Source organism: Rosa chinensis, chromosome 5 (assembly GCF_002994745.2).
Source record: "Rosa chinensis cultivar Old Blush chromosome 5, RchiOBHm-V2, whole genome shotgun sequence".
NCBI classification, from domain to species: Eukaryota; Viridiplantae; Streptophyta; class Magnoliopsida; order Rosales; family Rosaceae; genus Rosa; species Rosa chinensis.
In genome coordinates, this window is record NC_037092.1 from 19,264,742 (window position 1) to 19,326,789 (window position 62,048).

The 62,048-nt window shown below is 40.3% G+C and overlaps 5 protein-coding genes and 1 pseudogene across 5 annotated transcripts in view; 1 reads left to right on the forward strand and 5 right to left on the reverse strand.

The window, feature by feature from the left end:
- Positions 1–638, reverse strand: part of LOC112165388 (G-type lectin S-receptor-like serine/threonine-protein kinase At1g67520) — a 3,641-nt gene extending 3,003 nt beyond the window's left edge. Inside the window, exon 1 of the mRNA XM_024301880.2 lies at positions 1–638. This exon is cut by the window's left edge and continues 796 nt beyond it. Coding sequence (XP_024157648.1) covers positions 1–537 — 537 coding nt within the window. The 5' untranslated portion in view covers positions 538–638.
- Positions 639–7,086: 6,448 nt separating this feature from the next.
- On the reverse strand, positions 7,087–9,768 carry LOC112203362 (G-type lectin S-receptor-like serine/threonine-protein kinase At1g67520). The gene is made up of 9 exons (XM_024344339.1): positions 9,492–9,768; positions 9,042–9,425; positions 8,757–8,870; positions 8,469–8,650; positions 8,319–8,344; positions 8,137–8,240; positions 7,748–7,985; positions 7,499–7,649; positions 7,087–7,398 (listed from the first exon to the last, which is right to left on the reverse strand). Exons 1-9 carry the CDS (start codon positions 9,766–9,768, stop codon positions 7,087–7,089), a joined length of 1,788 nt encoding a protein of 595 aa, XP_024200107.1.
- A 7,191-nt stretch (positions 9,769–16,959) lies between these two features.
- On the reverse strand, positions 16,960–19,262 carry LOC112165391 (G-type lectin S-receptor-like serine/threonine-protein kinase SRK). The gene is made up of 5 exons (XM_040505753.1): positions 19,259–19,262; positions 18,928–19,014; positions 17,745–17,982; positions 17,493–17,643; positions 16,960–17,402 (listed from the first exon to the last, which is right to left on the reverse strand). The coding sequence occupies exons 1-5, from the start codon at positions 19,260–19,262 to the stop codon at positions 17,085–17,087; spliced, it is 798 nt and encodes a 265-aa protein (XP_040361687.1). The 3' UTR covers positions 16,960–17,084.
- On the reverse strand, positions 19,122–20,709 carry LOC121048858 (G-type lectin S-receptor-like serine/threonine-protein kinase CES101). The gene is made up of 2 exons (XM_040505754.1): positions 19,374–20,709; positions 19,122–19,224 (listed from the first exon to the last, which is right to left on the reverse strand). Exon 1 carries the CDS (start codon positions 20,707–20,709, stop codon positions 19,465–19,467), a length of 1,245 nt encoding a protein of 414 aa, XP_040361688.1. The 3' UTR covers positions 19,122–19,224; positions 19,374–19,464.
- Positions 20,710–32,419: 11,710 nt separating this feature from the next.
- Positions 32,420–35,989, forward strand: LOC112203363. Its single transcript, XM_040505755.1, has 4 exons — positions 32,420–32,774; positions 33,288–33,824; positions 34,026–35,053; positions 35,153–35,989. Exons 1-4 carry the CDS (start codon positions 32,420–32,422, stop codon positions 35,987–35,989), a joined length of 2,757 nt encoding a protein of 918 aa, XP_040361689.1.
- Positions 35,990–43,348: 7,359 nt separating this feature from the next.
- LOC112165393 lies at positions 43,349–46,132 on the reverse strand (annotated as a pseudogene).
- Positions 46,133–62,048: the final 15,916 nt, after the last annotated feature.

A 62,048-nucleotide genomic window follows, 5' to 3' on the forward strand; every position in this document is an offset into this window, starting at 1 on the left:
GGAGTTCAACTCTTGTAGGATAAAATTACCAGAATCCGACAGAGTAGCCGCAACATTGCTACTACTTTTTGGCGCGGAGCCAAGCACTACAAGAGGATCATCATCACCACCGCCCGGACCACCTTGCGTTGTAATGATTTTCAAAGTGTTGTTGGAGTCCAAGGTAAGAACTCCAAACGGGTACAAGACAGGTGAGTCTCGGTTGCCAACCCACCCCTTATTCGCACTAGTTACATTGTACCGCGTAATATATAGATAACTGTAGTTGGAACTTGAACTGTTTGGCAAGAAAAGCAACGTGAACTTCCCAGAGGCAGAAACTAAAGCACTTGAGGAGTTGAGAGTGTCGCCAATTTTGAGTGTGTCCCCAATATTGTCTGCTGCAGCAACAACATGACAACTCCACAAGCTTGAAAGAATGATCAGGAAGAAAATTAAGAGTTGATCAAACCTAAACCCATGGTTAATGATCAGAAGGTACTTTGCTTTCTCCTGATGATCTTGCAAACCAGCAAACATGATCATCACATTAACCATGATTAAGGTCAAGTATTGTCTACTGCCCCAATATGCCTTAGAAAATCAAAATTTATAGTGCAATACCCATTATAAAAATGAAACCTATCTTCTACTTTCATGACGTGCCAAACAAGAAAAATAAATTTTAGTCAGACAATTAAAAATAATAGGACAAAAAATGAAGGTGACAGGTTGTCTTTTGGATTAGTTAGATTACAATATTCTCCTGGAAAATGCAATAGAAGACTTTGACTCACTCTAAGATCCCATGGAATAAAAGAAAAGTTTATGATGAGGAACAAAAAATAAAAGATACTCTATTCTTGAAACCTGGTACTGATGATCCTTGGATGTTGTTGGGAAATTTTATGATACAACTTTTCTTGATAAAAGTCTGGCAGTGTTCAAGTTTTCAACACTTGGGGCAATAAACAACAGGATGATGCCATTGCTTATGAAAGATTGGATAGGAACATACCGTCATTTGCGGGTAGTCATATTGTTTGTGCACACTAAACAAAACTATTCTATTCTCGGCATTTCAATAATGTCATCTCTCTTGAACGTGTCACTATATACATCCATTTTGTTAGCTTCTTTGAAGGATGCGGGCCCTGTTTCTATGCCCTTTACTGGTGTTGCCTTTACTTGGCACAATAGCATGATGATACCATTGAATACCAGCATAGACCTGGATAGAACTCCCTTGACGTCTCCTCCTGAACAGGAAACGGCTATCGTTTAAACTTTTGGGGAGGCGCAAGTTAACTCTATCAAGGAAACAACAACTGCTAAATCGTAGTCAGCTCCTATACAATACAACATGGAGTGACAAAGAGTCAATCTCTAGTAATAAATAATGAAGGCCCAGCAATATTGTTTAGCGCAGGCAGGACTCGGGTATCCAGCCTATGGCCTTTATGCTTCCCCCAATAGAACTTCAACGTCGTAAATGGGTTTGCATTTGGAATCCCTTAAACTTGATAGGTTTAGGGGATAGGACTTGGTTGCATCTCCTCCAGATCAAATAGTCTATAATATATAACATGATGTGATAGACATGAAGATCCATGCATCTTGCAATATGTATCCTAAATTCAAATGATGGTACTACTCTGCTCAAAATTATATAAAGCTAATAAAATGAGCATCGAAAAGACTCAGTAAAGGATGCTACTGGTAAAAGTTCCTATAATATAATAATGCAATTGAAATATTCTTGTATGCAATGACAGAGAAAATACAGAGCATTAGTTCTAACAAAATAAGCTATGATTATGAAAGATTGGAATCAAAAATAATTATTTGGCCGGCAGACATTAAAAAGTAGCAATTTTCAATTATCCCCAAGTAACAGAATATTATAAGAACTTTTATTCAGATGATATACTCAGAATATTTTGTGCGCATCATTAATATTCCTAGCATCCAAAATTTATGTCAAGAAAATATTCGAAGTCAGATATTAAGAACATGACACTTGATTTCAAAGATAAACTTGGTCTGGGAGGCTTTGGCTCGGTTTAGAACAGAGCTGTTAAATTGCCATCTTGTTGTAGTTTAAGATGTTGTGTGGTCCAAAGATAAGGGTTATTCATTAATTAAGTTTTTGCAATAGGAAGAATTCATCATGTCAATGTGGTGCAAATGATCAAGTTTGGTTCCGACGGATCAAAGAGACCTCTTGTTCCTGATTTCATGCCTAATGGGATATTACATCTCTAGACAGAGCTATTTCCAGAGAAAGAAAAAAGTATTACTTAATAGGGATAGGAGGAATAAGTACGCAAGTGGTATCAGATGCTAAAATCTAGAATTTTAATAATAAACCCCACACATTCTTCTTCACAGAAATTTTACTTCAAGATTCAGACTCTCGGCTTGCAAGCTTTTACCCTGAAGATTAAAACACTATTTCTCTTACTGTGGCAAGAGGGAAAATAGGTTTTATATAGCTCCCGCACTATTCCACAAACCATTCTTGTTAATAGTTTTGGAATGTTGTTTCATGAAATGGCAGGACAGAGGAGGAACTTGAATGCAAAATTCAAGCTATATATACTTCCCTTCCTGGATTTATGAGAAAATATAAATTGATTCATTATTGAAATTGTGTGTGCATATGAGTATCATAAAGTAATAGCCAAGAAGGTCATTGTGCTCTATGGTGATGTTGAAGACTTGAAAATGCCTCCATTAACCTCTGTTCTGTCCACAGGAGAAGCCAATGGAGGATCAACCCAATGAGACTGATGATCAACAGATATTTACCCGGCCACATGTTAGTACAGATACGGCATTCATGGTACAGGGGTGATGTAGTGCCTATTCAATCTTGTACAGTTCCATAAGAAGAACCAGATCTACCATAACAGATACTACTCAAGGCTCTATGTGTTGAAAAATATATAGTTACTGTAAGAGGAAGTGTAGAGCAAGTTCATCAAAGCGGTGATTATATTCAGTAAGAATACATAGAAGTTCAATTGGAAACATATTTAGCACATCAATAGCTCCTGATTCTAGATAAAGAGGAAGCATACCTTTTACTTGATAGCAGTAAAGTTTAAAGTGACGAAAAAAAGATTATATCTCTGACTTGGTTCCTTTCAGTTTCAACTACTGGCTGATCTTCACAGCATTGTTCTGGATTCCATCTTGTCATCGGCACTCTTCAATAGTATGCCTCTCCAAACATGGTGGAGATTTTGCACTATGACTGTTTCAGTTGATATCAAGAACTAGTAATGCCTTCACAACACCTCCACAAAGTATTGCAATGTATATCAGACCACACCCTCATTTGCTTATTTGCATCCCCATCCTCCACGGATAACACAATCACCGCATATTCAGAATGAACCACAGCAGGATGATGACGGTCGGCAACAAAGCCCACACCATATATGATTCCTGGCATGACAACCCAACTTTTCAATCTAAGATGAGAATAAGTCTTATAAGAATACAGAAACAACGCTCTTCTGAGTCTCATGCTCTACCAAGCTGGTTATCACTCTTGGGACACTCATCTTCAACTTTCTTTAGCCATTTTACACAATACAATAGCATAAATAAAAGCCCTCCTCCGTACTCAACTAAAACCACTGCTTATCTTTTGCCATTGTAAATTTGCAATAACGGTTTTCAAAAGCACACTCGATTAATTAATCGAGTACACTGCACAGACATAGAATTCCTTAAGAACCCGATCGGCTCAGGGAAGCCTGAAGCTTATACTGTCTTCCACATGTGATCTTCTCTTTACATCTAGAACCCATTAGACTCTACAAGAACATCAAAATGCTAGAACATTTCAGACCCACAACTTCCTTTTTCTTTATTTCTTTAAGAGTAGAGCAAATTGAAACAAATGTAATTGATTCAAAATCAAACAACCAGCAACCCCTTTTTCATATTCCAATCAATAACACCGAATAAGCAGAGTTGACCAAAGACAGAATAGAGGAAACTGGACACAGTAGCACATCACTCAATTGGAGAACTCATAACTGATATTAAGAGTATTCATTTCTCAAAGTTCTGAACTTAGCATTTACAATCAGCTGTGAACAAAGAGGCATCAAAGTTAAGAGCTTTAGGCTGAAATCGTTCAAAGATTGAAACTCTATTTGTTAATTTAGTTTTTCTCTTGGTTTTATATTTGATATTTCTGAGCAGAATAGAACAAAAGCTAATACCTGGTCGGGTTGGGATAGGATAGGATGCAGGCGACTCCAGTGAGGGTAGCATAGGCGGTGAGACGGTCCGGCGTCTCACATGTTCAGAAACAGATCAGTTAAACAATTTACTTCACTGACTCTGTTGCTAGAATTTGTACTTGAAAAGTCAAGCTTTGTTTGACCAAAATTATACTTCATTTCAATTGGGAATGGATAGTTTTATAGTACTATTAAAAAATAAATAAATATGATTGATTGGGCGTACTATGTGACTGGTAAGTTTGTCATATTCGATAATTTATCTATAAAAATAAAAAAAATAGAAACTTATTGATCGATATATGCTTATATGCGCAAATTTACAATTCCTTCTTAATATGCTAAATTGAAGTAGAACATATTTCTTTCTATATTTATTGTTCATCTCAAATCCCAAAATTTATTCAACATGATTTAAGAGTCTTTCAATTTCCACGTCAGTACAAGAAATATTACACTTAAATTTACTAATATGTATCTATTTTTTTATCAAAGGAATAATTCATTCATTAATCATCAAGTATGTTTTGAAAGATGTGTTATTATATATAAATTTTTGGGAAAAAGATGCTGTTATTTCTAGAAGATTACTTAAATAAGTTTAATTTGTTAGTTAATAAAATTTGTCCCTCCTAAATAAGATTTTTGGCTATGCTATTGTCTACTAATACGAAGAATAGGAAGGAAATTAGTACTTTCAGGTATATTCTTTAAACATTATGCATGCACTATGCAGTCTGTTATTAAAGACTTCAATATTTCGTATATTGTGTCGGATGTCAATTATCTGCACGTATCTACATATACGTATAGGCCGAAATGGGTTTAGGATATTCTTACCTTGTTGAAACCTAATATACCTACTCATGAGAATGGACTCGAAAACGATGGAAAGATGGAACATGATATAAGCATTTTCAGCTACACATCTGTTCTGGCTGCCACACGCAACATCTCTGACAAAAACAAGCTCGGTGAACGGGGGTTTGGATCTGTTTATCAGGTGATCTATATTAAGGCCCTTTGCAGTTTATATATTCTAACTATAATAGGAGCTGAAAACTATATATACATAGTGATTTTTTTTTTTTCACTCTGAGATAACTAGGAAATGTAATACAGTAATAGTGATAGTTGATAGGGTGACATATTATGCATGGTTTACCCATTCAGGGAAAATTGGTGACAGGACAAGAAATAGCTGTGAAGAAGCTTTCCAAGCAAGGAGCCCTAGAGTTTGAGAACGAATTGATACTCGTATATGAACTCCAACATACTAACCTTGTTCGGCTTTTTGGATTTTGCATTCATGGTGAAGAGAGGATGTTAATATATGAGTACATGTCAAACAAAAAGTCTGGACTACTTTTTATTTGGTAGGCAAGACTACTATCACTCAAATTTATATGTATTCTAGAAAATTAATTTCATACATTACTTGCCAATCTGATAATTTGTTAAATCTACATATTTGACAGATTCACATATAGAAGTGTACTACTAGATTAGAAAAAGCGCTTCAACATAATTGAAGGAGTTGCTCAAGGATTGCTTTACTTTTACAAAATCATAGAGATTTGAAAGCCAGTGATATTCTACTCAATGAGAGCATGAATCCAAGAATTTCTGAACATAATTGAAGGAGTTGCTTTACTTGCACAGATACTTCAAAATAAGAGTGATTCATAGCTAGAGATTTGAAAGCCAATAATATTCTACTCGATGAAAGCATGAATCTAAGAATTTCTTATTTTTTTGAGGTAAAAGAGGTCAGCCGTTATTGAGAATTTGAAAAATTACATATGATAACGTTCAGCTACAATAGCAGCTAATAAGAAGGAAGGAGGAGAAAAATAAAAACATTCATGTACTAGAGAACTAGCATGCGCAACCATTAGGTGTGCAACCTTGTTGGCATCTCTTCTAGTATGAGTAATCTGCAAATTGGGATTTGAAGCCAATATGGAGTTCAGATCCTCATAGATACGGCCCAACAAGGAAGTATTAGGCCCTTCGGAGTTACATAGTTGTCGTTGCACCATCTCATAATCAGTCTCTATTACAGCAGGTAACAAATTCTGATCTAAAGCAGACTCAATTGCCATCTTACATGCCAAAACCTCTGCATGTTCTGGCGAAATTAATCCAGACAAAGGACGCCCACTACCAGCAACCATACTGCCATATTCATCACGAACCACAAACCCAGCACTTCCCATTCGGGAGACATGGTGAAAAGAACCATCCACATTTATTTTCAACAAGCCAGATGAGGGAGCTTTCCATCAAGCAATTCTAGAACGACCACTCGCTTGAGTAATCGGTCTGGTATTATGAAATTGAAACTCATGCAATCTTGTAGTGCCACCTTTTATTGCCCCAAACTCTGCTATTTCTCTCCTTCCAAATTCCCCACAATAGATAGATAAATTCCCCCAAGTGCAGTAACGAAAGGTCATGGACACATAAACTTAACCAATGCAACAAATCACAAGATATTGCATAAGAACTTAAACATACTTGGGCCAACACTCCTTTATTTTGGAGAGCCTGCCTTGTAAAAGAGCAATCACGAGTAATATGTAGTGTAGTCTCAACTGCACTATCACACAAAACACATACGTGTGACTCCAACACCACCCTTTTAGAAATGAGTCTTTCCTTGTATGACTAGGACTCTTACACAAAATGAGCAGGAAGAAAATACTAAGAGAATTGTTGGGACAATAAATATAGAAAAATTATATATATATGTTTTACTCCGATTTAGCATATTAACAATAAAGACTCTTAAGACCTACAATGAGCTAGAACTCATAAACAATGTACTAGTGCATGTAAGGCTTTAACGTCCATCACAATCAGAAATGGTCACATCATTTACAGATAAAATTTGTGGTTCCTTCTCAACTATACTACTGATGACCGCATGTCTATCGGTAGAAAATGCTAGTTTTGTAGGTGCAGGTAATGGTGAGCTTTCATTTGTCAACCCGGAGAGCACATCTGACATGGTAGGTCGATTCGCTGCACTATCCTCCACGCATAGAAGACCAACTTGAACGCATCTTAACAGTTTATCTTTGTTAGTACACGAATCAGCTAGTGCTGGAACCATTAGTTGTAGCCCTGCGCCTTCTTTCCACAACTCCCATGCCTGAAATTATCCAGATCATATCAGTTGATTTAGGATGACAGAATGATGGAATACTATAGCTATATAAAGACATAAAGGTGCTGAGATTTGTTTGACATACATATCCTACTAAACTGATGGCGCGATCATCATTGTAGAAGCTATTGTTTCTCCGACCACTTATGATTTCAAGCACTAACACTCCAAAACTGTAGACATTGGATTTTGTAGAGAAAATTCCTTCCATTGCGTACTCAGGAGGCATGTAACCACTACACCAGATAGAAAGGAATTCTTTGTTTATCAGCATGAATCTACATATATCCATGGCTAGCTACCAAAAGCAAAAGATAAGCACATGTTTACTTACCGTGTCCCAACAATCCTACTAGTATTTGCTTCCAGATCATTAATGGAGAAAATCCTTGCCATACCAAAATCTGAAATTTTGGAGTTCATATTTTCATCAAGTAGTACGTTACTAGCGTTTAGATCTCTATGAACTACTCTTGTTCTTGAGAATTTGTGCAAATAAAGGAATCCTTGAGCGATTCCTTCAATTATGCTGAAACGCTTGCTCCAATCCAGAAAAACACCTCTGATTGAATCTGGTCAATATTCAGAGGTTCAAAATTAGATGACACAGAGAAATAGATGTATACACAGAAAAAATGGCAAAAATTAGTTATGAATCTGGTCAATATGTAGAACATAGATGTATAAATGTACTAGGAAAAAACTCATAGTCTACTGAAGTACCAAATAAAAAATAGTCCAGACTTTTGTTTGGCATGTACTCATATATCAACATCCTCTCTTCACCGTGAATGCAAAATCCAAAAAGCTGGACAAGGTTTGTATGTTGAAGTTCATGTATGTCAATTCATTCTTAAAACTCTAGTGTTCCTTGCCCTGAACATTTTGAAAGCCTCTTCACAGCTATTTCTAGTCCCGTTGCCAATTTCCCCTGATAAAATAATCATATATCCATCATAACATGTTACTGGATCATCAAAAAACATATTTCTAATGAGTTTAATAGATGAAAAACTAAAAGAAGAAGCTTCTAACATAGACAGAAAATAGATTACCTTATAAACAGGTCCAAAGCCCCCTTCTCCAAGCTTGTTTTCATCAGCGAAGTTGATTGTGGCAGCCATTACAGATGCATAGCTAAATACGCTCAAATCATGTCCCATCTTTCCATCATTTTGAAGTACATTCAAATCAGTAGGCCTCTTGAAGTTGAGCAATTGATCCTGGTGGATCGGATCTCACCCTCACCTATTAAGAGGATTGAAATATCAATTTGCAATCGTCAAAGATATGAAGTTGGACCTGCCTAACAAGCGCACATCATGCTTAACAAGAGTGTATACCTGAAAGTGTAGATTTTCTTATTCTTCTTCGTAGATAGCACAAGATGGAAAAGGCCATTATCACTAGAGCAGCACTAATAGCAACCCCAATCCAAATCCATTTATGGGTTGCACCTAGAAAGTAACCAATAATATTCTATTTGTTAAACAAAAAGTGACAACTAATCAATTAGCTATATATTGAATTTTGACACACATTTAATTTCACTACATTCCATTTATATGCATATATGCTAACCGAACATGCATCAAGCCCAATTATTAGACAGAGTTAGTGGGGCTTACCACTTTTGCTTGGTGGTGATTTTGCTGTTGGCATTAGCTTTGTCAAAACCAAATTGCTTGCATTACCAGGTTGAGTGCGGTCTACAACGAACTCACAGTCCACACTCCAAAATCGGCATCCAGTCTGATTATCAAATAGAAAGTCGAATCCAAGGCAGTCACAGTTTTGCAAACAAGTATTGTTACAGTCAATACTAGTACCACTGTGACTTCCATTTGATACAAAGTTGAGCGAGTATGGGCATCTTGAAGCTGAACTTGAGGTGATTGGTTTAAAGGAACCTTTTTTTAGCCCAAATGGACTGCCGAAATCCGCCATACAAGTAGTTGGCCGGCCAGTTGTCTGGCACCCTACTCCATCTGTGTTGTAGCCTCCACACTGATCTGCTCGTGCAATATCAATTCCCGATCCATAATAATTTAGAATCCATTCTGGTCATTCATATGCACCATCTTCTGAAGTGTAAGTGAGGTAGTCTTCATTCTCATTTGAAACAATGCTAAACTTGTAGCTAACCTTTGCATTCGGCAAAATGTTTTGGAATCTGTTGTTTGTAGCACTATAGTTTCCGCTTCTCCAATAAACCACCCCTTCTCTCCGAATTTCCAATTGGCGGGCAGTTGGGTCCCAATCTAGGATGAAAGGCCCCGGCGGTGGGTAGTTAACGCATGTCCATGACGTAAGAGACCAAATGTGCCCGTTACTACGGTTGACACCTAACTTCATGCCTGGTCAAAAGGTAACTACTGTTGAGAATATATACATCCCACATGGGAAAAATGAGACTTTGCCTATGAGTTTATAAGGGTTTGGGCCACTCCATCCATTGCCAATTGGTTTTGGATGTGAACCCTAGATTACTTTATCATGGTATCAGAGCGGGTTACCCACGTGTGCATGCCAAACGGCCACACGGGCTCCACACCCAAAAAGTTGTCCACGTGTATGGTTTGAAAATTCTCCACACGTGCGGGGGCGTGTTGAGAATATATACATCCCACATGGGAAAAATGGGATTTTGCCTATGGGTTTATAAGGGTTTGGGCCACTCCATCCATTGCCAATTGGTTTTGGATGTGAACCCTAGATTACTTTATCACTGGATAATCAAAACTTTGCCACCACACCCGCTTCGTTGATCCATCAGAGTAGGATAAAATTGCCAGAATCCAACAGAGTAGCCGCAACATTACTACTACTTTTTGGCGCGGAGCCAAGCACTATAGGAGGATCGCCACCGCCACCTTCGTTGTTTGTAATGATTTTTAATGTGTTGTTGGAGTCCAAGGTAAGAACTCCAAAAGGGTATAAAACAGGCGATTCTCGGTTGCCAACCCAAGCCTTATTCGCACCACTTACATTGTACCGGCTAATATATAGATAGCTGTAGTTGGAACTTGAACTGAGGGGCAAGAAAAACAAAGTGAACTTCCCAGTGGTGGAAACTAACCGCTTGAGGAATTGAGAGTGTCGACTATTTTTTTTTTTTTTTTTTTTTTTTTTTGAATAAGGGATTAGGCGATATTAGCTCCTCGGAGGCAAACGATGTAGGGAACAAGTCCCACCCTCAATCCCGAAGGAGAGGGGTTTGCCACACTCTGGGAACCCACCGCCCGTCCCCCTATTATTATTTCATTAATAACATAAAAAAGAAAATACAACCTAAAGAAGGGGGGACATAAACCTTACCCCAAAAGCTAGAAAGAAAGTCAAAAGGAAGTGAAAAGATTGAAGCAGAATCTCAAATTTACCCAACTTCCAACTATTAAAACAAGCCCAACACCAACCCATGCAAGAAAGAGAGTTAAACATGGCGAAGGTAAGGGAATCCCAAATCATCCATAAGAAGATAAGGAGATATATTAGGCGGGGGAGAAACATGCCATACCAAGGATGGAGAAAGTAAGCCCATGTTTGTCATTCTATCAGCCACCGTATTTCCTTCCCGAAGAATATGGGAACAATGAAAGGTCATTGCTCTAATACGTGCTAAGCAAGTAAGCCATGCAATTCGTAGAGGCCAAGGTGGAACAAAAGATGAGGATTTGATGCATGCAATAACACTAGTCGAATCACATTCAAGCCAGAGGCATCGCCAACCATACTGGAAGGCATATTCAATCCCAATGATCACACCCATAAGCTCTGCGTAGAAGGCAGATTTGTGTCCCAATCCTTGACAGTAACCGCCAATGTAATGACCATGGGTGTCACGAAACACACCACCACAAGCTGCAGGTCCTGGATTACCCTTTGCAAGACCATCAGTATTCAACTTAATCCAAGGAAAAATTGGAGGGTGCCAGAGAACTAACCGCGGCGCCACTCGATTTTTAGGAATAGGCTGAATACCCAACCCAACCAACAACTGAGTGTCAACCAAACCATTCGAATAACCTGGCATGTAAGGAGCAGCAAAGCGAAGCCAAGCCTTTAGAGAGGTGAAAATTCGCATGAGGGAAGGGCGCTTGTCCTCAAATCTAAGCTTATTGCGAGCTTTCCAGATAGCCATAAGAGCATAGAGACAACTAGCAAGCCAAATATTTTTCAGTTGGGGAGAGAAAGACTTGCCAATAATGGAGGTAAAAAACCCACCAATAGTGCCACTAGTCGGTAAGAAAGTCCCAAAACAGCATGCTAGCCATTGCCAAACATGTTGCGCAAACGAGCAAGTGGCAAATAAGTGAGTAGAATCCTCAATATAGCCAAAAGTACAAAGCTGGCAAACAGACACTGTTGGGATACCTCGTTTTTGAAGCTGCACATCAGTAGGTAGTTTATCATAGGAAAGGCGCCATGCCAATAAAGATAACCGTGGTGGAATGAAAGAATGCCAAACCTTAGAAACCCACTCATCTTCGGAAAATGATTGTCGAACTAGATGGTATCCATCAGAAAAAGAGAAAGAACCTGAGCTTGAAGGCTCCCAAATTAATACATCATTTTCTGGTTCAATTGGTAGTGGGATTTGAAGAATTTCAGCAGCCAAAACCGGAAACGAAATTGAAAATTCATTGGGCAAGGTCCATTGCTGATTAGTAATGAAATTTTCCACCGTACTCATCAAACGTTTGGGAAAATGCGGAGCCTGTAATTTTACAATTAAGGGGGCATTCAACCACTTGTCCATCCACAAATTCACCAACTTTCCATCCCCAATAAGCCACTTGGAGTTATGGAAAATGAAAGGAAGAGCTGCCTTTAAACCATGCCAAACCGAGGACCTAAAATATCGATATTTCATATTGCAGCAAATAGAAAACCGTTGAGATGCATAGCTGCTCCATATTGAACCCGATGTGAGAGTAGACCAACTAAGAGATATCAGAGCTGCCAAGTTAAGAGACTTGAGATCACGTAGCCCAAGGCCCCCCTCCTTCTTTGGCACACAAACTTGCCGCCAAGAAACGATGACAAGTTTTCTTTTTGATAAATCTCCAGACCAAATAAAGTTTCGAGCACATGTAGACAAGTGTTTCAATAGTGAAGAAGGCCACAAGTACACAGAGAAACTATGAATTAGCAAACTCTGAAATACATCATGAACCAACTGAACACGCCCCGCCATGGACAACAACTTGCCTTGCCAGCCAACAAGACGAGATTTAGCCTTATCAGCAGTTGCTTGAAGGTGTATACGTCGAGGCTTCCCCTTGAATATAGGAACACCCAGATAAGTTAGTGGAGTAGTACCTAACTTGAAGCCCAATAAACGTTTGAGTGTGGCCTATTTTGAGTGTGTCCCCAATATTGTCTGCTGCAGCAGCTAGCAACATGACAATTCCACAAGCTTGAAAGAATGATCAGGAAGAAAATTAAGAGTTGATCAAACCTACAACCATGGTTGATGATCAGAAGATACTTTGTTTTCTCCTGATGTTCTTGAAAACCAGCAAACATGATCATCGCATTAGCCATGATTAAGGTCAAGTAGTGTCTACTGCCCCAAAATGCCTCAGAAAATCAAAATTTATAGTGCAATACCCATTATAAAAATGAAACCTATCTTCTACTTTCATGACGTGCAAGACAAGAAAAATAATTTTAGTCAGACAATAAAAAATAAAAATAAAATAGGACAAAAAATAAAGGTGCCATGTTGTCTTTAGGATTAGTTAGATTACAATATTCTTAGAAGACTTCTGCTCTATAAGAGATTCCTGGAAAATGCAATAGAAGACTTTGACTCACTCTAAGATCTCATGGAATAAAAGAAAGGTTTATGATGAGGAACAAAAAATAAAATATACTCTATTCTTGAAACCTGGTAGTGATGATCCTTGGATGTTACTGGCACTACTAGCAAAACAATCAATGCACACTGATTTTATTCACACTGATTTATATTAGCTATAGATGTCCATATGAAGGATCATTATAGACAAATATCTGTGTGAAAGATTAACGGACACATATATCTGTATCCAATATGCTAGATTGGAACCACAAAAATATTTATTATAATTGTATGTACAGATATTTGTGTGAATAAAGAAGACCCACAGATATCTGTGTAAGATGTTAAATTAGTATTTCTTAACTGACACTGATATCCATGACTATAATTATATACACGGAAATCTATATGTATTAAAATCAACAAATTGAGATCTCAATCGTGAAATAAATTGTAGTTATAAATATCTGTGTAAATAAAATAATATTCACTGATATCCGTGTAAAAATATTGACTGATATTTGTATAAGATAATATTCACTGATATCTATGTGAAAACATGGATTGATATCCGTGTGATTAAGATAATATTCACTTATATCCATTTGAAATTGCTTTCACTGATATCCGTATGAATTTTTTCACTGATATCTGTGTACATCAGACTGGCATGCAAGTGGATTAAAAACTCCTGTATTTATTTGTACTTATCATGCACTTCATTTTTCTAGGGGAGCTTCTATTCATACCTCTAAATTTAGCATTTGGACCTCCTCACTTAATAGACCTCCAACTTACTTTTACAAATAACCAATTTGCTATCTATACCTCTCTAATTTTCCTATAATGCCCATCGTCCAATAAAATCAAGAAATACTTTTTCTTTTTTTTGGAAGTTCATCCTTTATGTACGAGTAACAGAGGAATGGGTGCGAGCAACTGAAGGAATACCAAAATTTTTATGATCTTCAAGAGAAGCATCATATTAGGTTAGTGATCATTTCATTAATTTGATATGGGTGAAGAGGTATTTCGTAATATGTTGCTTCCAGATTTTGTATATGAGACCTATATGTGGAGTTATGTTTTGCGTCTTATGGCGTGGAATGAATCTGTAGCTATTTTGGCCTAGATCATGGTATAACTTCTCATGAATCCTGGGGATTATGGGTGATGGACGACTTTGGTGGAGTTACGGGTTCTTGGATAAAGCAATTTTTTTTTTTTTTTGGAAGTTCATCCTTCATTTTACGAGGGAAGTCAAATTCTGAAAATTTTGACTGCAACGTTAAATAACGTTTGGCGATATATATTTTACGGTTTACATTGGAGGAGAAAGTTTTTTCCAAGTTGAAGACTATTACTGTTCGTAGACTTCTTTTTTTATTTATTAATGCCTTTATTAATAATTTGACATGAGTTGACAAAGTCAACTATTACTTCGAAAAAGAGAGAGGTCCAAATACCAATGTTAGAGGTATGAATAGAAACTCCCTTTTTCTAGATAAGAAAAGTGAAAAACCAATAGGTTTCGTTTGTCTATTGACCAATATCTTCTTCTCTTCAATTAAGAGTAGTATTATTGTATGAGAGTTTCTATTCATACATCCTAAATTGGTATTTGAACCCCACCTTCTAAAATTTACACAAAACTTCCAATCTTGCTCTTTTTTTTATCTACACAATTTTTTCCAATACAAATCTACTAGTAATATCTTTTTTTTTCATCACTTAAAACTCAGTTCATAGCCATGACTTAACAGCATTCACCTTATAAGCTTGGATACTCTGATGAACCTCCTTCTATTTCTTAATAAATCGTGCAATTTATAATACCGCAGGAGGACTATTATCAAAACTAATTTCCCTAAAGTCTACTCTAGCAAAAAAAAAAAAAAAAACCATAAAAAGAGACCAAGATAACAATTAACGATCAACTCCATGAAGTGAAGCAATTAAGCCAAACTAGAAAGAAACAAAAAGAATAGGAAATAGAAATTATTTTTCGATCATCATTTTCTTGATTATTCTTCTTTATATTTTTGAGGAATTTTAAATACACACCCCAAAATACTTAATACACATCCCTATTATTTTATATTTCAAATCAGATTTTATAGGTAGATTAAATGACCAAAATAGACATCTATGTATAAGAAGAAAAATAATATTAATCATATCTTCCTTATATGATTCTATAATTATAAACACAATACATTTCTATACATGCATCCTCATTTAAAACAACAATAAAGCTAGAAACCATCTAATTTAAATTTTCCTTAAATAAATGTAATTAAATAGGGTGAGAAACCATATAATTTAGAATTTCAAAATCAATGGCATTAAATGTTTTTAAAACAAATCGCTTTACTTCCACTTTTAGTCCTTTTTTTTTCCTTCTAAAAGTTGTGATTAGTCAATTTATTATCTAATATAAAACATCAGATGTATAAAACTTTGTAATTGTTAATTTGTTTGACCATCCAATGACAATTTCTTAGTTCCTCTATTATAGATAAACTACTGATACAGTTTTGGTTGAATGTTTGACTCAAAATTTTATACTTGATCAATATGGTGTTTGGTGGATGAGAACTCTAATAATACAAAACTCGTTTCTAACACAATTAATTAATATGGTCAATTATAAAACACTAATGTGTTAATATATACTAATCATAAACTCCAGCCTCCTTTAGCCACCATAGAATTTCAGATCTGGATCGAAAACAACATCGCATCCACAACCGAAGGTCCGAAGCTCCATGGCTTGAGATCTCTGCTCCTTCGCCATAACTGCTGAGTTCTCGTTGTTTCTGTCTTTTCTGAGATCTCAGATCTAGGATCTCTCTTACATTTCTCAAATTTCAGATCCATTCCCAAATTTCAAATCACTTCTGTGGCACTATCAGTTTATGTAGCCTCGGCCTTGAGCGATTTTTTAGCTGCTTATATGATCTTGGTAATGGCTTTTGATCTCAGGTAAGGGAGGAGCTTGGATTGAAATTTTTCTTTTTGATTTTAACAAAAAACTCATTCTTTTGTCAGTCATGTTTAATCTTTGAACTTAATTGTTTTGGTATATTGATCTTTTTCTCAGGTTTGGTTATGGTTATATCGTGTGGGACAAATGGATAGTGAATAAGATGAACTGAGGTATCTCGAGTGTTCGGGGTGGATGTTGCTGCATATATGGAAGACGTGATGTTGTGGAGGAAGATAATTGCAGATTGGGCACATTACAATTACCATTAAACTAGAACAAGAAACCAAATTAATTCTGCTCTCTATAAACAGGCTTCGAGGTTCCTTGCGATCAAATGAATTAGTTCAGTCTCTACCAATAGGTTCCTTACGACCATTACCCGAACTATAAAGAGAGGGCCGCACTACTGCATAACACTTAAGAAGTTATCCTTACTACAAGAGAACCCGAGAAGCAAATATTTATAACAACCAAATCACAGCTCTAGTAACTCAGCCCCTTCCAACTAGCCAACACATCCACGATGATCTTTCCCCTCCTATAAGAGCCAACAAAAGAGCGGATACAAAGTTGCCGATGCTCTATGATTGTCGGAAGTGGGGAAATCGGTGGGAGAGTGGATCCGGTCACCAAGTGATGATGGGGTTAGACTTGATCACCCATCAGATGAAGAACTTAGCTAGGTACAAGCAAACCACCCGAGCCACACAACATATATGGAAAGTAAAGCATACTTAATCTGTCCTCGAAAAATATTGTCCTCTAAAAAATATTGTTCCAAATGACTTACCCTAAGACCTATACCAAATTCTCGTCCATCTCAAATCTCTGTACTACGTGCTATAACTCATAGCAACACACATACACACAGTACATTTAACGTCCATAGATATTGGAAATGGTCATACCATTCATTGACACAATTTGTTGTTTTTCTCCAACTATAGTACTAGCAGCACTAGCACTGATCACTTCTTCCGTACAAAATGACGGTTTTGTAGGTTCTGGTAGTGGCACGCTTTCGTTTGTCAACATAGATATCACCTCTGACATGGTAGGCCGATTGGCTGCATTATCCCCCACGCATAGTAGACCAACAATGACGCATCTTAAAAACTGATCCATATTACATGAATCCCGCAAGTTTGAATCCATTAGTTGTAGCCCTGCACCTTCTTTCCATAACTCCCACGCCTGAAATTAGCGAAGTCATCATATCAGATCATTTAGGATATCAGAAAAAGGGGTGCAAATTTGATTACTGTAGAGATTTGTTTGACATACATATCCTACTAAATTGAGTACGCGACCATCATTGTAGAAGCTGTTGTTTTTCCTACCACTTAGGATTTCAAGCATTAACACCCCAAAACTGTAGACATCAGATTTTACGGAAAAAACTCCATTCATTGCGTACTCAGGAGGCATGTAACCACTGCACCAATTGGAAAACAAAAATTTACCTGTATGCATATATCTGCAAAATCTGCATGCTAGAGACCAAAAGCAAAAGACAAGTGTGTACTATTTACTTACAGTGTCCCAACAATCCTGCCTGTATTTCCTTCAAGTTCATTATGTGTGAAAATCCTTGCCATACCAAAATCAGAAATTTTTGGATTCATACTTTTATCAAGTAGTACATTACTAGCTTTTAGATCTCTATGAACTACTTTCTTTCTCGAGTATTTGTGCAAATAAAGCAATCCTTGAGCAATTCCTTCAATTATGCTGAAACGCTTGTGCCAATCAAGAAGAACGCCTTCAGTTGTATCTGGCCAATACAAAGAGATTAAAGTCAGATATAATCTCACTTATATATGTATATGTATATGTGCGCGCGCGCGTGTGTGTATATGTATATGTGCGCGCGCGCGTGTGTGTATATATCAGAGAGTTCAAGAGTAGACCCTCATCATTTGCGCAGTTTCTCCCTATGGCATGAAGTACCATAGAAATATTAGGTCCTCATTCAGGATGATCCTTACCAAAATCAGTCAAGTCAGAAATTATTCAGTCACTTGACTATCTTTATTTTCAGCCAATGGACTGTTTATCTGCATAATTTCAAAGAGCAAATAGTTTCCGATACAATTGTTTTTTGCAAGCTAGTATGATCCTTGAGGAGGACCTAAAGGATGGACGTTTCTGATTACTGTACTGCATTGCTGAGTAGCAAAATGGAGGTCCACCCTTGATCTTCATGCAGATATATATATATATATATATATATATGTGCTTTTGATTGAAAAAAAAAAAAAAAAACGTGGATATACATCTGTTAAGTAAATATATCACAGATACTAAGATCAAACTGATATGTTGACAACTGAATTACCAAATAAAAAGTAGTCCAGACTTTTGTTTGGCATGTACTTATATATCAATATCCTCTCTTCCCCATGAACGCAAAATCCAAAAAGCTGCACAAGGTTTGTATGTTGAAGTTCATATATAAGGATCAATTCATTCTTAAACTCTAATGTTCCTTGCCCTGAGCATTTTGAAAGCCTCTTCACTGCTATTTCTTTTCCCGTCAACAATTTTCCCTGATGATTAATCATATTTCCATCATATATATGTATACGTCAACAGATAAAAAAGGCTATTATATTTCTTAGCTACAAATGGAAACAGAAAATACATAAAAGACCCTTTGTTACCTTATAAACAGGTCCAAATCCCCCTTGTCCAAGCTTGTTTTCTTCAGCGAAGTTACATGTGGCAGCCATGATTGATGCATAGCTAAATATGCTTAAATCATGTCCCGTGACCAGCAATTTGTTCTTATCAATCTCATCCTCACCTATTAAGAATAGTATAGAGACAGAAAACGTTATAAACGTGAAGTTGAATCTGTCTAACAACTGCATATCATGCATGCTTAATTAACTAAACAATATACCTGAAAGTTCTGATTTTCTTCTTCTTCGTAGATGACACAAGATGCAAAAGGCTATTACCACAAGAGTGGCAGTAATAGCCGCCCCAATCCAACTCCATTTACTTGTTGCACCTAGAGAGTCGGGATTAATTAATCTTTTTCTTACCCATTTTCGGTAAAGAGACTGGAATTTAAGTATTAAGCATTATATGTAGCTTCAAAGAAAAGAAGAAGAAAAAACAGTCAATGCCATTTATTCTAACCAAACACTGGAGACTTACTATTGTTGCTGGGTGATGATTTTGGTGCCATTGATCTTACAAAACTACTTGCAGTACCCGGTTGATCGAGGTCTTCAAGGAATTCACAATCTTAACTCCAAAATCGGCATCCAGTTGGATACAGAGATAGAAAATCGAATCCAAGGCAGTCACAGTTTTGCCTGCAAGTGTCCTCACAATCAGTACTAGTAATATTAGAGGTTGTATTTGAAACATCCTTAAGCCAGTACGGGCATCTTGAAGTGGAACTCAAGATGATTGGTTTAAAGTAACCCTTTTTTTGCTGAAATTGTTGGCCACCCTCCGCCCTACAAGAATCAGTTAGCTGATCATTTGTCTGGCACCCTAGTCCATCAGTGTTATTGCCACATTCATCTGCTCGTGCAATGTCAAGTGCTGATCCATAATAATTAAAGAGTCTGCCATCGAAGTTCAGCATCCATTCTGCTAAATAACCATTTTGATCATCATCACTGGCTGTGTAAGTGAGGTACTCTTCCTTCTCATTTGAAACAATGCTATAATTGAACATAAGCCTTTGATCCGGTATGATAAATTCAAATCTATTACTACTTGTGTTGTAGTTTCCGCTTCTCCAATAAACCACCCCTCGTCCACGAATTTCCAATTGGCGACCATTTGGGTCCCAACCAAGGGTGAAAGGCCCAGACAGTGGATAGAAGAAGTCAGTCCATGACGTAAGAGACCAAATGTGCCCATTGCTATGGTTGACACCTAACTTCATGCCTGGTAAAAAGGTGTCTGTTGGATAATCAAAACTCTGCCACCACACCTGCTTTGTTGATCCATCAGAGTTCAGCTCTTGCAGGATAAAATTCCCAGAATCCAACAAAGTAGCCACAACATTACTACTACTTTTTGGCGCAGAGCCAAGCACTATAGGAGGATCGCCACCGCCACCTTCATTGTTTGTAATGATTTTTAATGTGTTGTTGGAGTCCAAGGTAAGAACTCCAAAAGGGTATAAAACAGGCGAGTCTCGGTTGCCAACCCACGCCTTATTTGCACCAATTCCATTTGGCCGCCTGATATTTAGATAGCTGTAGTTGGAATTTGAAGCGTTTGGCAAGAAAAGCAAATTGAACTTCCCGGAGGCAGAAACTAAAGCACTTGAGGAATTGAGAGTGTCGCCAATTTCGAGTGTGTCCCCAATATTGTCTGCTGCAGCAACATGACAACTCCACAAGCTTGAAAGAATGATCAGGAAAAAAATGAAGAGTTGATCAAACCTAAACCCATGGCTAATGATCAGAAGGTACTTTCCTCTCTCCTGATAATCTTGAAAACCAGCAACCATGATCATCACATTAACCATGATTAAGTTCAAGTATTGTCTACTGCCCTAAAATGCCTTAGAAAATCTTAACTTATAGTGCAAAACCCATCATAAAAATGAAACATATATTGATCTACTTTCATGACGTGACAATCAAGAAGAATACATTTTAGTCAGACAACAAGAAGAAGAAAAAATACAAAAAAAAAAAAAAAGGGCAACTAATAAAGGTGACAGGTTGTCTTTTTGATTAGTTAGATTACGATATTCTTAGAAGACTTTGGCTCACTTAAATATTAGGACTGAGTACGTTATGAGAGATTCCTGGAAAATGCAATAGAAGACTTTCACTCTTAAGATCCCATGGAATAAAAGAAAAGTTTATAATGAGGAACAAAAGATAAAGAAATACTCTATTCTTCAAACCCGGCATATACTAATGATCCTTGGATGTTATTTGGAGATTTTATGATACAACTTTTCTTGATAAATGTCTGGCAGTGTTCTAGTTTTCAACTCTTGGTGCAATAAACAATAGGATGATGGTTGCTCATGAAAGATTGGATAGGATCATACCGTTATTTCCAGGTAATAATTTTCAACATATTGTTTATGCACACTAAACAAAACTATTCAGCTATTCTAATAATATCATCTCTCATGATGAAAAGTCTGGCGGTGTTCAACGTGTAACTAAATACATCGATTTTGTTAACTTCTTTGAATGATGCAGGCCCTGTTTCTATGCTCTTCACTGGTGGTGCCTTTCATTGGCACAATAGCATCAAGATGATACCATTGAACACCAGCATTGACCTGGATAGAACTCCCTTGATGGCTCCTCCTCGACAGGAAATGGCTATCGTTTAAACTTTTGGGGAGGCTTTAGTCAACTATATCAAGGAAGGAAACAACAACTGCTAAATCTTAGTCAGCTCCTCCACAATACAACATGGAGAGTGACAAAGAGTCAACTCCTTTTCTTTCTGTCATTTGCAATCCTATAAACTTGATAGAAGTAGTTTAATAATTCCTGATAGGTTTAGGGGCTAGGACTTGCTTGCATCTCCTCTAAGTCAAATAGTTTATAATACATAACATGATGTGATAGACATGAAGATCCAGCATCATGCAATATGTATCCTAAATTTAAATGACAGTACTACTCTGCTCAAAATTATATAAAGCCAATAAAATGACCATAGCAAAGACCCAGTAAAGGATGCTATTGGAAAAGGTTCCTAAATATGACAATAAAGAAAAAATGCAGAGCATTAGTTCTAACAAAATGAGTTATGACGATGAAAGATTGAAATTAAAAATAATTATTTGGCCTGCAGACATTATAAAGTAGCAATTTTCAATTACCCCCAAGTCACAGTATATTATAAGAACTTTTATTGAGATGACATATTTTGTATGCATCATTAATATTCCTAGCACAAAATTTATGTCAAGAAGACATTCAAAGTCAGATATTAAGAACATGACACTTGATTGAAAGATAAACGTGGTCTGGGAGGCTTTGGCTCTGTTTAGAACAGAGCTGTTAAATTGACATCTTGTTGTAGTTTAAGATGTTCTGTGGTCTAAAGATAAGGGTTCTTTAATTCATTAATTAGGTTTTTGCAATAGGAAGAATTTATCATGTCAATGTAGAGCAAATAATCGAGGGATCAAAAAGACCTCTCTTGTTCCTGATTTCAGGCCTAATGGGATATTAGATCTCTAGACAGAGCTATTAACAGAAAGAGAAAAAACTCTTGCTCAGTAGGATAGGATGAATACACCAGTGGTATCAGATGCTAATATCTAGAATTTTAATCGTAAAGCCCACAGCGTTCTTTTTAACAGAAATTCTACTTCAAGTTTCAGACTCTCGGCTTGCAAGATTTTACCCTGAGGCGTAATAGGTTTTATATAGCTCCCACACTATTATACAAACCATCTTATAGTTTCGGGATGTAGTTTCAAGAAATGGCAGGACAGATGAGAACTTGAGTGCAAATGCACAAAATTCAAGCCATATATAGTTACCTTCCTGGATTTATTAGAAACTAGAAAATGACTCACTATTGAAAATTGTGAGTGCATGTGAGTATCATATGTAATAGACAAGAAGGTCATTGTGCTCTATGGTGAAGTTGAAGTCTTGAAAATGCCTCCAATAACCCTCTTCTGAACACAAGAAAAGCCAATGGAGGATCAATCCAATGAGACTGATGATCAAGAGATATCTACCCAGCCACATGGCAGAACAGATACTGCATTCATGGTACAAGGGTAATGTAGTGCCTATTTAATCTTGTACAGTCCCATAAGAAGAACCAGATCTAACGTAACAGATACTACTCAAGGGTCTATGTGTTGAAAATCATATAGTTACAAGGAAGTGTAGAGGAAGTTAATCGAAGCGGTGATTATATTCAGTAAGAATAGATAGAAGTTCAATTGCAAACATATTTAGCACATCAATAGCTGCTGATTCTAGCTAAAGAGGAAGCATACCTTTTACTTGATAGCAGTAAAGTTTAAAGTGACGAAAAAAGATTATATTTCTGACTTAGTTCCTTTCAGTTTCAACTACTGGATGATCTTTCGTTTTCGTATCAAAAAAACTAATGGATGATCTTCACAGCATTGTTCTGGATTCCATCTTGTGATCGGCACTCTTCAATAGTTTACATCTCCAAATATGGTGGAGATTTTGCACTATGACCACTTCAGCTGATATCAAGAACTAGCAATGTCTTCACAACACCTCCACAAAGTATTGCAATGTATATCAGATCACACCCTCATTTGCTTATTTGCATCACCATCTCCTCAGATAACACAATCACCGCATATTCAGAATAAACAACAGCTGGATGATGACGGTCGGCAACAAAGCCCACACCGTATGCAATTCATGGCATGACACCCCAACTTTTCAATCTAAGATGAGAATAAGTCTTACAAGAATAGGGAAACAATGCTCTTCTGAATCTCATGCTCTACCAAGCTGGTTATCACTCTTGGGACACTTATCGTCAACTATCTTTTGGCATTTTACACAATCCAATAAGTAAAATCCCTCCTCCATACTCAATAAAACCACTGCTTATCTTTTGCCACTGTAAATTTGTAATAACGGCTCTCAAAAGCATACCCAATTAATCTCATTATTTTGTTCTGCTTCCACTGCGAAAAGTACCCTACACAGACATAGAAATCCTTAAGAACCCGATCGGCTTAGGGAAGCCTGAAGCTAATACTATCTTGGACATGGGGTCTTCTCTTTACATCTAGAACCCATTAGACTCTACAAGAACATCAAAATGCTAGAATTTTTCAGACCCACAACTTCCTGTTTCTTTATCTCTTTAAGTAGGGGTGTGCAAAACACGGTACAAACCTGCCAAACCGGTCGAAACCGACCTGTAAATATGGTTTGGTTAAGGGTTTTTTAGTGTTAAAATATGAAAGCCGGTTCAATACCAAACCAAACCGTTTATGAATTGGCTTGGTTTGGTTTTTCTTTTACTTAAACCGCGAAACCCGAACCGACTGGTATGTATTAAATATAATAGGAAATTTTTTTTAATTTATATACATAATATATATATATATATATTTATTTGTGGGTAGTCTTTTATAAGTAAGTTATAAATCTCCAATTATAATTTGATTATCAAAATGATATACTACCATATTGAATCCTAGACCCAAATAAGTGAATCATTTTGAAACTATTTTGGATTTTGATTATTAAATTTTTATTATTGAGATTGAGTTTTAGTATTTTTACTATGAATTCGTAAACAAACGTCAATGCTATATAGGTTAAAACCGCCTTACCGACCGAACCAAACCACTTTAAATGGATTGGATTGGATCGGATTAAGTTTATTTTCTTCGATGACCGGTTGTCTAAAATGTCTAAACCGCTTACTTTGGCATAGAGATGGTTTGTAATCAAAACCGATCCGATCCAATCCAATCCGCGTGCAGCCCTATCTTTAAGAGTAGAGCAAATTGAAACAAATGCTATTGATTTAAAATCAAACAACCAGCAACCCATTTTTGCATTTTCCAAATCAATAACACACAATAAACAGAGTTAACCAAATATAGAATAGAGGAAACTGGACACAGTAGCACAGCACTCAATTGGAGAACTCATACTAATATTAAGATTATTCATTTCTAAATGTTCTGAACTTTGCATTTACTATCAGTTATGAAGAAAGAGGGCATCAAAGTTAAGAGCTTTAGGCTGAAATCGTTTAAAGATTGGAACTTTATTTGTAAATTTAGTTTTCTCTTTGGGTATTACATTTGATATTTCTGAGCAGAATAGAACGAAAGCGAATACCTGGTCGGATACGACGCGGGCGACTCCAGTCATGAGGAAAGCATAGGCGGTGAGACTGTCCCTTCCAAAAATAGAGGAGGATTGCAACCGATTACCTGCTCAGTCGTTGCCATTTTATTTTCGTTCGAGTGCAGAGTCGCGTGAAAATCATATGGCCCAAGACGTTGCCGTCTTTGAAAAGTCAAAAAAGTCTTCCATGAACTTTCTACTGAAACTCCGACTTGTTTATTTTATTTGAAATCGTTGATTTTTCAAATAATTAAGGCACCCTTGACCCTCCATACCTCACCTTAATTTACTGGTCATTCATGGTTAACAGCATTCCAATGATCAACTTATTGTGCTTGCTCATCAGCTTCTCAAGCTTCTGGACTTGTCATGGTGCAGCTGCACTGTTCATTGGAGACATGCTTAATCCAGGGGAGGCCCTCAATTCCTCGAGCTTTATGGTCTCCGCTTTGGGGGAGTTTACGTTGGGATTCAACTCCGGCTACCTCATTCTGAGGTGCAAGAACTATACGGTTTGGGTCGCCAACCTGCACGCTCCGATTTCAGACCCTTCGTCGGCGCTTCTCACCTTGGACAGGAACAAAACTGTCCTGCAAATTACCTTGAAAGGCAAGAATCCCATCGTTCTTTACTCCTCTTCTTATGATAATTAATAGTATCAATGATGTTGTGGCTACCCTGTTAGATTCTGGCAATTTAGTCCTACGAGAGGTGAATCAGGACGTTTCAAACTCTCCGTTGTGGCAAAGCTATGATGGTCCTAATGTGGCTCTTAGGCCGGGGATGAAATTAGGTTTTGATGATGGTCTTTGGAGTTGGCGGGAAAGTCAGAACAGCCCGGGGTCAGGGTCTTTCAGCCTTTATTGGGATTCCGGCACACGCCAATTGCAAGTTAGAAGAAACGGGGATCTTTAGTGGACTAGCGAACCATACGAGTATGCTCATTTCCGTAATATGAGAATGGAGACTACTTCAGTTACACTGTCGTTGGTGATCCAAATGGCAGATCAGCCTGGGTGCTGGACACAGGTGGGGAGCTTTATGATGTTATCTATAACATTTCTATTGCGTCAGCAGGTCACTGTGATGGCTATAACACCGATGGCCACAACGGCTATATCCCCGATAGTGGAACATGCCAGAGATGGAGTGGGCGGGCCACTCTTTATTGTCCTGTTGCAACATCCTCTGATGCATCTATGCAGCAGGCTGCAAAGGCGCTCCTTTAGACCAATCAGTATGAACAACTGAACAAGTCTATCAATTCAACATAGGAGGAGACAAATTCAAGTCGATGTGGGATTTATGAATGTATGGCTACTTGTTGGATGGACTGTGACTGCCTTGGTTTCGAATTTCTCTTTGATAATCAGACTAGATGTCGATTTTGGAGTGTAAAGTATTCTCAGGTCCTTGAAGATCCGGATAGCTCTGCAACTAAATATATTATACCAGGACTAGTCCCTACATATAAACTGCATTCTCGAACAAACATTAATGGTGTTTGGACCCAAAATGAGCATTTTGGCCTGACAAGGCACGTCTTGGAGAAATTGAGCCAATGTCAGTGGCTCAAGCTATATATTGTCGACAAGTTCGAAATATATATTTAGAGGCTAAATAAAGCCTACTGTGGAAGTATGGAAATGGAAAGTCAACTTTAGCACATTTTCCTACTTCGGCTAGGAGAAACCGAGCTAAACAGAAGGGGCGGAAGACTAACCAAATGAAATCTAAATGAGCTAAAACTTTCCAGATTAATACTAGACATCCCAAGGATCATTTCTTATGAAGAGTGACAGAGCTAGTTTTGAGTGGAAGAGCTTCAAACAATCAGTCCAATTTTCTACAGAAGCAAAACTGGAAAACTGGACCTGTAAGAGGTCCAGCAGCATTTCCGGCCCAACCGCATGGAATAAAGCTCTGAAAATTTGTCAGGATGATCTACACTCATAGTGGAACATTTTTTATGAAGAAGTCGAAGGCTCATTCTGAAGTCTTTTTGGAGAAATAATTGAAGGAATAAAGGAGCCGAAAGTGATTCAAAATCACTCCAAAATTCATCATTTTTACCTCCATTATCTCCATTTAGTGCTCCACCTCCACCTCCACTATCTCCATTAGTGCTCCACTATCATTTGTTTAAGGCCAACCACTTTGGCATGGTAGCCTATAAATAGAGGTTACAATGAAAGACTCAAAGACACATTCACAAGATCAAAACATCTCTAAGATGATCTAAGTTCTCTCTAGAGCAACCTCTCTAAGAGCAACTCTTCTCCTTCTCTTTCTCTTACCGGTGACTACACTCCAAGTCCCAGTCTCCTCAGGAGCCGACTTTCAGTACCACCAAACCTTCTGCCAACGTGCTTCGGTCCTAGTCTCCTCGGGAGCCGACTGCAGTACCGCGACCACAACGGTTACGTAACCCAGCGAAGCTAAAGTCACGCTTTAGCAAGTTCTCCCCACTTCCCGGTGATTTCGATCTGCTCGACCTACAACGTTGAGTATCGATTTGGTGATACAAGAAAAAGTCCTCGCCACGAGGCACAAAAGAATCCCACGACGAGGTTGGTGCTCTCCTCGTCCACAATCGCTTGAAAGACGTCAGGTCAAGGGACACCCCCGACGACCGCACCAGAACGGTGCTGGCACGCCCGAGCAGAAAAGAGACTGTTGACCAGCTGCAGCAAAACTGGAGCCAAACATTTTGGCACGCCCAGTGGGACTTTAGTTTGGTAAGGGTTTGTGAATTACAACGGAATAGGTGAAGTCTCTTTTGTTAATATTGGCCTAAACTCCTTATTGGTGCCTAGTTTAGGTCCCTTAAGGTTAAGGGCGGCTTTTATTAACACTTGTTGAACTGTCTACACACTTATGACCTTTCTCATCTTAGTAAGCATAGCCTATGTGAAATGGTGTCTAGAAAGGGGACAACGTTCATGACAGGTTCTTGAATCTAGAAGTGCGTACAAATGGGCCTAAACCACTAAGTGGGAGTAGCTTATGCCAAAATAGATTCTGCCTCTCTTGTTCGCCCTCCCCCACTGGCCATTTCAGTAAGGTTGCCCAAAGGATTTGAAAGAGAATTTGTGTCTAGGCGACTATACTTGGGCCGCATGTCCAAACCTTGATTCACAAAATCTTATTAAATTCAGCTACTCAGACATCCAAAAGCCATTGGGAAGTCAAGCGCAAACCCTTATCAAAAGGTTTACGTTAACTGCCTGAAACACAAGACCTCTAGTTACAGCCCGCACTTTCGTGTAGACTGTCGTGGTCTTTCTGACGAACAGGTAATCCGAAGATTTTCTCTCCACTCACCGTCATCTGACATGTCAACCAAACAGGGAGGAAGTCAACAGCCCACCACTGGGGTTAACAAGGAGCCTATTATCCAGCTTGCTGGGACTGGTAATTCGTCCAACACCACTCAGGTGGTGGGAGGCGAAATCTTCTTGGATGGTTTTGTGCCCATTCCTATCCCACCAAATGCGAGCATAGAGGAGAAGCTTGCCATCTTCCAGCAGAACAATGCATCGTACTATGAAAAGACAAGCAAAGGGTTCGCGGAAGAGCGAAGAAAGATTGACGACCTTGTTAATCAGGTCCAAACCCTAGGGCAAGGATTGCAGCAGACACAGGGGCGTTTGGATAACATGTCTCAACGAAGCCAAGTGAACCATGATCAGCTCGTGACCTTGATTAATGACCAGGCTGCCCAGAACAAACACATCGCAATAGACATCGCGGCTATGCGTAAAGATGGGTCCAATCTCGCGACCCAAGTGGCCATGCAGCAGGCCAAACTGGGACAGGCCAAGGAGGTTCTGAATAAAGCATTGGGAGATTCCAATGCCATCCTGGGTTCTCTTGGTCAACCTGTTGGAACAGGCAAGTATGTACTGCCGAATGCTCGAGACAAGGTCAGCAGTAGCACTACTACACCATATGCTATTGCTACAGCCACGTCTACCAAAGCCAAAGAAAAAGCATTGGTGATTGGCGACAAAGACAAGGCCATACCACCGGCTGGACAAAAGAGCAACAGTTTGAAATTTGGCAACGATAGCCTGGCTAATCCCGTTGTGCTTGCTCAATATGATAGTGATGGGGCAGAAAATGTTTACGAAGAGCTCCCAGGGAATTACTACGGGATTGATCAGACGGGCACTCCAATCAAGATCACTTCTTTGGCCAAGGATGTGTCCGCACCAGGAATTACACTTCAACAGCCCAATATTCCCCGGGTAGTTCACATGGGAGGAACAGCGACTACCAGCCATGCGATGCCTCCTTTGCAAATGGCCCATCAGACGGTGGCTGCACCTCCTCTTCCTGGCCCAGGTTATGTGCGACGTGAGGAGGTGGAGGAAATGATTAGGTTGGCTAACCCTAGGGCCCACCTCGATGGGGTTTATGAAGGGCCTTTCCCACCACACATCATGCTCGCACCTTTCCCCAGAGGCTATAAGAATATCATATTTTCTACTTTTTCAGGAGAAGATACCGAGAACGCGGCAACTCATCTGGCTAGGTTCAAGGTGCAATGCGGCCAGTACCAGAATGATGACAGCCTCAAGTGTAAAATCTTTGGCACTTCTCTGTCTGGAGCTGCTTTTACATGGTTCTCTAAACTCCGCCCAGGGTCGGTGGCAAATTGGCCAGCAATGGAGAAACTCTTTAGAGAGACTTTTGGCGCTATAGAGCCTGAAGTTGATTTGGCTTCTCTTACCCAGATGTCCCAACAGCCTACTGAGTCTGCGGTTGCTTATCTCCAAAGGTTCCAGATTCAGAAGGCTAAACTGAACATGGTTTTGCCAGAAAGAGAATTGGTTAAGCTGGCAGTCAAGGGCTTGGAGCCGCGCCAGCGAAAGAAACAGCATGGTAGCATGATACAGTCGATGGGCGAGCTCATTACTGAGGTAGGTAGCTTCGAGCATCTCCTCAGAGAAACAGATGCTAGGAAGAATGCATCCAAAGGAACTTATGTGCCTGGCAAACACCGTATGGTGGCCGCCCTGAACTACCAGCCAACCACTTATGATCCCTACTATCAAGGCGAAGAGGTTTTCCAGGATGATGATGAGGAAGAAGAGAATGATGTTTCCGCTTTAGAGTTGACAGGAAGAAAGAACCCCGCCTTGAAACAGTTGAAAATAACTAAGGAACCAGTCAAGCTCAAGTCCATAGCCTTCACCAAACCTGAATTCGTGACATATACTTATGACGCCAATAAAGCTCATGAGATATTAGATGAAATGATAGCCGCAAAGATGGTAAAAACTGACTTTGGACCCTTTCCTCGCCCCGATCAGCTAAAAGGAAAAAAGTATTGCAAATTCCATAATCTGTGGAACCATAACACAGCTGACTGTGTTAAACTAAGGGACCAGATTCAGGTATGGCTCAATAATGGTAGTCTGCAGGTGGAGACTCCGGCAACCGCAGCAGCTCTGGTTGATTTGAATCCCTTCCCTGACACCGGGGTCAATATGGTTGATGTAGCTTGGACCAAGAAGGGCCAAAGGAGGCCAACCTTGGACCTGACAACTAGAGGACAAGAAGAAAAGAATGAAGAGGAACAGGTCCCAGCAAAGAAAAGGGGCAGGCCTATCAGTGAAGCCTCATCAGTGGTCTTATGTTCGCGATGCAAGGAGGAATGTGGCACCCAGGTGTCACATGAAGAGGACGAACGAACATTACGTTTTGGCTCTCTTCCGCCAATTAAGTGGGCTTCGCCGACCCGAAACTATCAGCCTTCCAGCCCAAGAGCGAGAGACAAGATAGTGCCGCCATCATCTCCAAAGGATTCCAACTTGTTTAATAAGTTAAGGGCAACTGCGGTTGAACAAAAACAAGTGGGGAAGCCTGAAAGCGATGTTTGGACCAAACCATACATACCGCCATCTTCAACGTCTTCTCTCAAGGAAGGCAAGTGGTACACCCGAGAAAAGGGGAAGGCAGTAGAAATCAGCCCTTCTAAGAAAAGGAAGTTGCAACGCAGGTTTGGAGAAGCCAAGCGAACATTAGAGGCTCTAGGTCAAGGTTTAATCAAGCCTTCGCAATTGGTTAAGTCCCCTGCACAATATCAGAAGGAGATGAAGGCGCTAGCTGCTAAGTCTTTAGTGGCTCCCTGTAACTTTCAAAAGCAAGTAAGCTCAGCATCAGGGGCGTCTAAACCCAGCGTCATCTGTAGGACCACTAAAGAAAGGACACACCGGCCTGTTATGGAGGAAAGTTCTCCAAATAGGCATCCAAGCATCCGACGCAGGTTGTTTCGCGACAAGCCTGAAACCAAGTCCTCAGTTTTTGAAAGGCTGGGGGGCAAGGACAACGCCTCAGACACCTTGCAGTGGAGACCTAAAAAAGTTCAAAGCTTGGTGGTTGTTCTCCCAGAGGAAGTGCCAACGGCGAAACAAATTTCAGAATCACTGAACCAGATTCCCATGGTACAGGAGCACGAACAGACCAAGACGGTGATCCCCGCAGAGGAATCATTGGTTGCTTTCATGGCTAAACAGTTCAACGCTGAAATCCCAACAGATGAGCCCAAGCTCAATCTTGATGATGACATGGACGAAACAGAAATGGTGGATACCTCTTGCAATATGGTTTATGTGCTTCCTGCTAAATATGCCTTACCAGTCGCTGCGCAGGAATGCGTAGAGGCTGACACGATTGGAGAGCAGCAGTTGCAGATCACTTCAGCAACAACAACGCCAATGAAAGAAGCAGTGTTCCTTGAGACTAAAGATGCTAACAGCAAGGGTTTCTTTATGAGCTTCACAAGACCCACTCCTGCCATGGTGCAACACATGCGGCCTTTGTATATCATAGTGGAAATTAATGGGACTAAGGTCAGCAAGATAATGGTTGATACCGGCGCGGCTGTGAATGTCATTACTACAAGGACCATGCAGCTTTTGGGAATCAAGAAGGAGAAGATCCAGTCTACCTCTCTCACATTGAAAAACTTTGCGGGCACAACAACCAAGACGTTAGGTTTACTGTTCCTAAAAATCAAAGTGGGTTCTTCGTTACCGATTGTTACGCGGCCTACAGTGCCATCCTGGGAAGAGATTGGATTCATCGAAGCTATTGTGTTCCGTCAACACTCCACCAAGAGCTGATTATGTGGAACAGGGTGACAGATAAGGCTGAGATAATTAAAGCAGACCCTCGCCCTTTCTCTGTTTCAGCAAATTACGTAGATGCCAGGTACTATTTGGAGCCAATTACTCCATTGCAAGTCAGTAACATCGACAACAAGGGCCGCCCCACAGGGGTGACGGCTTCTGAGTTAGCACAGTGGGGGCTCAAGCTTGCAAGAGAAGACCTAGCAAGGCCCGGCCATGCTGTGCCCCACGCAATGGGTAATTGATGGATTACGACCTTCCAGAGGAAGGGATAGAGGCCTTCCATTCCTTGTACGAGAGGCTATCATCATACTTGGTGGAAAAAGAGGCCTATGATCGAGTCGCGACCTTAGAAATTGTTAATGAAGAGTTCTCTGACCAAGAGGAGGAGGAAGAAGAGATTCAGATTGCTCCAGCGGCATTGGATGACACACCTCCGAAGGTTAGGGACCCTACTGAGAAAGTCAATCTGGGAACAACTGATGAGCCTATAGAAGTGGCTATCAGCGCTTACTTAAAGCCTAACGAGAAACAGAGGCTCGTCGACTTATTGTTGGAATTCAAGGACTGCTTCGCGGAAAAATACGAAGACATGCCAGGCCTATCACTAGACTTAGTATGCCACCAACTACCAACGTTGCCTGATAAGAGGCCTGTGAAGCAAGAGCCGCGAAGAATGAACTCGGAAACCCAAGTTCTGGTCAAAGAGGAAGTCGAAAAGATGCACAAGTCGGGCATTATCAGGGTAGCCAAGTACAATCAGTGGCTGTCCAATATAGTGCCTGTTCGCAAGAAGAATGGCAAGATAAGGGTCTGCGTGGATTACAGAGACCTTAATTTGGCCACACCTAAAGACGTCTACCCCATGCCGGTTGCGGACATGTTGGTAGACGCAGTTGCAGGGCACGAACTATTGTCTTTCATGGACGGCACAGCGGGATATCACCAAATTCCGGTCGCGGAGGAAGATAGACACAAGACTGCATTCCGCTGCCCTGGGTTCACAGGAGTTTTTGAGTATGTGGTCATGCCTTTTGGACTAAAGAATGCCGGAGCAACATATCAGAGAGCCATGAACCTGATCTTCCACGACATACTTGGGAAGATCTTAGAGGTTTACATTGATGACGTCGTCGTGAAGTCTAAGAAGAGTGGAGATCACTTCACGGATCTCAGAAAAGTTTTCGAGCGCATGCAGCTACACAAGCTCAAGATGAATCCCGCCAAGTGCATTTTTGGAGTTCAGGCAGGAGATTTCCTGGGATTCATTGTCCATCAAAGAGGCATTGAGGTCCCTGAGGATAAAGCAAACGCAGTCATCAATGCATCTCCCCCACGAACGAAGAAAGAGTTACAGCGACTACTGGGTAGGATCAACTTTTTGCGACGATTCATTTCTAACTCTTCAGGCAAAATCCATCCGTTTTCCCCACTGTTGAAGTTGCAAGGACAGAATGAGTTTGTGTGGGAACCTAAACATCAAGAGGCTTTCGACAAAATCAAGGCCTATCTGGCGAGCCCGCCAGTGCTTGTTCCTCCTAGAGCGGGATTTCCATTAAAGTTGTATGTTTCAGCAGCTGAGGCTTCCATTGGCAGCCTCCTCGCTCAGGATGATGCAAATGGTGTTGAACATGCCATCTTTTACCTCAGTAGGACACTCACAGATTGCGAAACAAGGTACACTCCAATGGAAAAGCTGTGTCTTACATTATACTTCTCAGCATGCAAGTTGCGGCATTACATGTTGTCCTTTACTACTTGCATCATTGCTCAAACCGATCTAGTCAAATATATGCTGTCGCGACCTATCTTGAGAGGCCGTATTGGCAAGTGGGTGCTCGCATTATCAGAATTCTCGCTACAGTATGTGCCACAGAAAGCAGTAAAGGGGCAAGCCATAGCAGACTTTCTGGCACATCACCCTATGCTGGATGTCCCCGCAGTTAGAGATTTAGAGGTCGCTGCCACAACTTTAGATCACCCAGATTTAGCGTGCTTGCCAGAGTACGCCGCGCTTTATCAAGCCACAGTCTCACTCCAGCCTTGGGTGTTATATTTTGACGGGTCAAGAACAGATACGCTAGCAGGAGCAGGGGTTGTCTTGGAAAACCCGGCCGGCGATCGATTTTCCTACTCTTTCCAGTTGGAGTTCCAGTGTACCAATAACCAAGCAGAGTATGAGGCCCTCATTATAGGCCTAGAAGTACTACTGGAAATGGGAATCAGGGATGTACAAATACTTGGCGACTCTCTCTTGGTTATCAATCAGTTGTGCAACGAGTTCAGATGCAATAGCTTCACGTTGGTTCCTTATTGGAACAGGGCATTAGACCTATTGGACCAGTTTGATAACATGCATCTTGAGCACATTCCTCGCGAGCGAAATTTTGCAGCGAACGAGTTGGCCCAGCTGGCAACAGGGGTAACATTGAGATATGGCGTGCGGGAGAGAATCCTTAAAGTCGAGCGTCGCACACTTCCTTCATGGATGGCGAGAAGAGATCCTCCAGATGATACCTCAGTCGTGACCCTAGAACCCATTGACGTAGATTGGCGCATCCCTTTGATCGCTTATCTCAAGCAGCCAGATCCCACTGCCGACAGGAAGATTCATTTTCTTACACTAAATTACTTTCTTAGAGGTAACGAGTTGCGACGACGCGGCGAAGATGGCATAGACTTCAGATGTGTTTATGGCTGCGAAGCGAAGCAACTCATGCGCGAAGTTCATTCCGGCATTTGTGGTGCTCACCAAGCAGGTCCAAAGATGCGATGGTTGCTCAGACGACATGGATATTTTTGGCCCAGTATCTTGAAAGATTGCATCGCATTCGCTAAAGGTTGTTTGGACTGCCAAGCTCATGGGCCGGTCCAGCATGTCCCTAATGTTCCAATGCAACCCATTATTAAGCCTTGGCTCGCAAGAGGATGGGCGCTAGATTTAATTGGGATGATTCACCCACATTCATCACTTCAGCACAAGTTCATCATCGTCGCGACCGATTTCTTTACAAAATGGGTCGAAGCAGAACCTTTGAAAGAAGCATCTGGTGGTGCATTGCGACAATTCCTGTTTAGGAACATCATATGCAGATTTGGTATCCCAGAAGTTTTTGTTTCGGACCGGGGGGCAGCTTTCATGGGTGGTGAAGTTGATAAACTGGCAAAGGAATGGGGAATACAGTTCGTCCATTCCAGTCCTTATTATGCTCAGTCTAACGGTCAAGCGGAGGCCAGCAACAAAATCATCATCACTTTGCTAAAGAAAATGTTGGAAGCTAATCCGCGACAATGGCATGAAACCCTTTATGAGACTCTTTGGGCCTACCGCACATCGAAGCGAAATCCCACCGCGACTACACCTTATGCTTTGATGTTTGGCCATGACGCAGTCCTGCCTTTGGAAGTCAACGTCCAATCATTACGAGTCCAAGAGCAACATCATCTCATTGGAGAAGACTACGTTCAGGCTATGTGGCAGGAACATGAAGACCTTAGCGAAAAGCGCTTGGAGGCTTTAGATAGTTTGGTCATGGAAAAGCAACGAGTCGCTCGAGCCTATGACAAGCGAACGAGGGGAAGGAATTACAGTGAAGGAGAGTTGGTTTGGAAAGCAGTTCTTCCGCTGGGGGAAAAATTAGATGGTCGCGGCAAATGGACTCCAAGATGGGAAGGCCCGTACATCATTTATAAAATCTTAGGGAAAGGAGCTTTTCATCTCAAGGACCTGGATGGAGATGTCCATCATAACCCTATCAATGGGAGATACTTGAAGAAATACTTTCTCAATGTCTGGGACTCAGAGGAGTCGTAGACAGTTTATTAGCATAAGACATGGGAGACAATTCTAGTGTTCCTACTCTTGCAAAGCCCATTCATGAAGGCCTGTTTTTTAGGCCCATAATCATTTCTTTGCTATGCCTAGCAACACTAGGGGGGCAACACTATACAATACTAAGCCTATTTAGCCTTAAAAAAAAAAAAAAAAAAAAAAAAAAAAAAAAAAGAAGTCATAAATACAACTCTTCGGGGGCAATTCTAAGTGTCCCTACACTCGCGAAGCTACTAAGCCGAGTCAGCAGCTCTGGAAACTTTTTTCAGCTTTGCCCTCGCAGGAAAGGCTAAGCTCAAGGGAAATGTAAGAGCCACCACCGTGACCACCACCTCCATCGGAAGTAGTCTTTATGTGGCCAAAGATGTTCTCATCGTGTATGGGAAACAGTGGAAGGGTTTTGATCTCCTGGTGATCTTCTCCTCGTTGTTCCATGATGGATCCACCAACAACAGCAGAACTAGTTGACCCAAAATTGAGATTAATGGATCCACCAACAAGCCCTGATCTTTGCTTGGGCACTTGAACATCCGAAGTGAGCTTCTTCTTCTTCTGCTTCTCCCGAGCCCTTTGGTTCACGAACCAAAAATAGACATTCTTGAACTCGATCCTGCCGTACCATTTCAGCTGGAGACAGATCCTCTGAATCTGCTCTATAGTTGGGGACCTAACTCCCTTGTTGTAGAAAAGCTCATTGAGGATTCTTATATGATTTGTAGTGGGAATCCACCTAGTACGGCTCTCCCTGTGAAGCATGCTAGCACTACTCCCAGCTGCTTGGTTACTTCCTCCATCCTCATTTGGATGCTGTTTTTGTGGTTCCATTGGTGATGGATTGAGAGAATGCGAGAATTGAAGAGTGATGATGATGAGTAATTAAGAAAGATTGCTGTTAGAAATATTCGAGTTGATGAAATGATTTTGGGATTGGAAATTTGGGTTTATAATGTGGAGGAAGATATAGGCATGCAAATGTCCACCCGTGGATGGACGGTCAAAGAGAAGAGTCAGTAAAGTGTGATTAAAGTTGCCCTAATTTCGGAAAAGAAGATATTATCTTCTCACGGTGGGGAACCGAACGGTCTTCGAGGAGGTAACTGTTCCATTTTCAATATTATCTTCTCACGGTTTCCCAAGAATTTTGAGTTGGGGCCTATATTTGGGGCCTTGCGAGACACAATTATTGACTCCTCACGGATATTTGAATATCAGGATAAGAAAACAGCATTATATTCATAAAGTGGCTTTGCGGCCAAAAGTAGTACATTTATTACAAAGCCAAAAGTGGCTAGAATACAAAACAGGAATCTGTGGATATCTTTTGAATCTTTGCTCAATTGGAAGCAGCTATGGAATCCAACGTCGGGTTGAGCCGCGCCATTATCCTAAGGAAAGGCAGACTTCAGGAAGAAAAAGAGGAGTAACGGAACCCCCGCGCCCCCTTTCCATGGAAGCGGCAGAGGAATACAACATGGGCTCGTCAACGTCAGTATCCATGAGAAGGGGAGACTCCAGTCAAAGAAAATGGAGCCTCCAAGCCCCCTCAATTGGAAGCAGCTATGGAATCCAACGCCGGGTTGAGCCGCGCCATTATCTCCTGGAGGGGCAGAGAGTGAAGGAACCGAATATCAGCTTGAGTCTCTGCACCCCCTCTAGCCTTGGTAACCACCATTAGCTGGACGTGAAGTACAGGAACAGCCATTCTGTAGCTTGAACCCATTCCTTCAAAGAGTCCATCCCTTCTCATCCCTCCAAGATTCTATCAAGAAGAGAAAGGGGGAGAAGGAGGTGAGAACCAAAGTTCCTTCCATCTGGAGGGCACAACACGGGCCGGGTCCAGAAGGAAGGAAACAGAGGAGGAAAGACGAACCTCAATTTGGCTTCCCTCCCTTCCCCGATTTGCTCCGCGTGTAAGGATTATGATGAAGATGACTCGCATGATCGTGGATCCCACACTCGGAGCCCCCTCGCATTTCTAAACCAATCTGAAGCCTGGCATTGTTGTTGCAAAATTCCAGAAAGGCGAAACAAGGGGTTGCCTAAGATTAAGCCATAAGGCCTAACCCAGGCTTAAGATTACGCCATAAAGCCTAAAAGTTAGAGGCTAAAGGTCATTTCATAAGGGGAAGATTTGTGAAGAAGGAGAAAGAGAAGCAAGGACTGAAAGGCCATTTCTTGAATGTTTCAGAAAATTTGTTGTGAGTATTCCTTGCTCAAAATACAACTATTTAAAGGGACTTCAGGAAAATCTCCACCCTTGGATGGATGGTTAAAGAGTCAAACCGATGTCAGTAAATCGAGATTAGTGATTCTGAATCTTGGGAAAAAAGGGACTAGTAGCATGCGAGGAGCGGCTTTTGAGGAGCTAGCTATTAAAAGAAGGGATTTTTAACATGTGAAGAGACCGACCGGTTTATGAGGGGGCCTACAAAGATTGGCCCGCAAAGCTCAATTTCAAACAAAGTTCCTCCAGGTGGTGTTTCGCCGCAATGGCACCAGCTTCGGCCTGAGTGGCCCAATCTCTGATACGGGCCAGGTTGCGGCCCATTTCTTCAGAAGCGCCAAAGGTTCATCAAGTTGAGCTTCTTCTACAATAATCGCATTCTCAATAGAGAGCCAGCGAACAAGGCAGATACTTGCTGCTATACACATGGCGAAACTACCACCAAGGAAGAGAAGGATCCTCATTCGCGATCAAAAGCAGTCTCCTTCGCATGGGGGGCACGCTAAAGTTCTGATCTCCTACAACCTGCTCAAGTTTCGCCAATTCACTGCATACCAGACATCAGATACATGGGGGGCAATAAAGTTGGCAAAGAAAGCATCAGTTCATGACAAAGGCAATTCAGATTGATGCATTCAAACTTTATGGCCTATTTAGAGGCCTATATGGAAACAGTCAAGCCAGTACAAGTGGCTTTGGAGCAACAACATTATAAGAGTAGTGCTGATTCAAGACCTCTTCAGTCAAGACGAAGACCTTTGACTTCGAGGTCTGGGGGGCAATGTTTGGACCCAAAATGAGCATTTTGGCCTGACAAGGCACGTCTTGGAGAAATTGAGCCAATGTCAGTGGCTCAAGCTATATATTGTCGACAAGTTCGAAATATATATTTAGAGGCTAAATAAAGCCTACTGTGGAAGTATGGAAATGGAAAGTCAACTTTAGCACATTTTCCTACTTCGGCTAGGAGAAACCGAGCTAAACAGAAGGGGCGGAAGACTAACCAAATGAAATCTAAATGAGCTAAAACTTTCCAGATTAATACTAGACATCCCAAGGATCATTTCTTATGAAGAGTGACAGAGCTAGTTTTGAGTGGAAGGCCTTCAAACAATCAGTCCAATTTTCTACAGAAGCAAAACTGGAAAACTGGACCTGTAAGAGGTCCAGCAGCATTTCCGGCCCAACCGCATGGAATAAAGCTCTGAAAATTTGTCAGGATGATCTACACTCATAGTGGAACATTTTTTATGAAGAAGTCGAAGGCTCATTCTGAAGTCTTTTTGGAGAAATAATTGAAGGAATAAAGGAGCCGAAAGTGATTCAAAATCACTCCAAAATTCATCATTTTTACCTCCATTATCTCCATTTAGTGCTCCACCTCCACCTCCACTATCTCCATTAGTGCTCCACTATCATTTGTTTAAGGCCAACCACTTTGGCATGGTAGCCTATAAATAGAGGTTACAATGAAAGACTCAAAGACACATTCACAAGATCAAAACATCTCTAAGATGATCTAAGTTCTCTCTAGAGCAACCTCTCTAAGAGCAACTCTTCTCCTTCTCTTTCTCTTACCGGTGACTACACTCCAAGTCCCAGTCTCCTCAGGAGCCGACTTTCAGTACCACCAAACCTTCTGCCAACGTGCTTCGGTCCTAGTCTCCTCGGGAGCCGACTGCAGTACCGCGACCACAACGGTTACGTAACCCAGCGAAGCTAAAGTCATGCTTTAGCAAGTTCTCCCCACTTCCCGGTGATTTCGCTCTGCTCGACCTACAACGTTGAGTATCGATTTGGTGATACAAGAAAAAGTCCTCGCCACGAGGCACAAAAGAATCCCACGACGAGGTTGGTGCTCTCCTCGTCCACAATCGCTTGAAAGACGTCAGGTCAAGGGACACCCCCGACGACCGCACCCGAACGGTGCTGGCACGCCCGAGCAGAAAAGAGACTGTTGACCAGCTGCAGCAAAACTGGAGCCAAACAAATGGCTAGTCTACTTAATTAACTAGTTATGCATAATGATGTAACTAAAATATACAGCTATATAGATAATAGTTTGTCGCTGTAGATGCATCACATAAGTGGATATGGATTGGTATTGCAATTGCGGCTGTTCTTCTGGCGCTGGTGCTTTGCAGCCTCTGCTACCTAATACGGAAAAGAAAACTTGCAGGTATTAGTTTCTTTAAAGATTATTATGTACACCTGCTTTTTGATGTTGCTTTTGCGAATAGAAATGATAATTATCTGCATTAATCTTAATAGGTGAGAACCACACAAATATCCAGGATATGCTGATCGAACTTCATGAAATCTAATAAACCTGCTGATGCTAATGGGCTTCAAAATGATGGAAAGAGGGGACAACATTTAAGTGTATTTAGTTATGCATCTATTATAGCTGCCACTTGCAACTTCTCTAATGAAAATAAGCTCGGAGAAGGGGGTTTTGGACCTGTTTATAAGGTAAGGCTTTGAATAATGCAAGTGAATCATTATTTGAAAAGCTATATGGTTATTACTTCTTCTTCTTTTGCGAACAATATATATTCAGGAGAAATTGGTGACTGGACAAGAAGTAGCAGAGAAAAGGCTTTCAAAACGTTCAGGGTAGGAAATATATGAGTTTAAGAATGAATTGATACTTATATATGAACTCCAGCATACAAACCTTGTTCAGCTGTTTGGATTTTGCATTCATGGTGAAGAGAGGATGTTGATATACGAGTACATGCCAAACAAAAGCTTGGACTACTTTTTATTTGGTTGTTACCTTAATCTAACTCCTTGCTTAATTACTTAATTCCATTTATCTATTTGTCATCTGATTTAATCTAACTGTACCAATTGGACAGATTCAACTAGATGCCAGCAATTAGACTGGAACAACCGTTTCAGCATAATTGAAGGAATTGCTCAAGGTTTACTTTACTTGCACAAATATTCCAGAATGAGAGTAAGTCATAGAGATTTGACAGCAAGTAATGTTTTACTTGATGATAGCATGAACCCCAAAATTTCTGATTTTGGAATGGCAAGGATTTTCACGAATGATGAACAAGAAGCAAATACTATGAAGATTGTTGCGACACGGTAAGCAAACAGTTCTGATATTTTGCTTTTGGTTGTTAAGCATCCATTTGTTAATGTAGCTGTACTAACATAGCCTTCTATATGTCCCCCGAGTATATTATGGGGGGGGGGGGGGGGGGGGGGGGGCGGGGGGTGAATTTTCCGTAAAATATGATGTCTATCGTTTCGGTGTGTTGATGCTTGAAATCCTAAGCGGTAGAAGAAACAACAGCTTCAACAATGATGATCGCGCCCTCAATTTAGTTGGTTATGTATGTCAAACAAATCTTTGTTCTTCTTGTAGGGGTGGCGAGTTCAGTGATTATAAAATTCTAAACGAATGTGGTCTTGTTTCAGGCATGGGCGTTATGGAAAGAAGGTGTAGGACTAGAACTACTGGATCCAACACTTGGCGATTCATGTGATAAAGATCATTTGTTGAGGTGCATCTATGTTGGGTTGCTCTGCGTAGAGGAAAATGCAGCCAGTCGACCAAAGATGTTAAATCACTTAAATGTGATAGCTATGCTGGCTAATGAAAGCATGTCACTGCCAATACCTACAAAACCAACATTTTGTACAGAAAGAAATGTCATCACAACTACTGTAGGTGGAAACAGACTGGAAGTGGTGGTATCGGTAAATGGTATCTCCAATTCTGATTTTGATGGAAGTTAAATTTACTACCAAGCAAATCGCCACACTTTCTCCTCTAGAATATAAGTGGCTATGAGCTTCGAAGTATGATTTTTAGTCTAAAAAAGTTTGAGATGATTATGTTTTCTTCTGTTAACAAAATGTAGTTATGTATGTTTTCGACAGTTTTTTGGGTGAAGTATTTATAATTTCTTATTTCATCCGTCTACTCCTGATATTGAGTTGATTATGGTCATTTGGTTTCTAAGTAGTGATATACTGTGAAACTCTTTCAAAATGTATTCAAAAAAATTTAGTTTAAGCTCGTAATAATTTCTCCGTGCTAGATTTTGATCCGATGACAAAAGTGAGGCACTGAGGCGTAACAATTTGAGTTCTTATCATTGTCTCACTCCAAGCACTAAGTAGTTTACAGTTCCATTACGTTTCCTGAAAGAGAATGGAAATGATTCAAAGAGTCGAGACATCATGTCTCATGATTCCATAGATGTACCGAGTTCGTTCAGATGGTAATTGAGCCATTAGACTATCTCTTACATCCAGGCCCAAATATAAAAATAATCCCAATCAGAATCCACCGGCTTCTGGATCTGACGACCCAGTCACATAGTACCATGTAATCCGCATTCATGGTTTAAGGGTAAATGTAGTGCTTGTGTAGTCTTGTACTATCACATATCCTAAGACGAACCAGAGTGACTCGTAACAGATATCAAACTTGTGAACTTTAGGCTAGAATCATCCAAAAAAAATTTAACTTTATTTGTTAAACTAGTTTTCTCACAATTATTTCTTGCTTTTCTGAGCGGGCAAACCAGGTCCGTAGGTTAATCTGATTGTTCTTACACTTACATACTAAACTGGTAGGCTAATTACCTCGTGGCTTGGGATAGCATAGGGTAGGATGCCGCGGAATCCATTGACGGCTAGAATGTCCGGCTAAGACACGCCACTGTTAAATACGTTAACCTCTCAACGCATCGTAAAATTTCCCCACTGACACAATGATCTACTTCAACTTCACTTGTACAAAATTCAAAACTTATTCTATAAGGGTGGACCTGGAAACACATATGGGAATATGATTGTGATAGTTATAAGCTTGTAATTCCCATTAGAATCAGGTTCAGTGAAGTAGTTACAGTTAAACAGCCTCATATTACTCTTATCACCAAGTTTCCTCTGGAGAAAAGAATGTGCCACAACTAATGACAGGGTCCAAGGCCAAGATTTCATTACCAACTGAGCAACGGCCATTGGGGAAACTTTATTATGGTAGTAACATTCTAACCAAAGTACTAAAACACTTGGAAGTACAAAACATTGAGGCACAACAGGCATATTATTTTTCTTTCTTTCTCACAAGTGACGAGAACTACCACTTTCTCACCCATCTCAATACTAGTTGATGAGGTAGAACCCGTATGCAATATTTAAGTACCTCTAACGTGCAACTAAATTAGAAATGGTCAAACCATTTACTGATAAAATTTCTGGTTCCGTCCTGACTATACCAGCAATAGGCGCATTCCTTTCCGCCGAAAATGCAGGCTTTGTAGGTGCAGGTAATGGCAAGCTTTCAGTTATCAACAGAGATATTGCATCTGACAGGTAGGTCGATTGGCTGCATTATCCTCAACACATAGCAGACCAACACGGACGCATCTTGACAGTTGATCCATATTGAATGATATGCCTAGTGTTGTATCCATTAACTTTAGCCCTGCACCTTCTTTCCATAACTTCCATGCCTGAAATTAACAACATTAGTTTATATCAGTTCAGTTAGGATATCTAAATGATTGAATCTCATTGATACAATCATTACTGCTGAGATTTGTTTAACATACATGTCCTACTAAATTGAGCGCATGATCGTCATTGTAGAAACTGTTGTTTTCCCTACGCTTATGATTTCAATCATTAATACTCCAGAAGTATAGACATCAGATTTTGTGGAAAAAATTCCTTCCATGGCATACTCAGAAGGCATAACCACTACAAAAAATGGAAAATATGCAAGAAGGGATTCTGTTAACGTTTAGCCATGATATGCAAAAGTACATGCTTAGCAACCAAGAGCAAAAGACAAGTATTGTTTACTTACCGAGTCCCAACAATCCTACTACTATTTGCTTCTAATTCGTTATGTGCAAAAATCCTTGCCATACCAAAATCAGAAATTTTTGGATTTATATTTTGATCAAGTAGAATGTTACTGGGTTTTAGATCTCTGTGAACTACTCTCTTTCTTGAGTATTTGTGCAAATAAAGCAAACCTTGAGCAATTCCTTCAATTATGCTGAAACGCCTATTCCAATCTAGAAGAACGCCTCTGGTTGAATCTGGCCAATATGTAAAGAAATTTAGAAATTAAGTAATACAGATATATACAAGAAGATTCAGAATGGACCTTCATGTCTGCGCACTTTCTCCTACAACTGCAGTTCAATGCTAAGGACCATCTACTTTTTAGGTCCTCATTCAAGGATAATCATGGTCAAATATCAGCCAAGTCAGGAGTTATTCAGCCATTCAAATTATTGTTATCTGCATTCCACTTTCATCAAAGAAATTGACTGTGGTTATCTGCACAAATGGGATGACCAATAACATGGCTGATTCTTGTAAGTAAAATCCTTGAAGAGTGACCTAATGAATGGATGGTTTTAATTATTGAACTACATAGTTAGTAGCTTTTTTTTTTTTTTTGACTTTGTCAAGGGGAACCCAAAGGCTTCCTAGGCCCAAGATAAACCCCTTTGGCGCATGTGAAATGCTCCAACTGTGCATTGCAGCACAGTGCCTAGCCACTTTGACAGCTTCGGAGTTCGAACCTAGGTTGGGGAGCACACCCAACTAGGCAAGAACCACTAGGCCACTTGCAGTGGTTAAATGACGGTCCACCCTTGATTCTTCGTGCAGAACAAAATAAACAATTACCAAATTGTCTACTAGTTTACCAAATAAAAAGTAGTCTAAACTCTTGTTTGGCATGTACTCATATATCAAGATCCTCTCTTCACCATGAATGCAAAATCCATAAAGCTGAACAAGGTTTGTATGTTGAAGTATACGATGATCAATTCATTCTTAAACTCTAAAGTTCCTTGCCCGGCACATTTTGAGAGCCTCTTCACTGCTAATATTTCTTGTCCCATCACTAGTTTTCCCTGAAAAATTTATCATAATACACAAAAGTCACTGGAGTCATCAAAAATTATATTTTTCATGAGTTGTCTAATGATTAAAGAGAAAACTATGACATTTCTCTGCTACTTATATAAATTTAAAGAAAATAATAAACTGCACACTAAACCCTTGATATTAATGAATACCTTATAAACAGGTCCAAATCCCCCTTCTCCAAGCTTGTTTTCTTCAGAGAAGTTGCATGTGGCCTCCAGCACAGATGTATAACTAAATACGCTTAAATCATGACCCACCCTTCCATCATTTTGAAGTCCATTCACACCAGCAGGTCTATTAGAATTCATGAAATTAAGCAGTTTGTTGTGATCAACTGTTATCCTCTTCTCACCTATTTAGATTAACTAGTGACTAGGATTACAATCTCTAATTGTAAAAGCATATGTTTGAAAAAAAAAAAAAATTGTCAAGATGTGAATATGATATGTCTAATAAGATTGCATCAGGCTTAATCAAAGAACATACCTGAAAGTTTTCTTCTTCTTAGTAGATAGCAAAAGATGCAAAATGTCATTACCAAAACAGCACCACTAATAGCAGCGGCAATCCAAATCCATGTATGAGTTGCACCTAAACAGTAAGAATTAATTACATAATTAATCGTTTCTTTCTGGTAAAGAGAGTGAAAATTAGTTATATGCTTAGATTCAAAAAAATAATTCATTCCACTCCATACAACAACACTGTACATAACTACATACTGCGCAAAACATTAAGCTGAATCAAAAAGGAAAAAAAAAAAAAAAACATTAAGCTGAGTTACTGGAGACTTACCATTTTCATGGCTGATGATTTTGTTAGTTTCGTCAACACAAAACTACTTGCAGCACCCGGTTGACTGAGGTTTTCAATGAATTCACAGTCTACACTCCAAAACTGGCATCCAGTCTGATTATCAAATAGAAAGTTGAATCCAAGTCAGTCACAGTTTTGCCAACAAGAATCTTTACAATCAATACTAGTACTGCCGCTGTAACTTCCATTTGGAACAAAGTTGAGCGAGTACGGGCATCATGAAGTAAAAATCGAGGTGATTGGTTTAAAGTAACCCTTTTTCAGCTCATATTGATCATCAAAATCTGCCAAACAATCAGGTGGCCAGGAACTTCTCTGGCACCCTCCATCAGTGTTATAGCCTCCACAATTATCTGCTCGTGCAATATCAACACCTCCATTATAGTTATAAAGTCTCCCATAGAAACTCATCACCCATTCTGGTAAATATTCACCATTTTGATCATCTTTTTCGGAAGTGTACGTCAGGCAGTCTTCATTCTTATTTGAAACAATGCTAAAATTGAAAAGAAGCCTTTCATCTGGTAAAATGAATTCAAATTTGTTACCACTAGCGGTAAAGTTTCCGCTTCTCCAATAAACCACCTAACGTCCCCGGATTTCCAATTGGCGGCCATTTGGGTCCCAATCAAGGGTAAATATTCCCAGTGGTGGGTAGTAATTAGTTGTCCACGACGTCAGAGACCAAATGAGGCCATTGCTATGGTTGACACCTAACTTCATGCCTGGCGAAAAGGTATCTGTCAGATAATCAAAACTTTGCCACCATGCTTTGCTGATCTGTCAGAATTCAGCTCATGTAGGATAAAATTTCCAGAATCCAATAGTTGAGCAGCAACAGCAGTAGTACTTTTTGGAGCAGAACAGATCACTATGGGAGGATCACCATTGCCGCCACCAGCTCCATGGGTTGTAATTTTCAATGTATTGTTAGTGTCCAAGGTAAGAACTCCCAATGGGTATAAAGTAGGTTTGTCCCGGTTGGCCCCATGGTTGATTTGCATCACTTTTGATGCACAGGATAGTTAGATAGCTGTAGTTGGAGTGGGAAGCGTTCACCCAGAAAAGCAAAGTGAACTTAGCAGAGGCAGAAACTAAGGCACTAGAGGAATTGAGAGTGTCGCCTACTTTCAGTGTGTCCCCAATATTGTCTGGTGCAGCAGCAACATGGGAAGTCCACAAGCTCGAAAGGATGATGAGGAACAAAAGTAAAAGGTGATCAAACCTACACGTACACATGATACTTGTGATGAACAAACCAACCATGAAAATTTGATAAACATGATGCCTATTTAATCACTCCTAAGGTCAAATGCTGTACTGGTAGAAACACAAGAGTCTATCCTAGGTACCTTCTGGGAAAGAACATCTGTAATTTTTATTAATGAAGAAAAGATAACATATTTTCTATCAGACAATTGAATAGGGACAAGTGTTTCCTGGACAATAATGCATTCTTGGAAGACTTTTAAGCCAATTAAATATTTTGACACACTGAGTAGGCTATTATATTTCTGCCTGCATGCGCATGGAAGACTGTAGATGCCATGTAAACCCTTTGATACTCTCAAATGATCAAGGTTCAACTGTCAACACATAAAACAGCAGTACAGTACTGGACCAAATGGAACTCCCTTGGTGGTTCCTATTGGATGGTATGTTCTTTAATAAAACAGTTTGTTGAGGAGATGACTGAATCTTGGAATACTTTTAAATATCAAGGTCAAGGGACAACTCAACTCTAAGAAAGACCCAGACAACAGTCCAAAAACTATATGCTACATTCTCTAGGTACCAGGAACATTCAACAACTGCTATTGCTAAATAAGCTATGATATTGCTGCCTGCATGGGCATGGAAGACTAGATTCCATGTAAAAAAGAAAAGAAAGGACCCTTTGATACTCTCAAATGATCAAAGCTCAACTGTCAACACATAAACAGCAGTACAGCACTGGCCTAGATGGAACTTCCTTGGTGGTTCCTATTGGACAGCAGATATGTTCTTTAATAAAAAAGTTTGTTCAGGAGATGATTGAAACTTGGAATACTTTTTAAAATTCAAGGTCAAGGGTCAACTCAACTCTATGAAAGACCCTAACAACACTCCAAATAATATATGCTAAATTTTCTAGGTACCTGGGAGATTCATCGACTGCTTTTGCTAAATAATCCGGCAAAGTTTGCCAAACGCAGGTTCAGCATTATTTAGTACAGGCAGGGCACATATATCAGGCCTGTGGACTTTGTGCTTCACCCCCTAGTTCAACAAGTATCGCTATACAACTTCTACATCGTAAATTGGGTTTGCATTTGCAATCCCTTAAACTTGATAGAAGTGTTCTGAATAAAAAGTGTGTGCGCGTGTCTCTCTCTCTCTCTCTCTCTCTCTCTCTCTCTCTCTCTCTCTCTCTCTCTCTATATATATATATATATATATATATTCTTTCCTGGTAATTTAATTACCGGATCCTTGAGTTCTCAAGGCTCTGGGACTTGGTTTTCTGTTTAAGGTAATAGGGGCTGGTCTGTATTTGCATCTCACCAGGGTCAAACATTAGCTTACAACTATATATGATACACATGAAGATTCTTCATCTTACAACATATACGTCTCCTAAGTTTAAATAGAGTCGTCCTAATTCCAGACTGAAATAATAGTTGTAAGTTTTAAAAAAATAAGTTATGATAACAAAAATTGGAATCAAAAGACAAAACATTTGCAGATATTTGAAAGAAGAAAGATTCAATTAAAAATCCATAAACCACATTAGTTTATAAAAACTTTCAGTTCAAGGATATAGATAGATGTCTTTCTACGCATCAATCATTACAAATTTTATGTCAAGAAGGCACTCATATTCAGATATGAAGAACATGACACTTGATCGTGACAATGTGGTTCAACAACAGAGAGATCACTTGTTTATGAATTCATACCTAATGAATCACTACATAGACATATCTTTTTAGAAAAAGAAATATATCATACTCAGTTGGGAAAGCATGAATATCACATACAGATTCTATATCTTTCCATCTTTTTATTCAACCCCAGAACCTTTTTCTGAAACCAACTTTACTTCAAAATTCAGACTTTGGGTTTGCAAAATTTTACCATAGTGATTATAATAATGCTTGCCTTACAGCCGCAAGGGGCAAAATAGTGTCTGTGTGTGTGTGGCTCCTAAACTATTATATCAGAACCGTAGGAGACATTTTGCAGAAAGCTCATGTTTATAGTTTTGGAATGCGATTTCTAGAAATGGCAGGATGGAGGAAGAACTTGGTTGCAGATATAGAAAATTCACCAATACATACTTCCCTCTGTGGAATCCGGTGAAACTACGATTGAGCGTAAATTAAGGATGTGGTGAGTATTGTAAGAAAATATCCAAGAAGATGATTTTTTCTCTGTAGAAACACTCAAAGGAAGTTGAAGTTCTGAAAATGCCTCCAAACCTTTCTTGTGTCAACAAGAGACGCCAATGGAGGATCCACCCAATAAGACAGATCATTAAAAGATATCTACCCAGCCACATAGCAGTACAGAAACCATATACATGGTGTAAGGGTAACCATGTGTTTATTTACTCTTGTAATAGATACTACTGTAGGCTCTATGTAATGAAAATTATATAGTTCTTCAGTTCCAAAGAGGAAGTTTCAAGGAAGTTCATGATTTATAGAGCAGTCTTTTATATACAGTAGAAAGTAGAAACACAAAGAAGTTCATTTGCCAAATTTTTGAAACACATCAATAGTTACTCATTCTAGCTTGATAGGAAGTTACCTCTCACTTGACAGCAGCAAAGTTTAAAAAGAGGAAATATAACATCTCTGACTTGGCTCCATTTTCAGTTTTGATTATTGGTGTGATCTTCACAGGATTATTCCGGATTCCACCTTGTGAGCAATGGCTCTTCAACAGTATATATCTCCATACATGATGGAGAGTCTGCAATATGACCAACTCGCTGATATCAAGAACTAGCAATGACAATGACTTCACAACACGTCCAGTGAGCTGAGTAGTGCAATGTATAATTCTGGGCATGGCAACCCAACTTTTCACTCTAAGATGAGAATAAGTCTTATAACAATACTGCTCTTCAGAATTTCATCCAATGCCAAGATGGTTATCATTCTTGGGGAACTTATCTTCAACTTTGTTTAGGCCTTCTACAGAATAGCATAGATAAAAGGCCTCCTCCACTCTCAACTAAAACAATGCTAATCTTTCTCCATTGTAATGATGGCTCTCGGTCAAAGCACCCGATTAATCTCATTAGTTTGTTCTGCTTCCACCGTGAAAAGTACACTGCACAGACATAGCAATCCTTAAGAACCCGATCACCTTAGATGAGCCTGAAGCTGCAATACTGTTTGAGCCCTTCCCTTTGCTAAAACGCATAGTCATGATAGAAAAGCTTGAAAACTGAAGCAACAATGGCGAAAACGAAACCCTAACTAGAGGAAAGAGACGAAGAACAGAGAGAGAAAATGAGAAGCAACTAGTATTAATCTCTTGGTAATTTTTACATTTGGTTTCTCAACGCACATACAGAGTTGGATTACAACTCTTATACTAACTCCTATCTCTAACAAACTCTACAAATGATTGACACGTGTACATTATCTCTCTAATAAAAGAAGCACATATTCAGATTATATTCTTCACCTTAACACCCTTTCCATCTAGACCCCATTAGACTCTGCAAGAACATCAAACAGCCACAACATTTCAGACCCATGACTTCCTTTTTCTTTTCTGTTTTCTTTTGATCTTTAAGAGACGGTGAGAGTGTGAGACTGTCCGGCCACTCGCAGCTTTCAAATGTTCAGAAAGAGATCACTCGTACACTTCTACCTCTACTTCACTGACTCTGTTGAGAGCGTTGTACTATACTTGAAAGTCAAACTTGTTTGACCAAAATAATAACAAGTGCCGGAGAGAGGAAATATTCTAGATTATATTCATCGACCAAAAAAAAAAATCTAGATTAGAAACGTAACCAAAAAAAAAAAAACTTATAAGGACCGGCTTACATCCATATGTACTGAAAGTGTTGGGTCACTTACACCGTCGGTGCATAGAATAATTTCCAGTCTCTCAATACTATACTCTGCCAAATGAAATTGCAACGTACCTATAGTGTGTTTGTGACTAGAAAACTCGCTTGTACATATGAAAAACACGGTTTCACATTCATATGCAAAAAGATTTGCCAATGAGGAGAAGCTAATGGGCTCTTGACACTAAACTAAGCGATAATATTACGACTTTGAAAATTGACTTTTTTTTAATTTTTATAACCTATAAGAGGGTGTGCTTGGTCCAAAAGGTAGATTAGTTCAACCGAAAAACTGAATTACACTTTTACAGTCTCAACACCGAGCATGTCTTTAGTCAATGCCCAAATCATTCGGATTGTCCAACAGGCCAATGAAGCAACATTATATATAATTTAAAGGTGGTGATAATATCATTGGATTTTTCAAATGAAAATTAGAAGTTATGTTGTTATTTCACGTGACACGTGCGCCTAAACTTAGAGTTCTTCCATCAATGTTTAAATAAAGTAAAATGTCAAAACTTTTTGAATATTACTTTTTGCCCTCATATGAATGAATTGTGAAACGGTGATAAGAGTAGTTTGTGACTTACCATTACACTGATATTATCTCAACTTAACCACCTATACCAATTAAGTGTTGGGTTTTATTTCATGGAAATTATTCTATGCACCGACGGTGTAAGTGACCCAACACTTATAAAATAATCTCAACCCTTGATATTTATTATTAACTTTATTTTAATAAACAAAAAGTGTATTTAATGCAATCTAACCATTCATTTATGTTGGTGCAAGTGCACGGCGGTGCTCTGAATAATCTCTCTTGAGAGACATGAAAAAATGTCGTCGGAATCCCAATCATGCAAATGCAATAATTCGATGAAAAATATGTCATTTGCAATTCGAGATATACATGCGGTTCTTTCCTAGGCCTAAGGTGGCCTCAAATCCTATGTATCATGTCATGTAAGCAAATACAAATTTTATAAATTTTATTTTCAATTTCATATAATATACCTTGCCACATCATACTATTAATTGCAACACCAATTTTACTTTTTTATATTTTCTTTTAGATGTTAGAGGGTGAATCAGTTACATTAATGAATTTAATTAGGTGACAAACAAAAATCAGCTATTAATTATATATTAATTTAAGATATATGTCTACAAATTCTTTGACTAATATTTTTCTTCATTTAATTAAATTCTTTCCTATATTTTTTTTTCCAAATAGCATTAATATATTGACTTAGGTATCAGGTAATAGGCAGTAACTTTTCTTTCCAAATATTGATTAATTTCATTAAAAAAATAGTATTATTAAATTGAATTTGAAAAATACGTATGTCTAAATTAAGAGGTAAGAAAAAAATTCCATATTAGTAGTAGCCATTAATTATCATCTACAGTCTAAATATAAGGGAAAATAACATAAATTTATAAACTCAAATATAACATTTAAACCCTAGCCACATAAAGAGAAAAAAAAATGAACAAAAGAATATATATATATATATATATATAGGATTTTTCTCAGGTGCGGACGTCCGTTCCGAAATTTCGATACGGATTTCCTGTTTTCGACCACTTTCCGGCCACATTTTTACATCTTAACCGTTCAGTTTTTAGTTCCTAATGTATAGATCACCTCTACAAATTTCAGCCAATTTGGTGATCGTTAAGGCATCCAAAACTACAATTTACACGAACGGACCGAATCTGTCAAACCGGAACTGTTCGTATTTATGATGATAAATTGCAGTTTTGGATGCCTTAACGATCACCAAATTGGCTGAAATTTTGCAGAGGTGATCTATACATTAGGACCTATAAACTGAACGGTTAAGATGTAAAAATGTGGCCGGAAAGTGGTCGAAAACAGGAAATCCGTATCGAAATTTCGGAACGAACGTCCGCACCTGAGACGAACTATGTGTGTGTGTGTGTGTATATATATATATATATATATATATATATATACACGGAGAGGATAGAGAGCGGACGTCGGCACTTTCGCTAAAGTGCTGACGTCGAGGCCGCAGCTCGGCTCGGGGCCCGACGGAGCGGCAGGTCATGCCGGACCGAGGCCAAGGGTTGGACCGAGCGGTCTGCAGTCGGGTGGAGTCGCCGGCGACGAGGTTGCAATGCTGCATGTCCGGTTGCAGTTGCAGGTCAAGTCGCTGCCCAGAAACCTGCAACCCCAACCTCCTCCGACCTCAATCGCTGCCCAGACGCGTTTGGGAAGCCTCCGGCCTCCGTCAAGCTCTGCGCCGCCATCGCTGCCTGGAACAGCCTGCAGCGTCGCCGTCGGCACTTTAGCGAAAGTGCAAACGTCCGCTGTAGATCGGGCCTGTATAGATATATAATGTTAAAGGAAAAACTCGTTATGTGCCTTCGTCAAAGTAACTGACGAAGAGGGAATTAGCGGTTGCAGCTCAATCATCCATTATTATCATTATTGTAATTGCTATTACCATTATAATCCTCACCCTATATAAATTGACTATCTAATGAAATGAGTAGAAAAATTTCTCCATTTTACTTTTACACGTTATCAGCATGCTCAGAGCCAATAGCCAAGAAAAAAAACCCTATATTTTTTTTTCTTCTCATCGAAACTAGAAGAAAACAAAACCAGAAAAAAAACCCAGATCTGTCAAGCCGAGCTGCGCTGCGTCTTTCCTCGTTAAGCCAAGCAGCACGGCCTAGCTCAGAGCACAAAACCCACTAGATCTGCATCGGCTCCTCGGCTCATTAGCTGAAGCTGAGTCGCCGTTCTGACCCAGCCCATTTGTTGTAGCAGTCTTGTTCCCTGCGCGCCACACCAGCATCCGAGGGACGCAGCTTCTCAGCCCCAACGTGTGTCCGGCACTCGGCCTACATCCCCCGCACATCACCTTGCGTATCTGTCCTGTACGTGCCAAGCAACTCGTGCGTCAGTCAGCCAACGACAGCCTTGGCCCACGTCTGTCCTCTTGCCCACCTTTGTCACGCAGGTCCACATGCGCAGCTTTCTCAGCCCACCACATCAGCAGACCCATCAGAAGCCCAAAAACATCTCTACGCACGCCTGCATCAACACACACGTGCGCTAGGATCGTTTTGTTTCCTCGAAACCAAGTATGTTCTCTTTTATTTATTTAATTTCATACTCCGGAAAATTTAATTATTACAATTAGAACTTTTGAGCATGTATGGTTAGACAATATTGATCATTTTAGCATGCCTTGTTATTTTATCTATGTTTTATTATTCGTAGAAATTTGAGCATGCTATATTATTGCTGTTATTATGTGTAGCATATATTTTGTTATAGGGCTAAATATTAATTACAACCCTGTAGTTTGGGTCCAAAATCAATCTAGTCCCTGAACTTCTAATTTCAACAAGAACACCCCTGCACTTTCAATTTGATCTAATAGGTCTAATTTATTAGACTTCCGACAATTGAGTCATTTAACTTGTTGACGTGGCTCATCATATGACCTATGTTTTATGATGTGGTGTTGAGGTGGCCTGCATAGTCAATTTAGGAGTGAGATCCACTATTAGAAATCTATCAAATAAATAGTTTTTCAATAAATAATCCAACTATAACTTGAACCCATAACAAAATATTAACGAATTGGACCTATTAGATCAAACTGGAAAGTGCATGGGTGTTTTTGATGAAATTAGAAGTCCAGGGACTGAATTGATTTTAGACCTAAAATACAGGGTAGTAACCAATATTTAGCCCTTTGTTATATATTATTTGTGAAATTTGAGCATGTCCTGTAATTTATGTTACTACCTTCTATAATTGTTTCATTTAGCATGTTATATATAAATTGAGTTTTGCCCTGATAATGAAAATTCATGCGCATTATAAATACATAGTTACCATGATAACGTACTTTCACATAGCATCGAAAAAATATGGCCACCACAATTAATATAAATACCCTCTTCATCTAACTCTTTTGGGGTTAAGACACTAACAGCGCCGCACACCACCAAAAAGGGGGCAGCCTTTGGGCTACTCTCATCCCATCTTTCTCCTCCATTTTTCATATTTTCTTTAGTTCTATTTTAGGAATTTGAAGGATTAATTACTCACCTAAAAGATTTAAGATTCATTAAAAGCTTCTCCTCTATAAGATTCAAGACTTGGATAATTGTGGAAGTTGTAATTCAAGGCTAGTCATGCTAGCTTTTTAGCTATTTGTGACTATTCTTGTTTTCTCCTACACTTCTCTTCTCTTTTCTATTTGAATTTTGTAATTTTGATGTCTATGATTATGGGTTGTGAGTAATTTCCTTGTTAGGGGTTAGGGTTGTGTGCCGTAGCCCAAATTTTATGTAAGAGATGCTTATTTTAATGTAATGATGCAATTTTCATATGATTGATGCTTATATCTATTTTTGTTGGGTTAAAATGCATGTCTAAGAGCCTAGTCAATTCTAGGGTGTGTATTTTGAGCATGTCTAAGACAGAGTTAGAGGCTTGACCCCCTCTAATTCCTAAGCTAGAAACCTTCAATTTCGTATTCGAGGGGTTATAAGCATGATGATTTACTCCTATTGTGTGATTGTGCGGGTGGGTTGATAGTAGTCTAATTCCTCAATCTCTAGTCCTCTTGATGTGACTTAGTGACTCTTGAACCGGCTCTAATACTTGTCAAGTGAGTTCTTGCGGCCCTTGAAACGGAGTAGGAATACCATGTGTTAATGTATGTGACCGAGGCTAATTAACTATAAAGAGAGACAGAGGGAGAGAGAGAGACAGAGACAAGAAATATAGTGGTTCATCTCCCGCCTTAGCGGGAGACTACGTCCACTTGAAAGCTTAACTATATGTGTTGGGTCTTGCCACCCCAGAGGATTACATGAGATGTAATGAGATGATGAGTAAATGGGAAGGAGTCTCCTTTTATAGGGGAGGAAGGCTCCTTCCTTTACATGTTTTCCAATGTGGGATAAGAAACCATTATTCTAGTCTAGAAAGCCATATTGTGGAGGCATGTTGGCAAGGCCGGGAAGGTGGCTTCCCGGCAAGGTATTGGCCGCTTCCGATTACCGTGGCGTAGCTTGGACATCAAGCTACGAGGCACATGTCTCGGTTGGGCCCCACCATGGCTTGTGGGCCCCCTAAGAAGGTGTTACTTATGCTTGGTGAGATAGCCAATTAGTCATGCCAGTGAGAGGTATCTACAAGTCCCCAAGTAAGAGGACGTTTTTGGTTGGGGAGTTATAAACATGATGTCATCAAGCATAAGTAACACTCAAGAGGCGTCTAGCCCCTACAAATCCCCGAACTCCGTAAGCAAGAAGGGACTTGTTAACCTGCAAAGACAAAAAATGCGCATATGTAGAATGCTTGTTGTATTGGGCAACGTATGTGAGTTGCACTTATATGTATTGGCATATGTGAATGTATGAGGTGCATGATACATATTGATGTATACATGAGACTGCCGTCGAGTATGATCGTATATGACGTATAGGCTCGAGAATGCATACGGTTGTTTGAGCATACCAAGAATGAGTATACGGATTGCATATGATGTGCGTGGTGCTCTCAAGAGAATGAACGTGGTCTAGTTGACGAGGTTACGCTCGATGTAAGTTGCATGAGTGCCCTGAAGGCAAGCATTTGTAATTCATAAGTGATGAATATGCGAACGCTTGTGTTTGTTTGGTTTTCGCTCTTATTAATGGAACGCGAAAAGAATTCAATTAAGGACGAATGGTAGAAGAATTCAATGTTCCATTAATGTGTAGTATGTTGAGGGGATGTGAGTGTAAAACTTGGGAATGCCGAAAGGCAAGAGCATGAAAGCTCGGGGGTGCCGGGAAGGCGTGAGCGGGAAGCTCGGGGGTGTAGGGAAGTTGTGAGTGGGAAGCTCGGGGTGCCATGAAGGCGTGAACGGAAGCTTGGGGATGCCCTGAAGGCGAGAGCTGGAAGCTCGGAGGTGCCGGGAAGGCCTGAGAGAGAAGCTCGTGGGTTGCCGCGGAGGAGAGAAGCTCAGGGTTGCCGCGAAGGCGTGAGCTGAAGCTCGTGAGCGGGAAGCTCGAGGGTGCTGCGAAGGCATGAGTGGAAGCTCGTGAGTAGGAAGCTCGGGGTTGCCGCGAAGACGTGAGCGGAAAGCTCGTGGGTGCCAAGAAGGCGTGACCGGAAGCTCATGAGCAGGAAGCTCGGGGGTGCCGCGAAGGCGTGAGCGGAAGCTTGAGGGTGCCGCGGAGGCATGAGCGTTAGAGCACATGAGCGCGGAGCTCGGGGGTGTCGCGAAGGCGTGAGCTTTAGAGCTCGTGAGTGCGGAGCTCGGGGGCGCAGCTGAGGCGTGAGCGTTACAGCTCGGGAGCATGGAGCTCACGGGTGCCACGGAGGCGGTGGGCTTTAGGTAGCTAACCTAATCTTTGATACCCAAGAGTCGGGGGTTAACCGCCGGATCAATGGATGCTGCGGGCTGTGTTAACCGGTCCCTTTACTTTTTCCTGGAGGAGAAAAGCTTGACTATAATGCCGCATAGCGGTCATCGTCATTATGAGGCATTGCCTTACCGCTTGGCGGTTGGTCGTAGACCATAGACTAGTGGATTTTAGACCCGTTTAGGTCTATTTCCCATAGGGAGGGTTTGCCAACATATGGTGACCAAGAGGCCAGACAAACTATTTACATAGTGTACATGTAAATCTTGCTAATTGTATGAACAACAAATAAGCATGGCATAGTTTGTTTAAGCAAAGTGTCACATGTTTATTTAATTAAGTTGCAATTAAATAGAAGCATGACATAGTTGTATAGCATGTACTTGTAGTAAAGTTGCTAATAACATTTTGGCATTGTTGTGAACATGCTTAAGGATCACGAAGATATGTAAATGCATATCGAGTGTGATATATTGTACGCATTCTTAGAAGTAGTAAAAGCATGGCAATGGCATAACACTAGCTCAAATTGAAAGAGCGAAGAAAGATATAGTTACTTATCTTATGCCGATTTGGAGCGAGTAGGCGTTGGAATTGATGTAAGTGCCCAAATTATGTTGGAGTTGTCCTAGCCTCGCTAGTAGAGGAATATGTCGCCGCAGGACACGATAGCGAGAGATGTAGCAACCAGACTCGCTAGCGGAAGATGTCGCCGCCAGACATGCTAGCCTCACTGGAGGAATATGTTGCCGCAGACTCACTAGCAGAAGATGTCACCGTCGGACTCGCTAGAGGATGTCGCCGCCGGGCACGCTAGCCTCACTGGAGGAATATGTCGCCGCGGACTCGCTAGCGGAAGATGTCGCCGCCAGACACGGTAGCCTCACTAGAGGAATATGTTGCAACGGACTCGCTAGCAGAAGATGTCGCTGTCGGACTGGCTAGAGGAAAATATAGCCGCCGAACTCGCTAGGGGAAGATGCCACTGCCGGATTCGCTAGAGGAAGATGTCATCGCGGGACACGCTAGCGGAAGATGCCGTCGCAGGATTCACTAGCGGAAGATGTCGCAGCAGGACACGCTAGCTGAAAATGTCGCCGCCTGACACTCTAGCCTCACTGGAGAAATATGGCGCCGCGAACTCGCTAGCGAAAGATGTTGCCTCCGGACTTGCTAGTGGAAGATGTCGTCGCTGGACACTCTAGCGGAAGATGCCATCGCAGGATTCGCAAGCGGAAGATGTCGCCGCCGGACATACTAGCCTAACTGGAGGAATATGTCACCGCAGACTCGCTAACGGAAAATGTTGCCGCCAGACTAGCTAGCCTCACTGGAGGAATATGTCACCGCGGACTAGCTAGCGGAAGATGTTGCCGCTGGACTCGCTTGCGGAAAATGTCATCGCCGGATTCACTAGCCTCACTGGAGGAATATGTCACCGCGGACTCTCTAGCGAAAGATGTCACTAGTGGACTTGCTAGCAGAAGATGTCACCGCCGGTCACGCTAGCCTTACTGGAGGAATATGTCACTGTAGACTCGCTAGCGGAAGATGTCACCATCGGACTCGATAGCGAAAAATGTCTTTGCCGGACTCGCTAGCCTCACTAGAGGAATATGTCGCTGCGGACTCGCTAGCGGAAGATGTCACCGCCGAACTTGCTAGCGAAAGATGTCACCTCCGGACACGCTAGCCTCATTAGAGGAATATGTCGCCGCGGATTTGCTAGAGGAAGATGTCGTCGCCGGACTCGCTAGAAGAAAATGTCGCCGCCGGACAAGCTAGCAGAAGATGTCGTCGCAGGACACGCTAGAGGAACAAAAGTTCACGGTACGTGACGAAGCCTTTGTGTTACTTCCCACAGATGGCGCCAATGTTAATGTATGTGACCGAGGGGTCTAATTAACGATAAAGAGAGAGAGAGAGAGAGAGAGACAAGAAGTATAGTGGTTCCTCTCCCGCCTTAGCGGAAGACTACGTTCACTTGAAAGCTTAACTATATATGTTGGGTCTTGCGGCCCAAGAGAATTACATGAGATGTAATGGGATGATGAGTAAGTGGGAAGGAGTCTCCTTTTATAGCAGAGGGAGGCTCCTTCCTTTACATGTTTTCCGATGTGGGATAAGCTAGAAACCACTCTTCTAGTCTAGAAAGCCATATTGTGGAAGCATGTTGGCAAGGCCGGGAAGGTGGTTTCCTGGCGAGGTATTGGCCGCTTCCGACTACCGTGGCATTGCTTGGACATCAGGCTACCGGATACATGTCTCGGTTGGGCCCCACCATGGCTTGTCGGCCCCCTAAAAATGTGTTACTTATGCTTGGTGAGATATGTAGCCAATTAGTCATGCTAGTGAGAGGTATCTACACCATGAAAGGGAACTTCGGTCCTTGAATCCTGAACCACCTTGGATACGTCTACCGGCAAAGTAGGAGATTTGCATCTACATTAAATTAGCTTCTGACACATGAGATTTGGTGAAGGAGCCTCCCTAGAATCCGACATTCTCATTTTTATTGTTTACACTTTTATTAAATTCTTTGCCCTTTTAATTAATGCTTTGCATTTCATTTTTGTTAATCTAAAATCAACTCTTCGACTCATTTGTGCATATTCCCCGTTAGGCTCTTAGTTTTGATTAGGCTTTTGTTGCAAACCAAAGCCGAGCATTGCTAAGACTTGATGCCTTAGATTAGCCTTTTTATTTGTTTTATTTTCTTTATTTGCTTAGTGACTTTAGTTTTAACTATCCAAGAATTGTGGGTTAGCCACCAATTCCCGTGGTACGATAATTTTGGGCTTAATACTTCCCTATCTTGACACTATTCGTGCGCTTACGAGAGTTTATGCATCAAGTCAGCATCTCCTTACCGTTAGATTTGTGGATTGTCACTTTGATGAGATAGTCTTCCTGTCGTTAGGGGGAGATAAGAACACGGATGTTCAACAGAAATTATAGGAAAATTTCGTGGTCTGTCCCCTCTATGTCTCATCTCGATTCCCGTTAAAGTGACCAGATCACACATATCTGGTGCAAACATGCCTGTAAGGATGGACGTCCCTACGAGAGGACGTAGCGCTACCCTACACGGAAGGTAGGCATGGCGCCAACGCCATAGTGAGTGGCACTCGGGCGTTACAAGCCATGGCCCCAGCTAGGATGCGTGGGAGGCCGGTGGTTTGAAGGATACTTGGGCACAACCTGATCATTTGATCATCGGTACTCAAAAGCCGTCTCATGAGAATATTCCAGATTGTGGTTATTATTGGTGGACTCCTCAACATCAGAACCTATTCCGGAGAATATAGAGTTCTCTGAAAATTACACTAGTGTACATGAGACGTGGGATAGAAACTCTATCATGATTGATGATGTAGTCGTGCATTTTATTGCACATGAGTTTGTTGAGTCCGATAATATCAAACCACGCTCCGTTGATGAATGAATGCCAACGTCAAGAGATTTGGCCTAAATGGAAATATCTGATCCAGGTTCAGTTGGATTCTCTAACGAAGAAGAAGGTTTATAGAGCCAGTGATGGCAACACCTCCTAACATAAAACCTGTTGACTAATGGGTCTTCGTTAGAAAGCATGATGAGAAAAGGAGATGGTAATCTCGCCTTATGGCACAAGGCTTCTCATAAAACGCCCTGAAATCGACTACGATGAGGCATATTATCTCGTAATGGATGTCATTGCACTCCACTACCCTGTCAGTTTGGTAGTTTCCGAATAACTGAACATGCAGCTTACGAATGTGGTCACTATGTATCTCTATAGGGATCTAGATATGGAATATACATGAAGGTTCATGGTGAACTTCATTTACCCAAGTCAAGTGGTTCTAGAACACAGAGCGGGTGTGCAATAAGCTTGAAACGCTCACTAAAGTGACTATTTGATTGGGAAGGGATATGTGAATACCCTCACATCTCTAAGACAAGTTCCAGATTCTATCGCTGTTCATGTTGGACATTATCTTCATTGGAAGCCCTTAAAGAGTTAAGGGGAACCGCTGAACACTTGAAATCTGAGTTTTAAGGATCTTGGGAGAACATGATTATGTCTCTATTTCGAACTTGATAATCGTGTTGATGGATGCTTAGGCATTTTGACAAGGTCAAGCCTTCAAGCACACCCATGATCATTCATAGTTTTGATCCTAAAAATAGTCATCTTCGTCCGCATCCTTTGGACGAAGATGTGCCAGAGGCAGAAGTGCCATACTTAAGTACAATAGGCGCATTATTGTACTTACCCCAATGCACAAGATCGGACATCTCATTTGTAGTGAACTTGTTAGCTAGACATAGCTCTGCTCCCCTGCGCCAACGCGATGCCATTGGACTAGTGATATAGGCTTGTTTTATCCCTAATAGAAAGATGATGGATTCAGACCCATCACACACCAGAAACAGTACTAACACTGGCTTGCGTTCTCTATCCCCATCCAAAAACAACATTGCCATTTTGGAAGGTTTTGTTGATGTTGGGTATCTCTCTGACCCACACAAAGGTCATTGCCAAACTAGTTAAGTGTTCACCATGGGTAAGACCACAACATCTTAGAGGTCTACAAAACAGA

Excerpts from the sequence above, each read along its gene's own strand:
- LOC112203362 (XM_024344339.1), bottom strand. The coding sequence starts at position 9,768 with ATGAAGTTAGGTGTCAACCGTAGTAACGGGCACATTTGGTCTCTTACG. Across the intron at positions 8,871-9,041 it reads ATCACCACCAAGCAAAAGTG|GTGCAACCCATAAATGGATT; the intron begins GTAAGCCCCACT and ends GTTACTTTCTAG. Across the intron at positions 8,651-8,756 it reads AAGAAAATCTACACTTTCAG|ATCCGATCCACCAGGATCAA; the intron begins GTATACACTCTT and ends GGTGAGGGTGAG.
- LOC112165391 (XM_040505753.1), bottom strand. Across the intron at positions 17,983-18,927 it reads ATCAATCATGGCTGCCACAT|ATACAACTGAAGGCGTTCTT; the intron begins GTAACTTCGCTG and ends TGTATTGGCCAG. Across the intron at positions 17,403-17,492 it reads TACTCAATTTAGTAGGATAT|GCGTGGGAGTTATGGAAAGA; the intron begins GTATGTCAAACA and ends CGCTAATTTCAG.
- LOC121048858 (XM_040505754.1), bottom strand. The coding sequence starts at position 20,709 with ATGGTTAATGTGATGATCATGGTTGCTGGTTTTCAAGATTATCAGGAG.
- LOC112203363 (XM_040505755.1), top strand. The coding sequence starts at position 32,420 with ATGGATTACGACCTTCCAGAGGAAGGGATAGAGGCCTTCCATTCCTTG. Across the intron at positions 32,775-33,287 it reads AAAATACGAAGACATGCCAG|AGGTTTACATTGATGACGTC; the intron begins GCCTATCACTAG and ends GGAAGATCTTAG. Across the intron at positions 35,054-35,152 it reads CTCATGGGCCGGTCCAGCAT|CACAAGTTCATCATCGTCGC; the intron begins GTCCCTAATGTT and ends TCATCACTTCAG.